The sequence below is a fragment of the Pristis pectinata genome, chromosome 3 (genome assembly GCF_009764475.1).
Source record: "Pristis pectinata isolate sPriPec2 chromosome 3, sPriPec2.1.pri, whole genome shotgun sequence".
Taxonomy (NCBI): domain Eukaryota; kingdom Metazoa; phylum Chordata; class Chondrichthyes; order Rhinopristiformes; family Pristidae; genus Pristis; species Pristis pectinata.
Genome location: NC_067407.1, coordinates 22,030,129 through 22,091,889, shown reverse-complemented (window position 1 = coordinate 22,091,889; position 61,761 = coordinate 22,030,129). Strand labels below are relative to the sequence as shown.

At 39.8% G+C, this 61,761-nt stretch overlaps 1 protein-coding gene across 3 annotated transcripts; it reads right to left on the bottom strand.

Moving 5' to 3' along the window:
* Positions 1–6,419: 6,419 nt before the first annotated feature.
* Positions 6,420–41,447, bottom strand: LOC127568566 (MOB kinase activator 3C-like). Of its 3 annotated transcripts, XM_052012467.1 has the most exons (5): positions 41,254–41,447; positions 41,051–41,136; positions 34,431–34,996; positions 23,083–23,285; positions 6,420–12,129 (listed from the first exon to the last, which is right to left on the bottom strand). In XM_052012467.1, exons 3-5 carry the CDS (start codon positions 34,846–34,848, stop codon positions 12,100–12,102), a joined length of 651 nt encoding a protein of 216 aa, XP_051868427.1. In that variant the 5' UTR covers positions 34,849–34,996; positions 41,051–41,136; positions 41,254–41,447; the 3' UTR covers positions 6,420–12,099. The 3 variants fall into 3 exon arrangements, with proteins under 3 accessions (XP_051868427.1, XP_051868428.1, XP_051868429.1); XM_052012468.1 differs by lacking the exon at positions 41,051–41,136; XM_052012469.1 differs by lacking the exons at positions 41,051–41,136; positions 41,254–41,447 and adding an exon at positions 35,854–35,952.
* Between the last annotated feature and the right edge of the window lie 20,314 nt (positions 41,448–61,761).

The window sequence follows — 61,761 nt, the reverse complement described above, 5'->3', positions numbered from 1 at the left end:
AGTTATACATTCTCTCATAAGAGGTAACATCCTCTTCAAACTCTTCTCATTCTGCTAAATGCCTGCCCAACCTTTCCTAAAAAGACGCCCTGCCCATTCCAGGTACCAGTCTAGTAAATCTTCTGTGAAATGCTTCCAATGCATTAACATCCTTCATCAAATCAGGAGACCAGTAATGAAGTATGATCTTCCTATTTTTGAATTCAATTTCTTCAGCAATAAACAAATTACTTTCATTTAGCTGTTATAATTACTTGCTGTACTTATTTAGATGTCTTCAGCAAATCATGCATTCGGACAGCCAGATCCCTCTCTATCTCAGAGCGCTCACCATTCACCTGCCTTTGTGTCATCAGCAAACCTAGCAACCAGACCTTTGATGCTTTCATCCACGTGTATTAAAACAGGACCCAGGTTCTTTTGGGTTCCTTTTGAATGACAGAATCTGCAATGAAAGACACCACAATTTCACGAAAAGTTTGAGTAACTTTATTTAACGTAACTAAAAACAATTAACACCAAGGAAACTACAGCTCTAGCCACAACTCTAAATCTAACCCAAATTAAAAGAAACAAGACCAAAAACCCAAACTCCCTCACTTAACATTCCCCTGGTAAAATCGAGCTCACGTTTGCAAGCAGTTTTCAATTATACTTATCGGCATCCAGTACTTAGCAACGTTGCATTCTCTGCCATTCAGTCTATTGCCGAAGGGGAGCCTCAGGGTCTTCAGCAAGATGTGAAGGGGGCTTGATAGTCATCAGGTGATGGCTGTAAACCAACCCGTGGAGAAGCTCTGAAGGACTGGCTTGCAGGGCGCATCTTTATAGTCAAGGAGGGCTTTGTGCCCTGTTTGGTCCGGGCATAACAAAGGATTCCACACCTTTGCTAAACCCTCCCGTTGTTTTCGAGAGTCTCATAAGTCACTAGTGCAGAAAAATTCCACTGTTAATGAACATAAAAATTCCGATCTTCCAGAGGGCGTGTGGCTCCATGAGTGTGTAGCTGAGAAAGGTTTGTGACAAACTCAAACAAAGTCCTGGGATCGTCTCTGATGCAGTAAATTAACGCGCACCATTGTCTCACTTGGCTGAAGCATACCCCGATTGTTTTGCAAAGCTGCCCTTTAACTACACCCGATTAATGCTTGGGGCTGCCTTCCACATTGATGTCTTGCTGCTTCACAAGTTTTCAGTAACTCCTGGGAAAAACAAATAGTCCTAACAGAGAAAGATGCTTCTTTTAACCCTTTAGTTAGTTCCAGCCATTGGTAGCTGTTGCAACAGGGAAATCATTGATTGTTTTTCATCTTACCACACCAAGTCATTTATATAAATTGTACAAAGTTGAGGTGTGAGCACTGATCCCTGTGGCACACCACTCATTATACCTTGCCAACCAGAAAAACATCCATTGATGTCTCCTTGTTTTTCGCTGGATAGATCATCATTTATCCACATAATGTGTGACCTTTTAACCATGAGGTTTTATTCTCCACAATAATTCTTTCCTTTTCAGTAAACCATGTTGATTTAGCCTGATTACTTTGAACTTTTCCAAGTCCCTTGCTATAATGTCTTTAATAATAGCTTCTAACATCTTTTCTATGATATGTGTATTGCCAATTGGCCTGAAATTTTCCACTTTCTTTCTCCCTCCCATTTGAATAAAGGCATTACATTGAAAAACACTATGATGCTGGAGGAACTCAGCAGGCCAGGCAGCATCCATGGAGAAAAGCAGGCGGTCAATGTTTCAGGTCAGGACCCTTCTTCAGAACTGAAGATAGGAAAAGGGGAAGCTCAATACAGTATAGGTAGATGCAGGTACGAGATAGTGATAGTTGGAACCTTGCAGCCTAAAGACATGAATATTGAATTCTCCCACTTTAGGTAATCCCCATCCCCCTTCCCCACAAACCCCCCTCCCACCCCCCCCCACCATGCTTCTTCTTCCCTTTCCTAGCCCCTGTTTTTCATCTCTCTTCTTACCTTTTACCCATCCCCCAGTGGATCTGCTCTCCCCTCCCCCCACCTGCCTATCACTATCTCATACCTGCATCTACCTATCACCTTCCTGTGTCCAGCCTGCCTCCCCTCTTTTGTCCACCTATCACTGTTCTGCTTTTCCCTCCTATATATTGACAAAAATCCAGTGGCTCATTAGTACCACCAGTGAGATTATTTTATCTCTGCAGCACATAGAAAGAGTTTCGTCCTTCACCTAACCCAAGCAGCCTGTCCAAGGAGTGTTTGATATTGACACTGCTGAGGATTAATCAGGAACACACACAAAAGCCCTGCATAAATGGCAGAAAGAGCACGTCACCTCCCAAACTACCCATCACACTGGTCTGTTAAAGCACTTCCTACACCAGCTATGACAGAGTTTGCGGGCCCCACATTAACCCATCAGCCACCTCAGAACCCACGGAACAAGAATGAAAGCAAATCATCCTCAACCCCAAGGGACCGCCTAAGAAGATGAAAAAGAAAATTCTACCCAGTTTCATAAAATTGCAAACCTTCACTGATTAACACAAAAAGGATGATTGATAAAATATGCTTCATAGGTACTCAGGGAAAAAAAATGAAGTTTTCGATCTCACTTGGAAATTTTCCACTCAACTTTGCCCTTGGACATTAATCCCACTAACAGTCCCCATCTGTTGATTCTCCATCAACAGTGAGGACCAAAGCAGGAAATTAATTAATGCTTCCATTGGTGACAAAATCATTAAGTAGCTCCGAAGTCTACATTATTTTATGTTTTTCAGGTGCTGTGCTTCAACTCATTTCACACTGGCAGGGGTGTAAAAAAACAAAGTAAATACAGGTGCTAAACAGAAATGTAATTTTTATCAAGAGCGAGCAATAGAAGCTGAAAGATAAAGTGTTTTAAAAAAAAGTTTCTTCCCAATCATCATCACTATTAATGTGAAATCATTACCCATTGCCATTATTAGGCAAAGATTTACTTGCATATTTATTCTCAGCTAAAACAGAAATGTATTTATTTGATCGCTATTTCACATCCAAGGGAGAGAACGCCTGTTCATCTCATGGGTATGGTCCATACACTCTCCCTAATGGGACAGAACTTAGCATTGTTACACGTGCTTAGAGATAAAACCATTACAATTTTACCAATGTGCAATGGTTTAGTTATCACTCAGAAGCCAACCTGGGGTGACACCACTCTCTCTCTGTAGGCAGCGTGTGTATTATGACTGCTATCTCTGGATAATGTTTGGGGCATTGGTATTTCTTTGTTCTTGCCACCTATAGAACATAGAACACTACAGCACAGTACAGACCCTTCGACCCACCATGTTGTGCCAACACTTTATCTTGCTCTAATATCTATCTAACCCTTCACTCCCACATAGCCCTCCATTTCTCTATCATTCATGTGGCTATCTAAGAGCCTCTTGAATGCTCCTAATGTATCTGCCCCCACAACCTCTGCCAGCAGTGTGTTCCATGCACCAACCACTCTCTGTGTAAAAAACTTACCTCTGACATCCCCCTTATACCTTCCTCCAATCACCTTAAAATTATGCCCCCTCATGTTAGCATCTCCAATGCTAAGCGAGGTCTGTGAAATGCAGCCTTATAAACTTGATGGAGACAATTTTATTATCTACCAACACCTCATGCTGGAAGGCATGGGGTTATTTAGCTCCTGCAGAAGCATCTGTTAACTCAGTCACCTCATTCTATGCCGGCCCACCTGGAGGCAACCAAATATTCTGGAATCTCAGTTTGCAAGATAATACTGTGGTTCTGGTTCCCTTGGTCTGCAATATCTCTCTTCGTTACCAACGTAACATTACTGTCATAAAGGATGAATAGTGCTGGGTCAGGAACCCATGGTTATAAGGTCAGACTTCAGATACTAGGATTATTTGCACCATTGCAGAAGATTATAATGCTGTTGAAAAATCTAAAAGGTTTTGGTCTTCTTTATAAGATAAGGGATATCTTTATTAGTCACATGTATATCGAAACACACAGTGAAATACATATTAGCGTAGAATGTTCTGGGGGCAGCCCACAAGTGTCGCTATGCTTCCGGCGCCAACATAGCATGCCCATAATTTCTTAATATGTACGTCTTTGGAACGTGGGAGCAACCCAGAGCACCCAGAGGAAACCCATGCAGACACAGGGAGAATGTACAAACTCCTTACAGGCCAGAATTGAACCCGGGTCGCTGGCACTGTAATAGTGTTACGCTAACCACTACACTACTGACAAAGGTTCATTAATTAATTGCTAACAAAGCGTGATCAGGAAGAACGTGGACCCAGGAAGGTACAGATTCTGATTTCCAAACACATTTGGGTTTCCTCTCATGTTGTGTTCTAATTCCACAGGATGCAATTTTTTAAGCTAGGTCCCTAAGCACAATAGGCTAGGCTACCAGCCTGGTGGGAGCATTCTGGTACGCATCACAATTGCAAGTAAAGTATCTTTATCCACAAGTGGTGGCAAGGTGGAGTCTCATCCCAAGATGGTCAGTGGCTGGAGGAATCGTTATTTTGGGAGAGGGTGAGACCTAGTGGTAGGATAAGTGTCTGATTGGTATTTTTCAAGGAGGTAAGCTTTGAGGATGGGGGCATAGGGGATTTATGGAAGGAGAATAGTGATGAAGGACTCTTTACACATTGTGAGGCACCCAAATCAGTCTCTACATCATCTGAGCTGCCAGATTTTATGAGGGAAACCCAGCCAGCCAAGTCAAACCTGAAAGAGAAGGTTTGTACAGCCCCACTGTAATATTTAAAAATTGGGTTACAAGAGGGATACAGTTGGTTGCCAGCCTGTTGAGGACATATGTATTTATGATTTTAGCCATTTTACAATACTTCTGATCCTAACCCACCTGTTTTTTTGGGGATTAAAATTCATCTTTAGTTCTGGCAGAGGGTTTTGGAGTATGGAAGTGACCACTGTGGGTTACTGATCCAAGGAACTGTGGTGAGTAACTCACAGTGGTCACTTCCATAGTCCAAAACCTTCTGCCAGAACTAAAGATGAATTTAGTTCTGCAGATGGTTTTGGAGTATGGAAGTGACCACTGTGGGATATTTTGACAATAAGATTAGTTTTTGGATTGCTCTCACAAAGCGTGGGTGCAGGAGGGCATAGAGCCAATTTCCACACTATAAACTTCAATGACTCTTTGGTGCCAAGACTGTATCCAAAAGATCAGTGTCTCTCTGTAACCAGCTGTTGCGTGATGTGATGGATTGTGTAAGTTGATCTATGCTTTGACTTATGCTTATACTCTTCTGATTTGCCAATTTGATGACCTAGATGTCAACAATCAAAAATCAAATTATCATAAAGTGGCCCTATATTTTTTAAAGGGAAACAAATAGCAGAATGCAAACTATACATAGAATCAAAGGAAACATAATAAATTAAATTATGATTTACAGTGCTCACAATGTATTCCATTGTGGTCCCCATAGGAAGAAAAGGGCATGTATTTCAGTATCATCTTAGATACTTCTTTACAAATGTACCATTAAAGCCAATGAGATAATTTTGAAGTAATTTCATGGTCACTCGTGCATGGCTTGCTCCCAAAAAGGGCAACATCATAATAATTAGATAATCTGCTTTTCTAGAAAAAAATACTGAGAGGTAAACATTAGTCCCAGAACACCATGGAGAACTGCACTCTGAGAAAGAACCACAGGATATTTTATGATCACCTGAAAGGGCAAACAGGGCCTTGATTTAACATCTCAGCCAGGAAACACCACCACTGACATGTAGCACTCTTTGATACTGCCCTGAAATGCCCATCTAACTTTTTGTGCTGGAATGTGAGTTGAACCCAAAGCATTCTGATGCAGACAAAAAAGCCACAGTTTACATGACTCGTTGTGGATGGTCTCAAACTTAGTGTCAAATACCATGTTCTTTATCCCTGCAGACCCACAGTCTTTCCTCATAGTTACAACCAATCAACTTGGGCTTAGACATGTGGTTTTTCTCTGAACTCTCGGGTGCCCTTTAATGTCTCCAGTGTTCAGAAGTGTGGGACCAGAGCAGAGTACAGTTTGATCATTTCTTCCTTGGACTTTTTTTGCCATTGCAGTTCAATCACCTTTGGATTGGCTGATGGTCATTTTGCAATGATTGGACAACTAGAAGTAAGTACTTCAATTTTGTAATTTGCAATTCTCTCTTCTCTAGTAATCATCAAAAATATTACTCCTGGAAGTATATGTGCTTCCTACTATTTGAAAACTTTAACCTCTAAAGGAATGTATCTAAGAGCAAAAAAAAATTACTCTTCACAATGTATGGGACTATTGGACAGAATTTAGTTCTGCAATTCTCTTCAAAATGAAATCCACACATCCAAATGATTTGCAAAGTGAAGTAACAAATAATTTTATTTCCAAGCAAATAGTATAAGAAAGATCAAAAGCAGAAAAAGTTAATAGTAAATTTAACAGAAATAATGTAACTGTCTTCAATGCTCTTGACATGGGTGACTTACTTAATTTGTGTTCTGTGCATTTCAGTTACTTGCAATTGTTTATCACAAATTCCATCCACTTTCACTCCAGCACAAGGTCTCGTAGAAGAGTAACTCTCAATCTCTCATGGTCATTGACATTCAAGAGATGTTTATGACTGTGTCAACTTTCCCAATTTCAGCTCCACAAATATAAAACCAATATTATAGATAGTTCTCTCATGCAACTTTTTGATGAACAGAAAGTTCTCTACAGATTCTGTGCAGTCAAGTCAAACAGCCAAGACTTCACATAGTACAGGAGTCTACTGGAGTTTTACAAAGATTTGAACACTTCACACGTCTCCACTATACAAGATTTAACAATGGGATGTATCAATCCTTTAGTTCAAAGTAATAATCTTGCAGTTAATTCAAAGGACCCATCTGACTTGACTTCAATTGGTAATTTAATATTGAGATAAATGGCTCAGCAAATTCATCTAGTGGATCCTTGAATTATTCCCACCTGGAAAGTTCCCAGTTTGATATGGAAATTTGTGTTGATTTCTGACGGGTGCCTTATTGTGCAAGCAGATCAGCAGTTGTTGAATAACTTGCTGATATTCAATGCCATGGCTTGCACATAAGTGTGTTATCAAAGACTCCTGTCATCCATCAAGGAATATAGAATGTTGGAAGTGAGAGGTACTAAAATACTTCAATAGTGAATGATACATGAATGATACATGGTTTATCATAGTAATAGTATGTAAAAGCAACAACTGACTTAGAGTAACACATTAAATTAACCAAATATTAAAAGTTGAGAAGTTAGAAATGATTACTTTATGCATATAAATTTCTAAGATGTGAAAATGATATGTTTTTTAATGGCTACACAAAGTTGCAAGGTAAAGTATTTTTCTTTATAGTATGACTAAAGTTTTCTTACTCAACGTGGCTCAGTCATCAGATAAGACATGAATTGAATAATGGTACTATTATCATGAATCAGACTCTTCTTCAGGCTCAATATATATAGAGAGGATGGAAAGTGATGTACAGCTCATAATTTTCTCAAGCTGTGAACAATTAATCTGGTTACATTTCATAAACTAACTGAGCAACTGGCACTTCAACAGCATGTGCATCCAACCATAGTGTCTCATTGTATTTACTGGGGCATGATGATAAGGATTCTAGTCAGTTACCTTTTAAAATAAAAGCAAGCATTATATGGAATCCCCAACAAACTGTTTCCAAGAGGTAATCTATAGGGATTCTATTGCTGTACACATGCTACCTATAATCTAATCTTGACAATGGTGGTCAGGTGGCATGTGAAGGTACTTCCACAATGTTGTTAAGTAGGGAATTCCAGGATGTAGACCCAGCAAGAACGTATGTTCAATTCAGGTGTATTACTTGGAAAAGAAGCTACAGGTAGATGTGTTCCAATGTACCTGCTGCCATTGTCCTTCTTGGTGGTAGACATTATATGTTGTAGGAGAAGCTGAGGCAAGTTACTACACTGTATTTTGTAGATGACACATGCTGAAGCCATGAGGTGACAGCAGCAGGGGGAATTAATGTTTAGGGTGCTAGATGGGGCCAATCAAACTGTATGCTTTCCCCTGGATGGTGTCAATCTTAAATTCCTTGAGTGGTGTTAGAGTTGCACTCATCCAAGCAAGTGGAGAGTATTCCATCACACTCCTCAAGTGCCTAGGAAATGGTGGAAAGGCTTTGGGATGTCAGAAGATGAGTCAGTTATCACAGAATACCCAGCCTCTAACCTCCTCTTGTGGCAGGTAAAGTCTCTGGTAAATTGTAATCCAACCCTGCGCACCCTTCTCACCAGGACATTGATAGTGGGAGTAGTGATGACCATGCCATTGGATATCATGGGTAGATAATTAGTCTCTGTCTAATTGGAGATGATTGATGAATGACTCACATGCTCCTGGCCACCAAGTAGCCCATGTCTGAATGTTCTCTAGGCCTTAGTATATGCATGCACAGACTGTTCTCTTTGGATTCAAACCATAATTAAGTAATTGAGCTAGATTAGGCTGACATTTCAGTGCTGCATTGAGGGAATGCTTCTCTACGAAAGAGAAACTGAAAAAAAGGCTCTGTCTCATTGTTCATATGAACAAATTGGGCTCTCCCATTGTCTTGGCCAATAATAATAATCCTTTAACCAACATGAGTAAGGATTAACTCTGCAAAAGTGGACAATTACCATTTCTGTGTATGATACTATCAGACAGCAGAGGAAACAATATTCTGCCACAAGGCAAAGAGAACTAGCAAAGTCTCACTTCATTTTTCATCTGATGATGTATTCATTGAAATGAAATGGAATAAATACCATGTTGAAACAATTTTGAGTCAGAACAATGCATCTTTACACTTAAATTTAAAAATGCCCTTGACATTTGACTTAGAGAAGATTCAGGGAGATTTTCCTGTAACTTCCTCAATGATCTGGATCAGTTGATGGTGCACTTATTAGAAAATCAAGCAAGTTGGAACTTGCATATGTATAAAAACCCATATTGATTTCCCCCCCATTTGGATTAAATCAATAGAGTTATTAAAAATCATATATATACTATTCTGATTGTGTGGTGCTCTTTTTCAATAAAAATGTGCATTATACTTTGTGCACAAGCTTGGTTATAAACAATTGCTCATCCATTCTGTATACTGCATTGAACAAAATTCCAATTGTTTTAACATTTTGATTAAATGACATTCTAACAGGTCTGAAATTCTCAAACTGTTTCATTTTGCCCTTGTAAAATATTCCAAGACAACACTGTATAGCACTTTAAAATGATAGGTTGTGTTGGCTGACAACTATATTCCTGACACAACTGTTCCACCTTCTACAAGGTCCTGTAGTTAAATTAAACAAAGATTAACGTTTTTTTAAAAACACAATTCCATCCAATTCAGACATTGATAACTAAAAGATTATATAGTTTTTTTTAAGTTTTGTACTGAGTGAATGCTAGATTTAGAAAAGACAAAATCTGGTTCACATCTCAGTTGTCATCAAAATTAGTTCAATCTTAAATCCTGTAAAAGAACAGTACATGCTGGATAAAGGCAAACAATTCACTTCTGTCCATTCTTATTACATTCGCATACATCACACTGTCTGTTCATAATGTATCAGAGATGAGTGTTTTTTTTTCTCTTTGATTGAACACTACAAAGCCCCTCTGTCATCCCTTTCCTTTGTGCCAGTTCTTTTTTTAAAAAAAGGGTTATAGAACAGCCTGCATGCCATTAGTGATGTTATTACTGTGTAATGAATTGACCTGTACAATCAGTATGCAAGGCAAGTTTTTCACTGTACCTCGGTACAAGTGACAATAATAAACCAATACCAATATTACATTAGCCTGATCATTGCTTGAGAGATTAGCAGGATTAATTTATATTCTAAACAAATTCAAGATTTTTTGAATCATCATATTAAACGGAGATAGAAATTGATTCAATCACTGATCTTTTAGCGCCCTCATGTTATATGTGATCACTGGAAGTCTAACACTGGGGTAGATAGGTACCTGTCTGTTAAGGCTGAGGTTGATCTCTCTCGATATACCTTAGTGGTATAATGCTTAGGGTGTCCAGATCTGAAACTTGGTCGTCCAGTGGTGGCTAATATGGGTCTAATCCAGATGAAATGACCTAGGAGCGATTTGAAAACAAGGATACAAATTTTAAATCTAAGGCATTGCATAACCATTGCATAGCCACGCATAATGATGAAAGAACTGGACTGGTGTGAGTTACAACACAGTCAGCCAAGGTTTGTGCAACCTAAAATTTATAGAGTGTGAAATGAGGCAATCCATCTTGGAAATTTGGAAAGGTCTAGAGTTAACAAATATGTGGCTCAAAACCTCAATGGAGTTGGGCAAACTGGGCATCTTTACAAAGATAGAAAGAGGTGATTATACTTTTAATGCAAATAAGTTATCTAAAGTTCATCTCGCCATCAAATATGACATCAGGGTTGCAAACTGTCTGGGGTTTTGTCTCAGATAATTGCTAGGAAACAGATTTTATGGCACATACAGAATATAGTGGCTACAGCCTTTCCAATATTTAATTGGACAAATTCCTGCTCCTCGGTAACTGGCTGTCAAACAACCTGTTTCAGTATTTAAGTACAGTGGATGAGTCAAGGAGGTAGTGGTGAGGCAGATCTGGATGTTATGGATCGTATACATGGAAACTGATATTGGACTAGAACATACATCAAGTGGCAAAGTACCTGCATTTGGCATTGATCTATGTCATATCTTTTGTAGATCTCATGATGCAAATCAGTAATAAATGCCAGTCCAATTATAAGGTCCTGTCAAGTGGCAGGGCCCTGAAGAATGTAATGCAGTTACAGGACAGATCAGAACAACCTCCATCCACCCAGATACTTAAAAAACACACATCCCTGGTTTAGCAATAATCAAACCTGTCAAGGACTATGCATGCTTCTTCAAACTGTTCAAAGCAATTAAAAACATAAGCACATTTAAAACACCTAAGAAACAATTTTAAACAAAACATTCAAGTAAATAAATTGATTAAAAATACAAATTACCTAATTCTTACATAGTTCCCTCATATTTGTCTACCTCTATTAAAATGAAATGGTATTCCTGAGCCGGGATTTGACCTGGTACAGGTTCAATGAGCAAATTTGCCAGTGTCAGTGTTGGTTCACATTCTACTGCTGGACTCCACAGGGAAGCCAATGCCAGACCACAGCCATCAATTGCAGGGTAAGAGCAACCAGCAAATCCAGGACTTCTCTGGTCTTGCCGGAATCCCAAACTTGGTGGCACTTTTGAAGAACATTTCTAGCAGATTGGTGTGGAATTGTGGGTTTTTCCCAACAATTTCTAGCCTATTCTGTTTCAAATGATATTGCCAACTTTTGGTCCTTTTTGGCATGATATATGCCTGACAACTTTTGGTTTGATATTGATGTAGTTTTTGCCTGAATCTGGTGCTGAGTTATCCTGGCTGTGTAACAGCTAGGTGGAATGGAAGATGCTACAATGAATACACATCCACTGCTAATGTTTGAGGCACACTGTCTTTGGGTAGTAGATTATGGTCCCCATCTGGATTCCAAATATTTGTCACAGGTCTTCTTAATTAAACAAATTGCTTTACTTGAACCAAATATCTCAGTTTAATGACAAGTTTAGAGCAACTGTATCTCCTTTCATCAATCTAACAGTAAATGTCAAAGGAATGCTGAATTACTGTCAGATGACTGAATTAAATCAGTTTGGAGAATGCAAAGTGGGATTTCCAATGGCACTTATCCTGAGGTGAGTGCCATTTGATCAGCATACACAATATATCAGTGACACTCTGTGTCCGAGAGAAAATTTACAAACTTTTGATTTTGGTCTGATTCTTCATTTATGACTTTAAAAGATTTTGCTTGCTCAGGATTTGCAGGGATTCAGATCATAGATGGCCATTTTCTGATAATCTTCTTTATCTTGGATAACATATGGCTCAAATTCTGGGTTACATTTCACAGGGAGAGTTATTGCGTGGTCTCTCTCAAGCTGGAATTAATGGCAAATTTTCTCTGTCATGACTTTCTGTTGGAAAGAAAAAGAACAAAGTATTTAGTTTCTTCAGATGAAAATGAGTATTGCTGGATCTCAGTAGAGTTTCAAAGTACAGTCATTTTCCAAATAGCCAGACTGTGCAACTGGGCAACAGGACAATCTGAAACCAAAGTTATTGTGGCACAGCAACACCAGCAGCAACACCTTTCATTTATCTAATCCCCTTAATGTAGTAAGGCTTCCCAAACTGCTTAATGTAGTTAATGACTGTAATCTGATTATTCCATCCCTTGTGGTCTTAGATTGAAGCATGCTACCAACACTGAAAACATTAAGAATCCCCAGATAGGAAAGGGTATATAAGTTTAGTGGTCCATTAAAATTTCACTACATTAAGGAATGCAAAATACTTTCAAAACTTGCAGGATTTAGGTGAAAACAAGTCACAAAATTTTAGAGCAACTGGTAAAAGACAACTTGATCACGTTTATTGATTTTCTGAAGAAGGAATATGCAGTATCTATTGGGACACTTGAGATCTTTTATAATAGATTTGTATCTCGGGTGCTGGTCGATACTAACACAAATATTAGATTTATTCGATTTTTTCCTATTAACCAAGTCCCTGAAAAGGGAACTCTTCACTTGATATATATCTTACTTTACTTAAGACCTAATCATTGATTGATGCATTCTTCACTTTACTCTCAGCCCATAAAATCTTTCAAACATATTGAAACAGTTTGGGCTTTAGTGCTCCATTTTCTCTCACCAGATAGCAACTATGAAGACACAGGAGTTCCTCCAGCAGTTGTTTTTTTTGCAGCAACTAAACTATGTGGTACTTTCCTATTATTGTCATTTGAAGAAAAATCATCAACATGAAGCTTGTTGAAGTCCACAGGAACCACTGTTAATTTTGTTAATTTTTTTTTTGTAACTTGCAAGACATTTCAACATATAGTATCATTGGCACTGGTTACTTTTCAGAACTGGATACAAGCTCCTTCATGTTTCTGCTGTGATGTGATACCAGCCATTTTTTCCCCATTAACTGGAATCATTCATTAAAAATTGAAATACTGTTTTCTTTGCAATCAACAATCAATGAAACTAGGAATGGCAGCATCTATGAAGGGAAATGGACAGTCAACGTTTCAGGTTGAGACCCTTCATCTGGTCCCGATGAAAGGCCTCGACCCAAAACATCGACTGATCATTTCCCTCCATAGATGCTGCCTGACCTGCTGAGTCCCTCAGCGTTTTGTGTCTTGCTCCATTTTCCAGCATCTGCCATCTCTTGTGTCTCCAATGAAACTGGGAATGCCTGGCTTTGAAACACATTGAGCATTTAATATTCAGAGCAATTAATTTGCTATGGAAGATATCAGATTATTCCATTGACTTTTTTAAAATAAAGGAATATTTCACTATTTTAACATTAGAAAATGCAGTTTCAATTATAATAATTTTCAAGTGTAGGATATTTAAACTTGCTTTCTTTAGGTACATATTTTTCCAGTTATTTTCTGTACTCCCATGCCTGCCCCATTCTGCTCTTCTGGCAAACACTGGAAGAAAGACCAGAGTAATTGCCATGATTGTCCTAATTCTCAACTCATTGTAACAGGATTAGAGATGAGGATTCCATTTTGTCAATTATGAGACCGTATTCTGGGTCTGTCTCCTCTCCTAGTCCAAAAGGCATTTGACAAGGTGTCATGTAAAGGACTAGTGCACAAATTAAGATCCCAAGGTATTGGAGGAAGTGTGTTAGCATGGATTGAAAACTGGGAGTTGGAATAAGTAGATCCTTTTCAAACTGGAGAGACATCACTCCTGGAGTACCCCAGGGATTGGTTCCTTGTCCATCATTGTTTCCTAGTTACAATAATGGCAGAAGGAATGAAATGTAAGGTTTCCATGCTTGCTAATGATATGAAAGTAGGTGGAAGGGCATGTTGTGATCAGGACATTGTTTTCTGCAATGGGATATACATAGTTTGAGTGACTGGGTGAAAATCTGGCAAATGGAGTTTAATATGGGGAAGTGTGAGGTCATGCACCGGGAAGAGGAATCAACAGGCGGATTGTTATCTAAATGCAGAGACTGCAAAGGAATAAGGTTCAGAGGAGTCCCAGTGTTCTAGAGCATGAATCACAAAGAATAGCAGGCAGATCCAACAAGTAGTTGAGAAGACAAATGGCACGTTGGTCTTTATTGTGAAGGGGTTGGAGTTTAAGAATGGGGAGGTTTGGTTGTACTTGTACAGGGTGTTGGTGAGACCACACCTGGAATACCAGGTGTCGCCTCACCAACACCCTGTACAATTTTTGGTCCCCTTATCTAAAAATGGATACAGTAGCATTGGATCCAGTCCAAAAAGGAATCACCTGGCTAACTAGTGGAATGAGAGGGTTATCTTATCAAGAGCGGCTAAATAGTTTGGGCCTGTATACCTTTGAGTTTAGAAGAATAAGGGTGACCTTATTCAAACATATAAGATCCTAAGAGGCTTGTTAGGACAGCTGCTTAGATGCTTTCACTAGTGAGAGAATTACAAAGGAGAGGACATAGCAACAAAATAGGGGGCCATTCATTTAAAACTGAGGTGTATAGAAATTCCTTCTCTCAAAGGGTAGTTAATCTCTGGAATACTCTGTGGTGGAGGCCAGATCATCAGAAACATTTGAGGTGGACGTGGATAAATATTTGAAAGATTGAGGAATTGAGGGTCATGGGGATGTGCCAGAGAAAAGGAGCCAATACCAACATAGGTTAGCCATGACCATATTGAATGGTGAGGCAGGTTTGAGGGCTTGGTGGTCTACTGCTCTTGTGTTCTCTCCTGCTGGTTAATTTTGGCATAAAACCTTAATGTGAGTAAATGATGGTGGAAAGTGAGTAGTACATTCCAAGGAATTACTCATTGGTGCTTTGAAATGCTCTGAAGATTCCTTTATTTTTCTTAAGATGATTAGTGACCATTAGAACAATCTTTGAATGTAAACTTGGCTAGCCATCCTCAACTGGACATTCATTAAGAAAAATAAAAATTAATCTGCAATGAAGAGGGTTAAATTTAATAAGGATGATACTGTTAAGGAGGCAACATTGAATGGAAGTGATAGGTGAAATATGATGGGCAGCTAAGTTGACATCGCTTGCTTTATTCCATCATCCATTGCCATACCTATGCCCTGTGAGTTTAATGAACCAGAAGCATACAATTTAAATCAATCAATTAGGTGGGGCTGAACAGAGGTACTAATTTATTTTTCCATCCAGTCATAAAATATAAAATATAACTTCTAGATAGATTTTTGCTCAATCCATTCCTTGGGATAGTTCAAGATTGTTGTAAAATTACAAGAGTATTGCATTTAACTGGGAAATGTTGATCTAAGCAATTTTAAGTTTAACATATTTATTCTCGGTGGCATCATCAATGAACTGCAAGTCCCCAGTTGCATTTCTATATTCATGATCTTTATCCACTATTGATTCCATATTCAGAGTCTTATTTTGTTATGTTTAACAGGTTGAACTCTCTTGTCTGTTTGGAATTAAACTGAATGAAATAACAATAAAGGATCCTTTCCACAACCTGCCAAGAGAGACAGGTCTCTTTTGAACAAGGTGAATTATGCAAAAAAAACCAGAATATTAACTGTGGCACTGCTCTCAGTAAACATTGAGTTCACATATGCATTCAGAGAATTTAATAATGTCTGCACTGCTTTAGTTCTACATTATAGGACACTTCATTGACAACAGTGGAAATATCCAGTGATTTGCACCCTTGCATAACTGATTTATGCCCAAGCTGCTGACAATTAGTGTCATGAGGTAAAACAGAAGGAACATCAAAAACTTAAAGATGTGGCCTTGATATGCCATCTCTGTGCATTTTTCACTGTTAATCACCTTTACAACTCAGAGCGCCACTGGTTTTAATGGCTGTGCAGTTCCTACTGTTGTCCTTATAATGACATTACTGCCTGCCAGAAAGTTTACCACCGGTTCTAATTTATTCCCAATGGTCACACAACTTCAACACTGGGAAGGAACTTTGCTTTATTCCATCATCCAAAGTCATAGTTACCCCCTGTGGTTTTAATGTGACTGCCATCAATTAGATGAGAGGGATTTATTTATTTTTACATTGTTCTTAAAGTTTAAACATAAAGAGAGACCTTTATCAAAGCCATTTGTTGTGTTGATTAGAAATTGTAAAATCCAGACATCATTGAAAAAAATCTGAACATTAAAAAGCCCACTGTGGGACAAATATTGAAGCAGAAAGGTGTCATTATCAAGGGTAATTTCCATTCTAGAAATAAAGCCAGTTGTTAGTAGTTGTGAAATACAGGGCTGCAAAGGAATTGAAGGGAAAAAATATTTGAATTCGTTTTACCTCATTGGGTTTCATTATTTCTCGTAAAATCATCTAACAGAATTCAGAGAGGAGCCATGATCTGTTTATCCATTACTTTAGTGAGACAAAAACAAATATTGTGGAATTTTGTGGTTAAAAAATCCACAGAAAAGACTGAATAGTCTGAAATGGCCCCCCCGTTAAGTTGCAAGAATATTCTTTTATTGACCAGAAATTCCTCCAGAAGTACATTATGTTACACTCAGAATATAATAGTTACAAATCTGACCTTTCAAAGATTACAACTATAATGATAATGCAATCATCTTGTAATTTATCTTCTTGTTAATTAGGACCAGTGTTTTTGCTTAGTGTCCATCCTATTTTGGCAGCTGTCCATGGTCTCTGTCCCAAAATCAAATATTTCCATTAGCTCCAATGAAGCAAATTTAAGAATGTTTATTTCCACCAAGAAAATGACTAGCAAATGAAGAAAGCAACACTAATTTTCATCATGAAGAAACATCCATGCTTCAAAATGCTCAAGGCACTACATAAGAGCAGTAATAATCTTTGTTAAATAAGGAGGTATAGTTATGATAATCAAAACCTTGGTCGCAGAGCTAGGTTTTAAGAAATATCTTAAAGGAAGAAAGAAAGGTAAGAAGCAGAAATATTAAAGGAGGGAATTCCAGTCTTTAGGCCCATGGTAGCTGAAGGCATGTTTCTAATAGGGGAGCAACTAAATTCAGCTGTGATTAAGGGGATAGAATAACAGAGATGCCAATGTCCCTGAGGGTTAGGGAGGGGTGACGCCAGTTAGGAATTTGAAAACAAAAGGTGAGAACTTTATAATCAATGCATTGATTAACTGGGAGCCAATATAGGTTAGAAAACAGAAGGCCAGCAAATGAATGGGAGATAGTGTCAGGCCAAACCGGATGAAGTCAAAGGGAACAGCCTGATGGTGTCATTATTCTGCAATAACAGGGGATCAATGATCAATAATAAGTCACATGCAACTGAATAGACACAACACTGTAGTAGCTTTGCTGGGCATTAGAACATAACAAAAATTAATTCAAGACTTATAAAACAGGACACCATTTTATCATTATGCTACTGGCAGGGATAATCATCTCAATATCACCCACCCCATGGCTCCTGTCAACCTGCAACTATGCCACTCCATGATTAATATTATTATTTTACCACAGTATTTCCTTCTGTAGACCTTGTTTAACATCCACTGATCTCTCTCAACATCATATCAATTAAAACACAAAGGAACAATTATTTAATCATTTGTTCGAAAAGGGTGTAGACCCAGGGGACAGGTTTATTGCTAAGGTAAAACTTACATTTAAGAAGGGAGATAAAACCCATCCAGGGAAGTACAAACCAGTGAGCTTAATACCAGTGGTGGGAAAAATAATGACATCCCTATTAAAGGAGTGACTAGAGGGACAGCTACAAATGAAAAGGTTAATTATTAATTGTCATGAGGGATTTCAAAAAGGAAGACCTTGCTCAATCAACCTCATTGAATTTTTTCACAGAAGATGTGTAGGCTCTGGTAATTCAGTAGATGCAATTTATCTGGATTTTTTTTTAGAAGGCCTTCAATAAGCTACCCCACAATAGACTAATGAATAATATCAGAGAATGCAAAACAGCGACAAGTAACAAATTGGACTGAGGTCTATAAAACAGAGAGCAGGAATAGAGTGTGCATAGACTGTTCCTCTACAGATGTGTTCCACAACACTGGTGTCAGGACCAACTGGTGCCAATTTATGTTAATGAATCAGTTTTTGGAATCAAAAACCCAATTTCCAAATTTGCAGATGATACCAAACTAGAGGGTGAAATTCGCTAAGACCACTGCAACAAATTACATTAATAAGCTTGCAGAAGTAACAAAAATGGCAGGTGAGATTCAACATAGATAAATACAAGGCAATCAGTTTTGATAGGAAGAATAGGGAGTCACTGAAAGATTTGGGATAGAGGAAGAAAAAGCTTTCAGTGTACAAATACATCAGTCACTAAAAAGTTTGCTACTTTAGCAGGTTCATAAAGGAATCAAAACAAGCACTTGAGTGAAGTTCTAAAGATTCTATCTATTCTATTTGTGCCTCTCATGATTTTATAAACTTCTATAAGGTCACCCACTCAGCCTCCTACCCTCCTGTGAGAATAAACTCAGCCTATCCAATATCTCCTTATAACTACAGCCCTCCATTTCAGACAACATCCTGGTGAATATCTTCTCCACTCGCCCTATTGCTACCACATCCTTCCTGCATTCCTGTAGTGTGGTGACCAGAACTATATACAATATTCTAAGTATGGTCTAACCAATGTTGTATACAACTGCAACACAACATCCCCATTCTTATACTCAGTGCCTCGACCTATGAAAGCACTTTTTCACTACCTTATTGGCTTGTGTTGCCACTTTCAGGGACGTATGGACTTGGACCCCAAGACCTCTCTGTACATCAATGCTCTTAAGGTCCTGGCCATTTACTCTATGTCTTCAACACCTCACACTTGCCCTGAAGTGGCATATAAAGTCTAATCCGGGCAAGTGTAAGGTGTTGCACTTTGGGAGGTCAAGCATAAGGGGAAAGTATCCAGTTAATGTCAGGACCCTTAACAGCAATGATGTACAGAGAGGACTTGGGGTCCAAGTCCATACATCCCTGAAAGTGGCAACACAAGTAGAATGGTAAAGAAGGTGTATGGCATGCTTGCCTTCATTGCTAGGGGCATTAAGTATAAGAGTCAGGAAGTCATGATGCAGTTGTATGAAACATTGGTTAGGTTGCACTTGGTATATTGCATGCCCCCGCACCTGCCTATCACTAACTCTTACCTGCATCTACCTATCACCACCTTGTGCCCACCCCGCCTCCCTTCTTTTGTCCATCTATCACTTCTCTGCTTTTCCCTCCTTTACAATGGGCTTCCCCTTTTTCTATCTTCAGTCCTGAAGAAGGGTCCTGACCCAAAATGTTGAACGCCTGCTTTTCTCCATGGACGCTGCCTGGCTTGCTGAGTTCCTCCAGCTTCATGGTGTTTTTCATCTAGATTCCAGCACCTGCAGTCCTTTGTTTCTCTCAAGTATTGCATGCAGTTCTGGTCGCCTCATTACAGGAAAGATGTGAAGGCTTTGGAGAGAGTACAAAAGATGTTTTGCAGGATGCTGCCTCAATTAGAAGGTGTTAGCTAAAAAGAGAGGTTGGACAAACTTGGATTGCTTTCTTTGGAGCGTCAGAGGCTAAGGGGAGACCTGATTGAAGTTAATAAAATTATGAGAGGCATAAATCATGACAGACAGAATCTTTTTTCCAGGGTAGAAATGTCAAATACTAGAGGGAATAGCTTTAAGATGAGATGGGGAAAGTTTAAAGGAGATGTGTGGAGCAAGTTCTTTTTTTACATAGAGAGTGGTAGGTGCCTGGAATGCACTGCCAGAGGTGGTAGTGGAAGCAAATATGACAGTGGCATTCAAGAGATTTTTAGATAGGCACGTGAATATGCAGTGAATAGAGGGATATGGATCATGTGCATGCAAAAGGTATTAGTTTAATTTGGCATCATGCTCAGCACAGATATCATGGGCCGAAGGGTCTGTTCCTGTCCTGTACTATTCTATGTTAGATGTCCTACCAGAATTTGATCTCTCAAAGTGCATTACCTCACACATCTAGATTAAATTCCCTATGCCACCAATCTACCCAACATTCCAGCTGATCTATGTCCCACTGTGTCCTTAGACAAACTTCTCTGTCATCTACAACTCCACCAATTTTTGTGTCATCTGCAAACTTACTAATCATACCACGTACATTCTTATTCAAGTCACTTATATATTTCACAAACAAGAAAGGTCTTGGCACCTATGCCTGCAGTACACCACGTTACAGATTCCTGGTCAGAAAAACACCCAGCCACCACTACCCTCTGCCTCCTATCACCAAGCCAATTTTTGATTCAGTTTGCCAAAAAACCTCTGATCCCTTATGCTTTAAACCTTTGGGCCAGCCTACCATGCAGGACCTTGTCAAAAGCCTTACTGAAGTCCACATAAACCATGTCTACTGCTCTGCTTTCATCAGTTCTCCAGATATTACAGATATCTTGCAACTCTTGCAATTCTTGGAACTCCTGCAATTTGTTTTTGTAAACAATTTCCCTTCCATCTTACTTTTTTTGCACTTTGATGCAACCAATTAAATGATTTATAATTCTTGAAATATTCAATCAACAGTCAAAGTGAACCAACACTGCTATCTGGATAAGGCATGATGTCATCATCCATCATCTCTTCTACTTCTGACGGTACTCTCTCTCTAATCCATGGCCCCATAAGGATATTAGATAAATGAATTCAATACATTATTTATTAAGTTTTTCACTGGCATTTTCTCAGTTGGCAAGCAATGTTGCTGACAGGATATAATGTTTGGACTAATACAAGGTTTCTGATTCACCATTTCCTCTGGCATCAAATGTATATCTCAAGTTTCCCTGTATACCATTTTTCATTGGTTTCAAAGAACTGTTTCTTCTTTTGGCAGATGTACAATCTGATCACTCAGCTGTAACCCAACATTTCTTGGTTTTAAACAACAGAAGCTGCTAGAAAAACTCAGTCAGCATCTGTGGAAGGAGAAACAGTTAACATATCAAAGACCCTTCATTAGAACTGAGAAAGAAAGAAAACAAGTTAGTCCAGGTAGAAGCGAAGGTGGGAGAGGAAGGGCAGGAGAGCTGCAACAGAATTAATTTCTATGATGGGGTGAAATAATGTAGCCATTAAATGAGGAGTTAAGCTCCTTTGTCTCTGTAATATGTTGTTAATGTCGTGAAGTCTAGGTAATTTTGTATAGTCTGAAGGAGCTGATTATACAAATGAAAGAAAATAGAAAAGAGGAATGGCAGGCAAAAATGGCCAGTCCTGATTGCCCTTCCACACTTTCTCCATTACTTAGACCAACTTGTTTTCCCTCTGTCTCAATTCTTTTTACTTTTTTTTATACTTTTTATTTATACAGCACAGTAACAGGACCTTCTGGCCCAACGAGCCCGCACTGCCCGATTACACCCATGTTAACCTACTAACCCATACGTCTTTGGAATGTGGGAGGAAACCGGAGCACCTGGAGGAAACCCACACATTCACAGGGAGAATGTACAAACTCCTTACAGACAGCTGTGGGAATTGGACCCCGATCACTGGCGCTGTAATAGCGTTATGCTAACCGCTAAGCTACCTGAAACTTTAACAGTTTCTTTTTCCACAGGTGCTGCCTGGGTTTTTCCAGCAGTTTCTGTTTTTATTTCAGATTTCTGAAATCTACAGTTTTTTTTCTAATTTTTATTATTTGGTTATTCTGGAGAATCTCATTCCTGCTTCAAAAGGATACTGCAAGAAAAACAGACCTCTGATTATTGATTTGAAATGTTAAGTCTGTTTCTCTCTCCATAGATATTGCCACGTCTGCTAAATTTTTCCAGCATCCGCAGAATTTCACTTCTGTATTTTTTAGCAGAATATTTGGTCTGGTTAGTGCTTTCTCTGAACATGTGCCTTTTAGTTCCTTACCTCAGCTATCACTGAAATGAATTTAAATTAAGAACAAACAGTGGCCAGCTTGATTTAAAATTAAATCCATTTGTTGGTATTTCACTAAAACATCAGAAATCACGAAGAAGGCATGCCAGTGGCTCTACTTGATTAGGACTTTGAGGAGATTTGGTATATCAAATTTCCATAGATATATGGTGGAGAGCATTCTGACTGGTTGCATCACAGCCTGGTGTGGAGGCTCCAAAGCACAGGATCACAAGAGGCTGCAGAGGGTTGTAGACTCAGCCAGCTCCATCACGGGCACAACCCTCCCCACCATCGAGGACATCTTCAACAGGCGGTGCCTCAAGAAGGCAGCATCCATCAGTAAGGACCGTCACCATCCAGGACATGCCCTCTTCTCATTACTACCATCAGGGAGGAGGTACAGGAGCCTGAGGACCCACATTCAACAACTCAGGAACAGCTTCTTCCCCTCCGTCGTCAGATTTCTGAATGGTTCATGAAACCATGAACACTACCTCATTGTTCCTTTTTTTTGCACTAATTGTTTATCTTGTAGTTTATTGTTTTTATACCTTTTCACTGTACTGCTGCTGCAAAACAACAAATTTCACATCATATGAGACGGTGATAATAAACCTGATTCTGAAACATAAAGAATGAGAATGAGGAAATTAAAAAGTTCTTAAAAAAAAAGATTTTAGTAAATTCATGCATTATTGGAACGTGGCAGAGTAAGCAAGGGAAGAATAAGCAGGGACAGGCTTGTATGTGATAAAAAAAAACAACGTAAGAAATTGGAAACTGGGTGAATGAGAGAATGGTAGGGACAAGATTGACATATTTTCCCCCACAGTGTTTCATTGCTGCTGATAATCTTCTCACGTGCAAAAGATATCAAGCGTATCTGAGAACCTGCATATCACTCACAAATGATCACAATACAAGACCATACTTATATAAAAGGAACCAATCAGACAGGCAGATATACAAACGTACCAGAGGCTCCAGCTCCCGCTCATCAATCAGGTCAAACTCAGTCACAAAGTAGTAGAAATGTTTGTAGCACGTATTTACGTGGGCTTCAGCTCCCATTGTAGTAATCCGATCAAAGTGGTGGATGTAAACATGAACAAAGACTCGGAAAAGCCTGGTGAGAATCTTCTTACAAAGCTGCATGAAATTCTTAGGGAAGGGAACACCTAGCAAAAAAAAGTCAGGAAAATAGAGAAATAGTAAGATTTGGGGAAAAGAAACCCTTGCACACATAAGACTCTTTCCAATATCACTTTTAAGATTCTCCTCCAAGGCAGTTGAGTGGTACAGCAAAGGTATGAGATCCAAAATTTGATAGAGCCTTCAAATGCTGAAAGATCATCAAACAACACGCGGTTATAGAAGGGGCCGAAATAAATACATCTGGTTAGGCCCAGTGTTTCAAGGTAACAGAATAAATTAAGTTCCCTTTTATTATATCAGATTTCAAGACTTTTGTTACTAGTTTGGGATTACATTTAGTAACACATTTTATTTTTTGATGAAAACTAAAACCCAATGGTCTTGTTACATTATGTGGGATTACAAGGGATATAGGGCATAGAAACAGGGCACTTGGCCCAAAAATCCTACCGGTATTTGTGTTTCATTCAATCCTCCTTCCTTATCCAAGACATTTAGCAGAGCCCTAAATTCCCTTCTACCTCAACGGCACATCCAGCTTCCCCTTAAATTTCCTGTGGTAGGGAATTCCTCATTCTCAACACTCGCTAGGTAGAGAAGTTTCTTCTCAATTTTCTTTTGGATCTCTTGGTGACTATCTTATATTAGGGCTTCCAGTTTTGTTCTTCCCCACAAATGGAAACATCCTCTCTGAACCCACTCTGTCAAAGGCCTTCTTTATTTTGAAGGAGTCTGTTAAATCACCTGTCAGCCTTCTTTTTTCAAGAGAAAAGAACTCAAACTGTTCATCCCTTGCTAATATGTAGACCCTTGCATTTCCGGATCATTTTCGTAATCATCTGCACCCTCACCAGTGCCTCGATATCCTTTTTATTATAAAAAGGCAACCCAAATTGTATGCAGCATGTGATCTAACCAAGATTTAAAGCAGATCTGGGATAATTTCCTTACCTTTCAATTTCTTTTCTCTTGAACCAAATCTTAATTTTTCCTTTGATATATTTATGACCTTACTAAATTCCTTTGCTCCGCAACCTCAACTGGATCCATAACTTCCAAGTTACAAAGTCTTTCCAGGTTCTTCAAAATTGCTAAACAAGTAGCATTGTTATTTGCTACAATTGTAGAACAGAAAGCATACAGCCTACTGCCAATGGTTCCTTAAAGTGAATACTTAATCGAGCAGGATTAGGATTATGTAGAGCAAACTGAAATGATAAATAAAGTTTTGACTACTAATTCTGTAGTAATATCAGAACAGCTGCGTTAATGCTGAATTTTACAGAATAAGTTCATACGACCGAATGGTCGTATTTTATGGCAGAAAAGGAGGCCTTTCAGCCCATTGAATTTATATCAAACTGATCTGTTAAGACTTTTGGTTGAAAAGCTTCCAAGGCCTATATTTGTGCCAAATGTACAAGCTAAACACTTGCTCCCCTATTTCAAAATGTTCCGACACAACAGATAATCTGTTTTAGTAAGATTTGCTGAGGAATAAATATTGTCTAGTGCACCCGTATAACACCCTGGCTTTCTTCAAAACTGTACTTGGTATCCTTTAAGTCCAACTGAGAAAGCAGACAGAATCTTGGTTTAACATCTCAATGAAATGAAAGCACCACCAGCAATCCAATCCCAGTACCGCATGATGTTGCCAGATATCCACTGGTCACTTTGCATGACCTGTATGCAGAGTTATATGATCAAACCCCTCCCTTAGCCCACTCCGGAGTTCAAAACCAAAATATCATAACTTCTTATAACACCAGCTTTGTAAAATAGATTGTGCTAATAGAGAACTGTACTTCCACAACTCATTTAATTCTGGAGTTAAATATGATGTGTTTAATATTATGGGTGTTGATTCAAGTTATTTATCATGCAACTGCTATTCACATCGAAAATGTGTCAACTTCCAGTCAGCACAAGTGTGTCTTTCAATTAATTCTCAATCAAAGCATGGCTGTGATAATCAGTTTAACACCTTAATTGTCAGGTGGTAATTTTAATACGTATTATTAAATTCATGTCTTCTGCTTAATTATAAGTGCATTTTATTCTTTACATTAACATATCTTTAATAATATAAGAGGAATATCAAGCTGGCATTTGGATGTTTTAAAATAGACCATTCTCCAACATCCACTTCTTTGTTTATACAATTATGATTCACGGTAATCAAGCAGGAGAATGGTGTTGAGTCCAATGATCAGCTATTCTACCAGTCCAATTTGCAAAGGCACTCTCCTACCTCCAGGGCAGAGAAACTGAACCCCATTCAATCACAGAGACCTTTGACTTAACAGTAGCATTCCCAAGTCTGAATCAGTCAAACACTCCCATCACTGTACGTTGATGTCCATGTTGAAGTTTTACTTAACCCCTCATTGTGTGAAATTCAGAATCTACATGTCTTCCCACCACTGAGATTAGTAGCTAATACACTGGGCAGTTTCCACTCCTTCACTAAACATGCTTCTTGTACTAAGGTTGGGATTTCCTCCTCTGCATGCAAGTACTACAGTTCACACTCATTTCCACCTTCAGTGTCCAAAGAAGCAACCAAGGATCTGGCAATGATGGGTAGTGAAAAGACAGATTGGGTGACTATCTAATGAGTGACTATAAGACTAAGCAAGAGTGAGATAGGAAGATGTAGTTTATTCTGTCAGTAAACATTAGTTGGTGGATCAGACCTCCATCCCCACCAAGATTCTGACTAAGAGTGTGAAATGCAGAGGATTGGCATGAATAGAGGTCCAAGGACATACTCCAAGCAAGTCTTCATTTTAAGTTCTTTACACTTCTATTTTCCATCTGTTTGGAGTTTACCACAATACTAGCTTTGAAGTTAGATACACAATCTCTCCTGGGCATGTTACAGATATTTCAACCACAAAAAGAAATGGTAAACATTTAAGTAAATTAATATCCATAAGCTGGTGCTGTCCATTACAAATCCATATAGAGCAATGTGAAACAATGTGTTATGCATCCATTCACTATTATTGCCCACAGTGATTTCTGAACTATTTTTTGAAGTTGTCAACAAGATTTATTCTCTCATAGCCAGTAAACTCATTACACATTGCAGTCAGTGAAATAAATTATGAAGAATATTGCCTCCAAGCTGGAGACTTTTACAGAATGTTGGTATCTTCTAATATACATTACCTGCTCTAACATAGTTTTTTTATATTCCTTTATGAAACATGGGTGAAGTGCTGTTGAAGAAAGTGAGTTGTGCAATGCAGCCAGTAGATAACCCATACCATGGTTGTAGTGTGCCAGTGATAGAGGGAATGGATAAAGTTCCTTGAAAGGTGCACTACTTATACTAACTTCTTTCTATTGGTGTCGAATCCATTGACTGTTTCTAGAACTTCACCCATCCAGCTGTGAGTTATAGACACAAGAGAGTGCAAGAAGCTGGAATCTGGAGCAACACACAAGTTGCTGGAGGAACTCAGCAGGTAGGCAGCATCTATGGAAGGAAATGGACAAGATGGTCCAGATGAGGGGTCTCAAATGTCAACTGTCTATTTCCCTCCACAGATGCTGATTTCCTCCAGCGTCTTGTGTGATGCTCCAGCTGTGAGATGTTATGTCCTGTTAACAGCACAGAGATTGTTTCTGCTTTCTGCTTCATTCTCGTTGCTGACTCATTGACTTCCCATACCTGTATTGATTAGGGTGACCAGATGTTGTCATTATCCAGGGACAGTCTCAGATTTACATCCCTGAGAATTCAGCAGAACAACTCTGTCATAAATGGGAAGCACTTTCCATAGATGTGTATGTGCTTGTGGAGCACAAACATCAGCCCAAACCCCCGAATCTCTCTTGCTTGTCCAGTGTCATGGCTGCTCATCCACCTAGTTGGAGCCTAAAACCTCCACCAGCCTTTGTATGTCAGCTTGCAGCTTACATGGGAAAAGGAGGAGTCGGAAGAGCACAGGAGCTTGGAGAGGGAAAATAGGGTTCAGGAGGAGGATCATGGAGGAAGGAGGTGGGGGTTTGGAGAGAACATGAGACTGCAGGAGGAAAGAAGATTGGAGTGGAAAAGAAGACTGGAGGAAGGAGATGACGGGATTAGGAGAGGAAATTGGAGATGAAGAAGAGAAAACAAGGGATTAAAGGAGGGCAAGGATAGAGCATCGAAAGGAAGTGTGGGCAGGAGACTGGTGAGGGGGAATGCAGGAAAAGAGATCACAGTAGATAAAACAGGCTAGGAGGTACAACCAACATGTCTTTTGGACCCCCCCTCCCAACTTCCCCATCAAGCCTTGTACTCAGCATCTACCTGTGTACCCCAACAACATTTAGGGGAGATATAGTTAAGGTATATAAAATTACACAGTTATTTTAAATTATGCTAACAGGATAAACTGTTAGGGCCAATTTCCCTCAGCAGAGAGATCATGAACCAGGGGGCATAGATTAAAGTTTATGGGCTGAAGGATTCTATAATATGAAAGAGATTCAAATGTTTACCAGTCATTCATATTCTGGAGTACCCAGAATTTTGTGTATGTCATCATGATGTGCAACAGTTCTGCTTCCCCTATGATCAGTATAGTGTGATTCTCAACATGAACAAATCACATTGGCGCATAGTCATTCAGTCCTTGGAAGATTTCAGTGCTACTGGCACAAGAAATTTCACCCTGGAATATCTCCATTTCATCACAAAGTCACACCCTACTGTTCACTCACTGCTACCCAAAGACAACACAGCACATGCAGCAAAGAGGATGTTTGCTTGCACTGTAAGATGTTAACCAAGCAAACATTTTAAAACACTGAAACTAAACCAGAATAAATCTTAATTTGCAAATCTAGTTTGTAACAAATGAAATCATATCATTTGAAATGTGCCTTAAGATTTTTCTCAGGTTGGAACTTGAATGAGCGGTGACCTTCTAATTGAGAGAGGAGACTTTAAACACTTGTCAGAATGGGTTCTATTCAAAACCATGTCCGATGGGTAAAGGGCCCATTTTCATTCAATAAAGTTAGGATTTGTGCAGACATTGTATTTTCTCAGATATAAATTGTTAATGATAAACTTACTTCACCTCTCATCTCATGCTTAGGTTACTTCCTAAGACCGCAAGAAACTGCAGAGAGCTGTGGACACAGCTCAGCACATTACGGAAACCAGCATCCCCTCCATGGACTCTGTCTACACTTCCTGCTGCCTCTCTAAAGCAGCCAACATAATCAAAGACCCCACCCACCCTGGACATTCTCTCTTCTCCCCTCTTCCATCGGACAGAAGGTACAAAAACCCTGAAAGCATGTACCACCAGGCTCAAAACAGTTTCTATCCCACTACTACAAGACTATTGAACAGTCCCCTAACATAAGGTGGACACTTGACCTTACAATCTACCTTGTTATGGCCTTGCACCTTATTGTCTGCTTGCACTATACTTTCTCTGTAACAGTAACATTTTATTCTGTATTCTGTTATTGTTTTCCCTTGTACTAACTCAATGCACTGTTGTAATGAAATGATCTGTATGCATGGCGTGCAAAACAAAGTTTTTCACTGTACCTCGGTACATGTGACAAAAGTAAACCAATTTACCCTTCAGGACTTGATGAAAATGAAGTTGTATGATTAGATTAAGTCCAAAACTATTAACCTGTTGGAGAAGAAAAGCAACAGACATATTTATATGAGAGCAGTTGTGAGTCAGTAGCAGTAGATAATGCTGGGATAAATACCTCAATAAGGGATGGAATAAACTGGCAGAAGTACAGTTAGAAACTTTAACTTTTGCAGAAGAGAACCAGGTAATAAAAAAACAATGAGAAAAACAGGTGATTATGTTGGGCGAGAGCCCCGTCTATTCTGAACTGTGAACCTTTGGCAGATTCTTATACAACAGGCAATTAAGAACCAAAACAATTGAGGATGAAGGGCCATTCAATTCATCTGGATGTTCCTTCAAGGAACAATATTCAATTTGTTTCATTATAGAATTCCCCTAATTTATTACAATTGCCGGGGGAAAATGAGTAAATCCAATTGGGTTCAAGAGACGGATTTCATTTAATTCCTTGCTGAATTCAGAATTCTGAAACCTACAAAATTACAGATGTCACTTTCAGCCACACAAACAATTTGTTTCAAATCTCTGTGACTGAGTCGCTAATGTTGGTTGGCATGGCTTCATAAATCTACTTAAGAGAGGAAATCTTCAGAGATGTCATGCAATAATGGAATAAGGCACTCAAAATGAATTCTGCCAGCCTCCATTAATGGCACACCATCACTTACAGAATCACACCAGAAAGTACATGCAATGGAGACTAAATTCTCTCTCAGGATGAATGGCATTTTGTTTGAATGGCATTTTGTTTTCAAGCTCATTCACTCGCAGAAGAGAAGTAAGAAAGAGATGCATTTACACAACATCTTTCACAACCTCGGAACATCACAACGTGTTTTAACATCAAGTTTTGACATGATAGCACTTGTTTTTAGTGGTAGACTTGCCCACAGGAAAACTGGACTAGGCACATTTCACCTTAGTGTGGCTGACATTTCTCCAGCATCATTTACGTATGTGATGATGTTATCTGCATTAGCAATGCTCATCTCGGCCTCACTGACAGAAACTAGTGCAGCAATATGTAACTCAGGAACTTAGTTCTTAACTCCCAGTAAAACAAGGAGTGAACCCCGTCATCGGCATCATCATGGCTATCCCTCAAGGTCGAGGATGATGGCCTTCATTCCGTTGATCTATTTATGGGATCTCAAGCCCACAGAGCGAAGACGCCTGTGCGTGTATTTGTTCAACGTGTACTTGATGTTGCACTACAAAAAGCATACGATACTTCACAAATCAACCAATTCCATTGGCATGGAAACCACGAGGATTGGAGCTGATGGATTTGTTGCAGCCTTCATCCGCCTTCACAGCCATTGAGTTCGAAATAACTTCGTCTGCCTGTTCCACCATTGAGGTCTTGGTTGGATTGTTCTTTGTCAGGGACCTCACCATCGACCTTACCGCCATGGGTGACCCTACCAGGAGCATAGCTCCAGACGGCATCGCTCTCGGGATCTCAGGACCACACAAGCTTCTCCACCATGACAAGGTGACAATCCATGGAGAAGAGTGAACCCCACAGCAGGTCAGCAAGGAGATGTGAATTAAAGGTTCCCACTGAGATATTGGTGTATAACTGTCTGCATCTGCCTATCTGATCTTTCAATGCTCTTCATTTTTCACTCATTGTTGCAGGATTTCATAGTACACAGAGAGATACAGGCTGCAATCCCTGCCAAGTGATGAGTGGCTTGGAGGCCACTCATAGCAGAAGACTCCATCTGTACCGACAATTGCAGAGGGTAGGATACTCACGTTACCCATCTCATGCAATTTTCCTTACCTCCACAATAACTTTTAATGTCGCAGTACTGTAGCGGCCATGCAGAGAGTTTTCTAAGACTGATGCTTATGTTCCAGGATGGGAAATTTCCATAATATTGTGATGCTATTTGCTGGTTACCCAAATGGGCATTCACATCAAGTGATGGTGAAGTCAAACTTGCAAACATTTAAATACAGCCACTGCTGTTAGGTGATACAGAAGGCTGATATAGTTCACCTGATTCATCTGGTTCACACTAAATATCTTGGTCACAGTGGCCAAAGCCAGGGAGTGGAAAAGCAAATATTTACAAGCCAGGCAATACCACTCCAGGCCAAACAAAAGGGTCACAATCCAAGTGTGTAAAATACCCTTCCTAGTTTTGATGACCTTTTGCCTGACCTGAAACGTTAACTCTGTTTCCCTTTCTACAGATGTTACCCAAGGTGCTGAGTGGTTACAGATTTTTGTTTTTTTTATTTAAGCTAAATAGATGATGGATTCTTGGCCCAGATCTCCCGCTCAAGCTCAATGATCACCTACCTTTTGACAATGATGTTTCTCCTAAAATGGTCCTAGTGCAGTTTTCCTCTGGGATCCTGTCTCCCAGCTGCTTGGCAAGACCTACGCAGGCTACATTTCCAAAGTAGCTGTGCCAGCCTGTCAGGCCTTGTGCCTAGGTTCACCAGCTGCCAAAGCTGCGGCTTAAATTGACCTTTTGAGAACACCTTCCTTAACAATCATTCAATGGTACCAGGTTGAGATAGAATTTTTAAAAATGGTATGAAACAATTACATTTATTCTAACTAGTAGAATAACATCAAATAAGTAAATTGAGGCAGAAAGTACATTTCATGGCCTGGAAGGTGTACACCTGAGGAAGATTGCACTGCCCCATTGTACAGTACAGTGCAGGAGCCACAGGGCCAGTGCTGATCTGAAATGGGAGGCAGCACCTCAGCCCATACTCCTGAATTTCCGCCCTTTGAATCTGTCAGTCACAGAAGATCTTGGCCAATAATCCAACAAGTATTTTGCTTACTTGGTCTCTGTGGCCAACTTGCATTGGCTTACCTGGTTCACAAAGTAGGTTGGTTTTTTTGCTTAGAGTCATACAGCAGGGAAACAGGCCCTTCGGCCTACCATGTCTATACCAACCATCAAGTACCTCTCTATACCAATCCCATTTTCCAGCATTCAATCCATAGCTTCAATGACAAGGCATACATATTAAGTGTTCACCTAAATAACACCAGTCAACTTCAGAACGAATTTTTTGAAACCCCCCCGTGTCCCATGGACTTTTACATTACGGCCAGTCTCCCGTGTGGGTCCTTGTCAATGGCCTTACTGAAGTCACAAAGTCATTGAGAGACACAGCATGGAAACAGACACTTAAAAATTGAGAAAGTACCTGCCTTCCTCCCCCTCAGGAGCGTGTTCCAGATTTCAACCACCCTGTGGAGGAAAAAAAATCTTTTTTTTTCTAAATCTCTTACCCCTTACTTTAAACCTATGCCCTCTGGTCATAGATACTTCTGCTGTGGGGAAAAGTTTCTCACCATCTACCTTATCTTTGCTCTTCATAATTTTGTCACCTCTCAGCCTCCTCCACTTCAAGGAAAATAAACCTAGCCTATAGAGTCTCACCTCATTGCTAATGTTTTATATAGTTGTACTGTAATCTCTTAAATTCTATGCCCCAGGTAATGAAGACAAGTATTCCCCATATTTTTTCACTACCTTATCTGTGCTGCTGCCTTCAATGATCCTTGAACATGTATATCAAGATCCTTCTGTTCCTCAGTACTTCCTAGGGTGCTACGATTCATTGAATATATCCTCATCTTATTAGTCCTTCTAAAATGCATCACCCCACATTTTTCGGGATTAAATTCCATCTGCTATTTCTTTGCCTATCTTACCAATTCATCAATGTCATTCTGTAGCAGAAGACTACCCTATCCACATTGACTGTCCTTGATTCCCCGCTTCTCCAAGTGCAGATTTTTCCAATAATTTCTCCACGAGTGATGTTAGACTATTGCTATGGCCATTCCTTTTAAGTAGAAGGTTTGCTCTTTTATTAATTATGTATTCAGGCCTCTTCAGTTGGCTGATGCGTTGTGTAGTAATTCTCACAGGCTTAAAACTTGGATGATTTTTCTTTTACTTCTCTGTTAACTGTTAATCAACAATTGGAAAGAGTTCTTAGCAGATAAGATTTTTTGGCTTTAAAAGATCTGTTGATATACATGCACTTTAACAAAATAAGGTCAGTTCTGGAACACTTGACATCTGGCATTCAGTCTCTCCCCCTCAAACAAATCTGCTCCAGTAACCATGTTCCCTCAAACAAAGCAATAATTCTGGAAACTGATCATTTGTCCATGTAAAATGTGAGTTGGAAAGCCAAACCACTTCCAGCTTTAGGCTTCATTGACATCTTCTCATCAGGTTGGAGATACCAAACAGATGTCCACTGCAGCTCATTGGCCTGTTGAGGACAATCACCTGGGTTCTGCATGAGTCTATAGGGAGCAAAGGCCAAGCAAATACCAGTGGACAAATATAGTTTGCTATTTGACTGAAACTCCTTTTGGGAGCCTCTTGCTTCTTTTTGGCCCAAAATTTTGTTTTAAAGATAATGTACAATTTGGGAAGAGTCTACTAGTGGTCTCTTTAAGGGTTACTGGTTAGCTTTTTCAAACTTTGGAGGAAGAGAGATTTACATGCTCTCCACATGCTCTCCCCATTTCCCTTGAAAGAAATGGTTAAGGGTGCCTCGTAAGTGTAGCTCCCCAATTTAACCCCAGGCTTACTTCAAGTCTGCCTAAAAGTGGATTGATATTCAAAATTGTGTGCAATATTCCAAAGTATCCTCTCGAGTGTATTCAACAGACAAAATAAACTATTTATAAATGAATTGTGCTTGAAGTGTGTGCCACTATTTCGTAAGAACTATTATAAAACTTCATTAACACTCAATGGTTAAAAGTATAGAAATATAAGGCACACCTCCCCCACGGCAGAAATCCACCAATTTTGACATTCCTTGTGTTGTAGACCACATCGGTAATACAGTATTCGAAAAGGCAATTAAACTATTTAAATTGGGCTGCTTAACAGAAGGCCAGCTGCAGTTTACAGACAGTATTCTCTACAGCTTACAGACACTACTCTCTGCTCCTTGCCCCCCAAAAGCTTTTAGCAAAAAAAAGACCTCACCAACTATTACAAAAGGCCTTCTATTCCTGAATCATTAAATAGACCAATTAATGGTTGGACAAAGCACTATGCGTTGTGCATTCATAGTTTGAATCCTGCTACATCCAAAGGATCCTGATTTACTTAGATATGTCTTCTTCGTGGTTTGGAGTGTTGGCTGCCCTTCTGAAATCCTACCTGAAAGTTTGTTCATCAGGGCAAATAGGGACACAAGGTCCCTGCCAGATTTTCAGATCTTTTCTCTGGAAAGGAATTGATGAATTGCTTTTTCTTGTTTCTCATTTGACTCAAGACAGAAGTTGCAATACTTTATCTGTGTTCAAGGACTGATTTTTTTTAAATGGCAGCCATCAACCAAATCTCAGGTTAACGTACATAATCCTTTGATTCTAAATGGCAACACAGAGTTTCAAAGTAGCACTGCTATTCCAGTGACCTTAAAATATTTTACATTCAGCACTTAATTGATTCTACCAATATCAATTTAAAGCTTATCACTGCCTTTAATGTGCTCAGACACTTGTTTTGCTGTCAGAAGTCTTACCAACTCTGGTGGGGAAGTTCTCCTCATCATTGATCAGAGTCTCAATCCAGTCCATGAGCAAATTCATATACTGTGGAGCAGTCACTTTGGTAGGCCTCTTATACTTGTGTTCATCTTGCCATCTGTATTCATATTTCAGCCCTCCTGACATGATAGGACAGCTCCTTGCAGTGCAATACTCACAAATGGTACCATAGATGAGGTTGATTCGATTGAAGAAGTCTACAGTGTTCACTGCAATCCAATCATTGAGGTTTTCCCCAGCAGGAAGCTGGACTACAGTCTTGAGGTCAACACCAGACTTAAGTGAGGCCTGAGCTTTCTTATACAACTCAAACCGTTGGGTTCCTGGCTCAAACCTCTTCCGGGGTCGAAATGTCCTGTCTTTATTGAAAACTTGCTTCAGACAAAGGGCCATCTTTCAAAGTGGTGCAGAAAGGAATGTTTCTCTCTTAAGCACGATTCAACATAGAAGCAATTTACTTGTCTTGATACTGTTGACAGGTAGATGTTAAGATAGCTCACTCAGTTCATTCTTCACAGCTTGATGTGGCAAATTAAATTTTCTGTAAGGAAGTGAAAGTTATTTTTATTTGTCAATAGGCAAGTTTGAGTCATTTTATCAGGTAACCAACTAAATGTAACTCCACTTCTAAATGTCTCTGGCAGGCTAACAATAATATTATTATTAAAGATTTTACTGCAGATGAGGTTTTGAATGCTATTGACAGTTTTAAAAAGGACTCTGCAACTGGCCCAGATGGCATGTCTCTAGATAGGATTCACAAAATGAACATCAACATGTTAACTAGAATGTATTCTTCATGGGTTCGACGTGGCAAACTTCCAGCTAATGTCAAGAACAGTCACTAGCAGACCCGCAGCTGCTGGCAAGTTCATCCCACCGGTCTCCCACATGCTCATTTGTATGTATGGGCTGTACATAAGTCGGGCGTTTGTTACCTGGGGAGAACCTGTATATTGTCATTCATGCTAATAATACAATCCTTAGTTAAAATATTAAATTCTATGAAGGTGCAATCAAAGGATGATTCATGAATCACCTAAAGTATACTGCAGAGAAAGATGCCTGCCAGCCAAACCAGTCCCTGCTGTCGTTTACGCACAAACTTCCTCCTGACTTTCCTCACCTAACACTGTCGGCATAACCACCCTTTCTATTCATTAGAATACAAATTTGACATAGGTCAACAAAGCTGTAATAAAAACAAACCTTAAATGCATCAATACTTCTCTTTAGCTACCCACTAGTGTAGGGAATCACATATTTCTCTCCTTGTTCTGGTTAAAGACTTTTTCTGAACTAACTCATGAATTTTTTGTAAAAATCTGATGTTGATGATTACACTGGCTGAGAAATTGCTCCACATTCTTTTTGATGTTAAAATAGCTTGAAGCTCACCTTTATACCATTTGTAAAAGTCACATGAAGAGCAAGAACTTCAACTGAAAGCTTCACAGAACAATGTTTTTGGATTTCCCCATGTAAAACTGCACCACAACTGATGTCTCTTTCAGTATGACATGCTGCACTGGTGTGTTGCAAGCTCTCACAGATTTCAACATGTAGCCCAGCATATGCAACCTCTGCTGCAATTTCATTCCTTTCCCCCAGAAAATAAATTCGGCATGTTCTGTTGACCCTCACCAACTTTTATAGGTGCATCCCATCCAGATGCATCGAGGCTTGGTATGGCGACTGCTCTGCCCGAGACCACAAGAAACTGCAGACAGTTGTAGTCACGGCTCAGCACATCACTAAAACCAGCCTCCCCTCCATGGACTAGGTCTACACTTCTCACTGCCTCAGTAAAGCAACCGACATAATCAAAGGCCCCTCCCATCCTGGACATTCTCTCTTCTCCCCTCTTCAATCAGGTAGAAAATACAAAAGCCTGAAAGCGCATACCACCAGGCTCAAGGATAGCTTCTATCTTGCTGTTATAAAACTATTGAATGGACCTCTTGTATGATAAGATGGACTCTTGACTTCACAATCTACCTTGCACCTTATTTCTACCTGCACTGCACTCTCTCTGTAACTGTAACACTAGATTCTGCATTCTGTTATTGCTTTTCCCTTGTACTACCTTGATGTACTGATGTAATGAAATGATCTGTATGGATGGCGTGCAAAACAAAGTTTTTCACTGTACTTTGGTACATGTGACAACAATAATAATAAACCAAACCAATAAACCAAAACCCAATGATGCACAGTTTGCTTTCATTACAGCTTTATTGACCTATTTCAATTTTTTTTTAAATGCACTTGTACTCTGAAATTCTTTTACTCTTCTATCCATTTAGATTCTCACCATACAAGTAATATGCAACTTTCTTGTTCTTCCAGAGTGTACACTTTACATCTAACAATGATTACATTTATTCAAAAATAATACAACTTGTTTATTAATTATTTTTAATTTTTTGCAATCCTTCTCAATGTTCACAAAGCATGCCAATTTGGAGATTCAAAGTAACAAAGTTATATATATGTTGTTTTTGATTTCATGGTCTGAATCTTCAATATAAATTGTGGACAGCAATGCTGCCAAATTTAATGAAACTGCCCTTCTCTTAGTCTGAAATAACCACCGTTTATCGCCACTCCCTCAGCTCTCCATTTTGATACTTTTAGCAAGAGAAAAACATACAAGTATCTCGAAAGACCGTTTGACCCAACTTCCTGATTTCACCCCAGTGAATAAACCACATTAATATATTCATCTTGACTGAAGAGAAAGATCACAGAGACTTAAGGTTCTAGTATCCAGAAAGAACGTGTACAGAATATACACCAACCCAGAAAACTCAAATAAACCAAACAATTGTGACAAATGAAAACCAAAACCCCAAATTCTCCTGCATTTAAGATATGTGAAAAGTAAGTAATGACACTGAAGGTATGGTGATATACTCCATTCCAAATAACTGAGGGTATACGTATCATTTCTTCACTCGAATTGGTGAGGGAAAAAAACTGTTAAACGAAAGACAGGTGAGAAATGCAAGTGCTGAAGGACAACAAGATATCCATGGGCAACAGTGGCATACATCTCCTGAGAAAACATTGACTTTTGAACCTTATTTGGTCAATATCCCAATACATTGAGTCCACAGTGACAGCGTAGTTTGCATTTTTATCATTTACTCAATTTAACTGAAATCTTATTTCTGTCATTTGGAAACTTGCTACTTTTCTTATTTTAGATGTCTCTCTCCCAGTTACGGCTAATATTGGAAGAAAAATATAAAATATGACCTTGCTATGTCAATGAAATATTGCATCAGCATATTAGTTTCAAATTTATCTTGTTAAATGTTCTGGCTGGAGGTTAGGAAAAAGAGAGAGTCAGAGGGGCAGAGGGAGGGAGAAAGAGGGGAGATGGAGGAAGTAAAAAATGAAGGCAGGGAGAAAGGGAGGAAGAGAGAAAGGGAGCTGGAGGGTAAGAGGAGAGGGAGATGTAGAGGGAGATAGAGACAGAGGGAGAGGGGTGGAGAGGGAGATGGAGGAAGAGCTGGAGGGAGAAAGGCAGAGGGAGAGAGGTATAGAAAGAGGGAGATAGAGGGAAGGGAGAGAGAGAGAGAGAAAAAGAGTGAAGACTGTGAGGGTGAGAGAGATGGAAGGAGTGGGAGATGGATAGAGAGACAGAGGGAGATGGAGAGTGAGATGGAAGGAGATGGAGAGGGACTGAGGGCAAGACAGAACGAGGGAGGGAGAAAAACAGAGGGGGAGGGAAAGAAACAGCAAGAGAATGGAGAGAAGCAAAGACTTAAACAGATGGAAAAAAATGTGAAAGATGGAGAGGGCACAAAGTAAATTAGAAAAGGGAAGAGAAAGAGATAAAAAGAGATAGAAAGCAAGAGCAAGAGAGAAATCATGAAAATGAGTGAATAAGTGGAGGAGTGTGTGAGACCAAGCCCCTTCACAGAAGCACACTGTCCCTCCACTCCTTCCTATGTAATTCACCCCCTTCCCCTCACAATCATCTGCCCAAACAATTCATCGAAGCAAAACAGCATGGCTGGAAACACTGGTGAAAAGGTTTTCAAACTGAAACATTAACTCTGTTTCACTTTCCACATTTGATGCTTGACCTGCTGAGAGTTTCCTACATTTTTGTTTTTATTTCAGATCTCCAACATCAGCAGTTGTTTGATTTTCAATTCACTGAGGCATTCCAACTAGTTGGACTGAACATACATCCTCCAATCCCCTCTCCTCCTTGCAAATGAATACTGAGAAAATAAGTAATTTGGCTCATTTACATTCCTTTTACACAGAATCCTCCCCCAGCCCCCATCCTTCTGCAAGTTACGGTCAAAATTGCCCCCAGAGGATGAGCTTATAACTTTACTGGGACAATCAAGGCATCACATGCATAGCCCATAAACAAACTAACTGAATCAGAGATTACCGTCCTTTTGCTTTTATTCAGGGAGGGGGACGTAACTTTATTTTCCATTGCACTGAATATTTAAAAAGACAGAATAGTTGCTGGGAACTGATGCAAAGATAATAATCAAATAAGCCTAACAAGACAGTTCAGTTGTTCCTCAGAAGAATGTGATTTAACCATTTTAGGGGAGAATCATTTTTAGTATAAATTGGAATTGTTGGTTTCCACTCATCTAGAAACAGGGTTGAACAAACAAAACTAATTTCAGTTCACACATATACAGGAGAACTGCATCACAATTATTACGGACTGGAACTGAACCCGAACCCACCTCCCAGTGTAAAACAATACCACACTGGTTCACTGATATTTTTGGAAAGGAGAGGCACCTGCTTATCTTCCAAGTGCAGCAGGATATTCTGCATGACCCAAACTACAGGAAGTACAGGTAAAATATATTGCACAAGATGTAAATAATTCACAAATAGAAAACATTTTTCTAATTAGTTGGTGAACTAATTATACTCCCTTGGCACAATCTGGGGGATATGCGGCAATGAAGTTATGTTGTAAACTCAGAAGAACTGATAACCAGACGGTCAAAAAGAAACAAAAAAAACAGCCACTTAGAAATGTGTATGTTCTCAGCTCTGTGTCTCAAAATAGTACATGTCCAGAGTGGAAAACAATTGCAACCATTTTTGGGTTGAATAACACCAGTCCAGAATTTTGACCACCCAATTCAAATTCAGATTGTGAAAGATTCTAATTATTTAGTTTTGGCATGTTAGCCCTAGGGCTAGCAGACGGATATCTTTTGGGGAGAAATGCCAGTCCACATATAGTCATAATAAATATATTAATGCATTCTGGCAACTTACTATTTTTAATTTTCACCGCACAATGACTTGCTTTCAACAGCTAGTCAGATGTTGAGAAATTCAGTGGTGTATAAATGTTTTCTTTCAGCATTATGCAATTGAAATCTGATTTTTCATGTATGAACAAGATCATGACAATTTGCATTTTCCATCATTTGTAAAATTCAATGGGGCATTGTAGTGACACACCTTAGCAAACCCAATGACGTTTTCTCATCAGAGGCACATGTGATAATGTTGTACCCCATGCAACACTACTTTTGGAGCATTGCAGGGAAAATTTGGACCGTCACTGGGTACTCTACAGATGATATGGTCTTAAAAAATGCAGTGCCAATCTGGGAGACTTGCAAGGTGAGTATTTTACTTACATCTTTAGCATTTCCCCTCCTTCCTCACACCAGACCAATCCTTCCCCAATGCTCCCCACCCCCAGCTACTCCTGAACCTAAACTGCACAATGCAGCAGACCCGACTCCACCACCTTTGCTGCTACTCCCAAGCACCAAATTTCTTCATGCCTGCCTCTGTCCCTGATCTTCTTTTACAACCTGCCAGCCTCCCTGATCACAACAACCCCACACCAGGCGCTAGGCTCTGTGTTTTCCCCTCCCACTACCATATACACAAGGCTGACTAATCCCTTCCCTTCCAAATACAAAAGTGCAACTGCTGCAAGTGCCACTAAATCCCTGATCCAAGGCCATACCCAACCCCCAACTCTCTCAGGCAGAGGCCTGATCTCCTGAGTCTGGCCTTGGAAGAGGAGGGCCAGGCAGCACATTTTCAAGTGTGAAAACCTGCAACACTGAGTCTTTTGCAACCAACGCAGCTGAATTTAAGGTCAGCACAACGTCGTGGACCGAAGGCCCTGTACTGTGCTGTGATGTTCTATGTTCTACTTTTAATGTAGTAGGTCAATAACCCAGAGCAGTCATCATATGCCATTCTAGACAATCCTTTAAGGTGCAATAGAATTAATAGGGAAAAAACTAGTTAAATATTTTATAAACATTTGTAATATAATCACAGTATCTAACTGTAATGGAAGGTCAGGGATTGTTTTATGTTCATTCATGTCCTATCTATTCAGTTTTCCCTGGTGTGTTATGTCTTCAAGTTGCCCTTAGGCAGAAAGCCAATTTTAACAGCTTGTGATATCCTGAAAAGATTTTCCACAATTTCAAAAGAAATTGTAATGAAATAGTATTCTGCTTGTCATTGTTTAAAACAGCTGTATTTTTTCCCCATATTAGTCTCTTTGTGTGAAAAAAAATCAAAAGTTGTTAAAATTCCACTGCAGTGGGGAACTTACTGAAACAGCTGCCTTTACATTTAGTCTGCATACCACAAATCACTGGACAGTTGATTCCCAGCAGCTGACACTCAACGAACTGAAATCTGCCAAACAATTGTTGGGAGAAGAACACAAGTTATTTGTTAAAGTTTTAAAAGAAGGTGGAAAGTGAAAGCTCGGCATTAGGAGGTCTGAAAAGAATCATAACTTTTTGAACTTACCCCCATACACTTCAAGGAGTACTGCTTTCTCTGCTGCACACGGATCTTCACAGTTGCTACAGGAAGCTGCAGCTGTGGGGGATTTACATTGTTAAGAAGTCGATTTAATACAGCCACACAGTTTGGTGATTTACCCTCTGCAAGCTCAGTCTAGTATTTAACACGGTGCTGGGACAAGAGGGGATTACATATGAACTGGCTGGGTTACTCTCCTGTTTTCCTGTCTATGATGTCACATCCTGAGACAGCCCCTGATCACATCTGTTGATCTTTTCTTCCATGAACTTTCTTCTTTTTAAAAAAAATATCTTTAAAAGGATTATTTCCTGGTTTTGTAAGGTTCCATTGAAAGGAAGTGAATGGCATAGAATTAGAAAGAATAGTGTTGTTTCATTTTGTACATCAGTCTAAGTATTTTATTTTTTAAATGATAGTTGTTCTTAAAAAAAAGTCACTTCCATCCACTTTAACTGGAAAGTGTCAAAACAGGCATGTCAGGGCCATGAAGAACAAAGAACCACACCCATGTCAAGTCCGGGTTTTATCATTTGTTCTACAGAACACTCACTTTTGGAAACTAAGACAAGTTTCATAATCAGATGCTGAACAGATCAATCTATCTGAAACCCCAGTGATAAACGTATCCCTCCACACATCCATAGCAGTTTTTGCCCTTGTAAGCTCATCAGTGAGATCACAGAGGCTGACTACCCTGTTCACAATCATTCAAGATGTTTTGCTGAGAATCTTTGGTCCACCTTTTTCTCAAATGAAGGCTTTAAAATATAAAAAGTCAGAAAGTATCTATTTCACCATTATCACTGTTCAGTGAACTTCAGTGAAACACAGTAAAAATGACAGGAACTTTGGGATTTCTGCCAACATGTGGTTTAATGAGGAACTTCCAGAACTCTTGTCAGTAATTTAGTACTTCTCCACAAACTGCACTCTTCTGCAGTATTCTCCATCTCAAGGGAAATTACTTGAAGATACAAAAAATAACAAGTACTTACAAACTTGTCTCATTGTAAAATACTCTCAAAAACTTACACTCGTTGAACAAGGTCTGAATGAATTCATAATGGTGTAAAGTGCTATATTTATAGCTTACTAAACTCTGTGGTTCTAAATAAAAGATGATATGAAAATGGATTGTAATTCCTTGTGGAAATATTTTCAAATGTAATAGATTTTAACTGTCTGTTGTTAGGCAGTCTCTTGGGATAGAGGATGATTTTCTGCCACTCAGGTTTTGTGGGTTCTGACGTGACTAATGAGGCCAATGTGGGGACCACAGACTCTTCCACTCTTGGGGCAGGAGGTGGCCGTCAGAGTGGGTGGTGGGTAGTTTGTGAGGTGGTTCCTCCTTCCACCATTTTTCCAGGGCTTCTGTGTGTTCCCGATGCTTGGACTTATGGCTGTCAATACCATACCGAATGCTCCTTCTCCACTTTGAGCAGTCATGGGACACAGATTCCAAGGAGCCCATGGGGAGGTTGAATTTCCTCAAGAAGGCTCTGAGCATGACCTTGAATCTGTTTCTCTGTCTGCTTGGTAATCTTTTCCTCTGACAGAGCTCAGAATAGGGTGTCTGTTTCAGGAATCTTGTGTTGGGCATGCAAATAATGTAGCCTGCCCGACATATCCCAATCAATGTTACTAGTGTCTCAGTGCTGGGATGTTGGACTGAGAGAGGGCACTGACATTGGTTTGCTTATCCTTCCAGTAAATTTGGAGGATGTTAAAGAGACAGCATTGGTGGTGTTTTTCCAGTGTCTTGAGGTGTCTGTTGTGGTGGTCCAGGTCTCAGAAGCAAATAGGAGAGCTGGAATCACCGGTGCCCACTAGGCTATATGTTTAGTGCCAGGTCTGAGGTCTTGATTGTCAAATGCCCTTTTCCTCAATCGACTAAAGTCTGTGCTGGTGCATAGACTGTGGTGTGGTGACATTATCGAAATCTGCCTTCAATGAAAAGTGGCTTCTGAGATATGGGAAGTGATCTGTGTTTTTCAGGGTCTAGCCATGAACCTCTATTGTTGGAAGGCAGTAGGGTGCAAGTGGGGCAAATTAATAGAAGACCTTTGTCTCACAGATATTGAATGTAAAGCCCATTTTCTTGTACACATCAGTGAGATCATTGATGATTGCTTGAGTGTGCACATGCAAGTTTTGTTGGTTCATCTATGGGAGTTTTAGTAACCTTGGTTGTAGAGTGAAGTCACTAATGGTTGAAAAATTTTCCATTGGTTCTGAAGATTAGTTCCAGTTCTGAGAGGGAAGTTTGTTGGAGGTGAGGTGGAACATAATGATCAGAAAGATTGAGAAAAGTCTCAGGGCAATGATGCAGCTTTGTTTGGCACTAGTCTTCACTGATCCGTTGATTAGCAGCATAGCTTGCATGCATTCATGGAGCAAACGTAAAATGGAGATGGATTTCTGTGGGCAATTGAATTTGATGAGGGTGTTCCACAGTCCATCTGACTGTTGGATTCAAAGGCGTGGGTGAATTCAATTTCCAAATAGAAGAGTGAAGGAATAAATTTCATAAGAGAAAGAAAGACATGCACTTATGTGAGACCTAGCTTAGAAAGTGGCAATACAAATACAGAAGAGAAAGTTAACAATGTGATCATATTCTCTGAGCTTCCAAGTTCAACCCCTGATTTAGTTTTGGATATACTGTGAAGTTTGCATTTTTAAAAATTTATACCTGGATGGCTTCATGGAGTGAGTTAGCCCATTACTTGCTTGGTGCTGATACTGAACACAAAATGAGAAAATATTTTACTTTCTAATTACCTGGAGCACAAGATTCCCAAGTTCTTGTCTTTTCTCTTTGCATAGAGAGCATTTACTGTTTCCAGGTGAGACTGGATGGCACTAGGAAGATGCCACTTAATTTATTTAATGGAGTCACCACACATAAAAAGGCAATACATTTTAGTTTGGTACATGTTGTCACATTGTTCATTTATGTGCACAGAATAACATCTTTCCATGAAGGGAGAATAAATAATTCAGCTTTCGCAATAGGTCAGTGAGCTGAGTAGCTGAGACATTCGGTTGCAACTTCAAAATGCCCATACTGAATAAATGCATCACAATAGATGACCAGAACAAATGGACTCAGTTTTCTGGACTTACTGGAAAAAGCAACTAGTGTTGTCCCTTCTGACCAAAATCCAAAGGCTTCTCCTGTAATTTCAGGTAGGAGAAGGATCATACTTGTCTTTGATACACCCAGAATGGGTTTTATGTTCCTAAACAGCCATGCAATAATTACAATTAAGGCTGGCATGAAAGCAATATCATTTAGGGAAAAAATATATTCTAAATGGTGAGCATTTAGGAACTATGGATGAGAAGAGAATCCTAGGTCAGAAATCCTAGGAATCCTAGGTTGAAAATCATTAAAAACCCGCACTTCAAGCAGTTCAGAATACAAAGTGATAGAGAAAATATTGGAAAAATTCTGGAGTAATCTTCACTTGGAGAGGCAGCCACAGTCACATGGCTTTGTTTAGGGTAGATCCTGTCTGATTAAGTTGACTAAACTTTTTGACTATCTGTATTGATGAGAGTAGTACAGTTAATGTAGTTTACATGGACTTCCATAAGGCCTATCACAAGACCCCACATGGGTGACTGATCCAAAAGGTGAGCGCCTATGGAATCTAGGACAATTTGGCAAATTGGATCCGAAAATTGCTTGTTGGTAGGAGACAGAGAGTGAAGGTGGAGGATTAATTTTGCAATTGGAAGCCTGTGATCAGTAGTGTACTGCTGTGATCAGTGCTGAGATGCTTGTTGTTTGTTATGTACTGTATATTAACAATCTGGATGTGACTATAAGAGGTATCATTAATAGGTTCACAGATGACATGAACATTGGTGGCCTTGTTGATAACGTGGAGGACAGTCTTCAGCAGAGAAATGGCAGATGGAATTTTATCCTGAGAAATGTGATGAATGTTGGGAGGATTAATAAAACTAGGAATGGTAGGACCGTAGGAATTACTGCAGAACAGCAGGACTTTGGTGTACATGTCCAAGGATCCCTGAAAGAGATGAGAAGGCTGTTGATAGAAATCTAAAGCTCTCACCCCCTTACCATAAACCTGAGCCCTCTGGTGATAGAAACATCTGTTTTGAGGAAAGGTTTTTCACAATATATCCTGCCTATGCCACTCATAATTTTGTGCACCTGTATGAGGTAGAAAGTTTTATGGTAAGGGGGGGGGGGGGGGGGGTAAAAGATTTAGAATAAACCGGAAAAAGATTTTTTTCATCGAGAGGGTAAATAAAATCTGCAATGCACTGCTCAAGGGGATGGTGGGGGCTGATACTCTCACAACATTTAAGAAGTGCCATGGCATAAAAGGCAATGAGTCGAGTGCTGAAAAATGAGAATAGTACAGACGGACACTTGATGGCTGGCATGGACAAAGAGGCACAGAGTTATACAGTACAAAAACAGGCACCTCAGCCTAACTCGTCTATGCCGACCAAGATGTCTATCCAAGCTAGTCCCATTTGCCTGCATTTGGCCCATATCCCTCTAACCCTTCAGCACATTCCATCTCAGAGACCTGAGGTTTTTGTTGCCACCCTGGATGAACTTCCCCTGCTTTGAATGGAAGCAAGGAATTCCAATGAGTGGCGAAGGCCGTTATATTTTTCAAAGAGGCTTTGAGAATGTTCTTGAGGCATCTCCTCTGTCCATCTGGTTATCTCTTGCTGTGATGGAGCTCAGAGCAGAGCCTCTTTCAGGATCTTGGAGTCAATGTGAGTAACTAGGACCCTGAGTGCTGAGGATATTGGCCTGAAAGAGGATCCTGATGTTGGTTCCCTTGTCATACCAATGGATTTGGAGGATAGATGGTTGGGCATCAGTTCGTTCCTTCCAGCACAAAAGTAATTTATGTTTACTTCATCATCAGGGATCTCCATTGTAACTGAGCTAAGTGCCCACAGACAGTTCTTTACCAATGCGGAGAAATATCTTTAGTAGCTTTTGCATGTATAGTGGATTTTCGTGTTCCACCAATGCACATACAAGTTCATGAAGGGTCCATCTGTAAACCATTTTGGAAATCAAGAGCCAGTAGCTGCCATAATTAATGAAGTGTGCTAAATTGACATTTTGCTGCTTAATTTGTTCTATTAATAAACCTGATTACGACCTCTTTTGAGTTTCATATGAAGAGTATGCCTTCCTTATTCAAAAACTGAAAGAACCAAAGGTAGCTCTGACACATAAAATATAAAATTATGAGAGGCATAGACAGGGTAGGTAATCAGAGTCTTTCTCCCAGGGTGGAAATGTCAAATACTAGAGGGCATAGATTTAAGGTAAGAGGGGGAAAGTTTAAAGGAGATATGTGAGGCAAGTTTTTTTTTAACACAAAGAATGTAGGTGCCTGGAACACGCTGCCAAGGGAGGTGGCAGAAAGCAGATATGAAAGCGACTTTTAAGAGACATTTAGACAGACACCTGAACAAGCACAGCATAGAGGGATATGGACCATATACAGGCAGATGGGATTAATTTAGATTGGCATCATGGTTGGTGCAGACATGGTGGGCTGAAGGGCCTGTTCCTGTGCTGTACTGTTCTATGTTCTATATCCACATAATTATGACAAGTCTGAACATATGCAGTGCTACAGTGCTATATGTTATCTGTATATCACAGGTCACTTTATGTAGAATGGGAACTTGCTTACAATACTGTCCTTGGCACTGAGCACTCAACAAATATCTTGAGAGTGTTTAAACATCGGAAGAATGGCACTGCAGAGTGTTTTATCGGTTACCAGTGCAACACAGATCATAGTTTAGAAATTTTTCAAATTGAAGTAGTAAATAATATTTTTATGGGACAATCTATCCATAGAACAAAAATGGAGTCATAAACTCAAAGCAATCATACATTTAAGATCACAGAATCAAGGAATGATACAATGCAGAAAAGGGCACTTGGTCCATCGTGCTCTGTCAGGTTTTTGAAAGAACTATCCAATTAGTCTGACTTAGAGCCTAGCAACTTTCTCTCATTCATTATTTATCCAATTACATTTTAAAAGTTACTATTGAATCTGTTTCTACCAGCTTTTCAGGCATTACACAATGATTCATTGCATAAATATTTTTGCCTTATATTGACTTCATTTCTTTTGCCATCACTTTCGACCTCTGCCTTCAGGCACTATATCTGAGAACTCATAAAGTGAGCCAACCCTGAGCCATTTCAGGCTGCAAGCTTTAGTCCATAAACTTTAACTAGCACACATGCAGCGTCTCAAAGTCAATGGTGTGTGTGTTAATTGGGGTTTGATGGTTTTGGTCTTTCAGCCTCCAGTGATCCTATGTTTGCTCCAGGGGTTTGATAATTTTTATAAATTACAGGAGATTTTGAAACAAATTCAAGAGTTTCTATGTGTGGTGATAAATGACCATAAATCTACTTAGAACCCTCACTAAGGCATCCATCATAAAGTGTGGCCCCCAGAAATAAATGTGTGCTGGCTGAAGTCTAATCAAGTTCTTCTAAAGCTTTAGCATGACTTCTTTGCTTTATTTTTCATTATGTTTATCACTGGAGCCAAGAAGCCTATGTGGTTTTTCAATAGCTTTCTCATCAAATCCAGGCACATCAATAATTTGAGCACATACTCCTCCAGGTCTGTCTGCTTCTCTACCCCCATTTTGTTTTGTCATTTGACCAAAATGTCTCACTTCTTACTTCTCTGCATAAAATTCCACCCTTCCCTAGTTTGCAAATGTCCTCCTGAAACCTATTTCCTCCTCATTGTGGAAAGCCTCCTCATTGTGTATGATATTTTCAAGCTTCATGTCATCTGCAATGACCATCATCAACCTAAAACATTCACACTGTTTCCTTCCGCAAATGTGGCATGACCAACTGAGTATTTCCAACACTTCTTTTCAATGAACCACTCAGCGCTGTTCTCCACATTCTGTCCCTTGGCTAATTTTTTTACATCCACACTGGCACTATCTTTTTAATCTCAAGGACTTTAGTTTTGCTTCCAAATTTATCACAGCTGCTAACCTCATTAACTTTCTTCATTATTTTGTCAAAGAACCCAATCAAGTTAGTTAAACATGATTTGCCTGAAGCTATACTAGACACACATCAACAAGAATGAGAGATATAGTCTGCTGCCACACAGTTATTCATTCACAACTTCAACTCGTCATGATACCCATGAATACTTTGAAACGGCAAATCAAACACTGAAGAAGAAACCTTCAAAACAGCTTCAGGACATTTACATATTTAATTGGAAGTTTTTGTTCATGATTCACACTATAGAAAGGATGTGATTAAGCTGGAGAGGGTGCAGAAAAGATATCTTTATCTTAATTAATCACATGCACATCGAAACACACAGTGAAATACATCTTTTTACGTAGAGTGTTCTGGGGGCAGCCCACAAGTGTTGCCGCACTTCCAGCACCAACATAGTATGCCCACAACTTCCTAACCTGTACGTCTTTGGAACGTGGGAGAAAACCGGAGTGCCCGGAAGAAACCCATGCAGACACAGGGAGAATGTGCAAACTCCTTACAGACAGTGGCTGGAATTGAACCCGGGTCACTGGCGCTGTAACAGCATCACGCTAACCGCTACACTACCGTGCCTGCACACACAAGGATTGTGAGGATTAGGGGGCTAGCATCACAAGGACAGTGGATGGGTTGGGCTATTTTCCCTGGAGTAAAAGAAGCTGAGGGGTGACAATTAATGTAACATTATGAGAGACATTGATAAGGTAGACAACATCTGTTTCCCATGGTAGTGGCGTCTAAAACTAGAGGGCATAGGTTTAAGGTGAGAGAGAGGGGATTTAAAGGGGATCTAAGGGGTAAATTTTTCATGCATAGGACAGTTGGTACCTAAAATGTGCTGCCAGAGGCAGCAGAGACAAAATAGCAGTCAGGGCAGTGGAATGCTCCTCCTGCAAGATGAGGGAAGTCAGGGAACCTCACGGTCTCCCTGATGAGTGCATCTGTGGGAAGTGCACCCAGCTACGGATCCTGACAGACCAGGTCCAGGAAATGCAGTTGGATGTACTCAGGATCATCCGGGATGCTGAGGACATCATAGATGAGAGTTTTAGTGAGGTGGTCACACCTCAGGCGCAGGCTACAGATAGATGGGTGACCAACAGGAGAAGTAAGGGTAGTAGGCACACAGGGCAGGGTTCCCCTGTAGCCATTCCCTTCAGTAACAGGTGTACCCCTTTGGCTACTGTTGGGGGGGATGACCTTTCAGAAGCCAGCACCAGTAGCCGGGTCAGCCGTGCCGTGCCCGGCTCTGAGGCAAAGAAGGGAAGGGTGAAGTCAGGCAGAACAATAGTGATAGGGAACTTGATAGTAAGGGGTGCAGATAGACGTTTCTGTGGCCACAATCAAGACTCCAGGATGCCTCCCTGGTGCCAAGGGCAAGGATATCTTGCAACAGGAACAGGACATTCTGAGAGGGGAGGGTGAGCAGCCGGAAGTCATGGTCCACATAGGTACCAATGACATAGGCAGGAGCAGGGATGAGGTCCTGCAAAGTGAATTTAGGGAGCAAGGTAGAAAGTTAAAAAGCAGGACTTCCAGGGTTGTAATCTCAGGATTACTACCTGTGCCATGTGCAAGTGAGGTGAGAAATAGATACATCGTGCAGTTCAGTATGTGGCTAAGGGGCTGGTGCAAGGAGGAGGCTTCAGATATTGTTTGTGACATATATCAGCGATTTGGATGAAAATGTAGATGGATGGATCAGCAAGTTTGCGGATGACACCAAGATTGGTGGAGGTGTGGACAGTGTAAAGGACTATCAAAGAATAGAGCGGGATATAGATCAGTTACAGATGTGGACAGAGAAGCGGCAGATGAAGTTTAATCTGGGCAAGTGTGAAGTGTTGCACTTTGGGAGGTCAAATGAAAGGAGAAAGTGTACAGTCAGTGGTAGGCCCATTAATCCATTAATAGCATTGAAGTACAGTGGGGTCTTGGGGTCCAAGTCCATAGTTCACCGAAAATGGCTACGCGAGTGGATAAGGCAGTAAAGAAGGCGTATGGCATGCTTGCCTTCATTGGTAGGAGTGTTGAGTGTAAGAGTAGGGAAGTCGTGCTGCAGCTATATAAAACCTTAGTCAGACCGCACTTGGAGTATTGTGTGCAGTTCTGGTCACCCCTTTATATGTAGGATGTGGAGTCTGTGGAAAGGGTGCAGAAGAGGTTTACCAGGATGCCGCCTGGATTAGAGGGTCTGAGCTATAAGAAAAAGTTGGACAAACTTGGGTTATTCTCTCTAGAGAGTCGGAGGCTGAGGGGAGACCTGATAGAGGTTCTAAAATTGTGAGAGGCAATAGATAGGGTAGACAGTCAGAATCTTTTCCCCAGGGTAGGAATGTCAAACACCAGAGGACGTACTTTTAAGGATTGAGGAAGGAAGTTTAAAGGATGTGAAGGGCAAGTTTTTTTACCAGAGAGTGGTAGGTGCCTGGAATAGGTTACCAGGGGCAGTAGAGGAAGCAGGCAGATTGGTGGAGTTTAAGAGGCTTTTAGATAGACACGTGAATATGAAGGGAATGGAGGGATATGGATGATACACAGGAGGAGGACACTTAGTATAAATTGGCATCAAGATCAGAACAACATTGTGGGCTGAATGGCCTGCCCAATGCTCTACTGTTCTATGAACAGTAACAAGATTTAAGGGACATCAGGACAGGTACTTGAATGAGCAGGACATAGAGAGGTATGAAACTATTGCAGGCAAGTGGGATGGATAGTTAGGCATAATGGTCAGCATAGAGGAGTTGGCACAAGGGGCCTGTTTCTGTGCTGTACAAATCTATGTCTCTATGACTCTATTCCTTTTCCATTTTTGTAATCATTCATATCCACTACTAAGTTAATGAGAGAGCGAGAGAGGGAGCGAAGGAGAGAGCGAGGATAGGAATTGTTGACAATAAGCAAACATTATGGTTCAGTCTCTTTTCATTGTGTTCTTTATTGCTATCACAAAGCCCTTAGTCATCTATTGATGATACAAGCAATCGTTGGCAATCGAACACACTCATTTCAAAAGAGATTGCTATTGATTGGAATGGAAACTGTGATGTTTACACACATGATATAGTTGGTCCTTGAAACAAACTGCATTATTCATACAGACCCCAAAAGGCTAGAGTGAAGTTGTAGCAGAAATCCCGATGTTCAATGTGAATATATATCCTGACTTATTCAGTACTGGAATAGACATCAAATGTGACATGACAAGAAGGCATTGTGGGATACTTGCCCAAATGTACAAGGAACATAATTGGTCACATCGAGACAGATGTGACCAAAATGCTGAGTTAACAGAGATCCACATCCACACCATTTGCAAATGCATCAGAATTCTGAGCAGGAAACACTGAGGAGATAAGGATAAGGGAAACAATAGATGAATGCACAGTATATAACTGTGCAATGTAATAGATGTCCAAGAATAGAAATCAATGGGAAACAGAGCAGGCATTAAGGGCAAAATGTTTTTGAGAATTAAGATGACTGGCATGATTGTAATGTGGAAACATCAAGCAGGGCCCTCTGCTTCAAACTTGAGCACAAGTCCACAGGAGCTTGCAGGCAGCTACCTGTCCACTAGTCTCACCAAAATAGTCATGGTCATATCTGATGCGGCGTTCAAGAGGCTTTTAGACAGGCATGTGAACATGCAGGGAATGGCGGGACATGGATCATATGCTGGCAGAAGGGATTAGTTTAATTCGGCATCATGCTTGGCACAGACATTGTGAGCCGAAGGGCTTGTTCCTGTGCTGTGCTGTTCTATGTCACATCTTACCAAAGAATTCAAAGTGTTATACAGCATAGAAACAGGCCCTTTGGCCCAACACATCCATGCCAACCAAGGTGCCTCTCTGAGCTAGTGCCATTTGCCACAGCCATGTCCCTCCAAACCTTTTCTATCCATGAACCTGTTCAAATGTTTTTTTAAACAATATAATTGTAACCACCTCTACATCTCACTCTGTCAGCTTGTTCCATATACCCTCTGTGTGAAAAACTTTCCCCTCAGGACCCCTTTAAATATTTTCCCTCTCACCTTAAACCTATGTCGACTAGTTTTAGACTCCCCTACCCTGGGAAAAAAACCATGACCATCCACCTTATCTATTTTATATGATTTTATAAGGTCACTATACGGACATCCTTGCTCCAGGGAAATCAGTCCCAGCCTATCCAGTCTCTTCTTACAACTCAAGTCGTGTATGAAACATAATGTATTCTGACTCTTGAGGAGATCTTCCCTACATATCTGCTTGTATTGAAATCGAATAAAGGCTGATTGCATCCTTTGCTTGTTTCTGAATGGTTCTTCACCCACACTCATCAAGCTCTTTTTGAACTAATTCACAGTCAAAAAAATGTACAATATATACAGATTTGATCCTCATCTAAGATCTTAGTTGGCAGTGAAATAATTCCTAGTGCTATTTTAAGGATAGATAGCTTGGAAATGTTCAGATCACATCCTTTGCTTTTCATAGCGAAAGTGTCACAATTTTGTTTTCCAAAGGCTGGCCAAATAAAGTATTTTATCCAGCAGAAATCAGGATGTAAGCCCACATTTCATCACTGTGGATATTAGATATGTTCCAATTTAATGGCATAAATTTTGATTCAGTGCCACAAAATTTATCAAGGGAAAAAATCTATTATTTGAAATATCATAAATCAGCCAGTTTCCAATAGGTTTACAGAACTGTAGAGTTCTTAGAATCATTTGTTGGTCTAACAATACAGACATCCTCCTAAAATCCTCACTGCAAAGTCTCTATTTTTGCCTCTTAGTTGTGCACCTGCTCCTGGACACAATCTGAACAATGACATTGGCATTAAGAGCCAGAATAAATACAAATATAATAAATACTTGTTTCTACAATAGTTTGAGCACAGTTCAGTGGCAATTTGGGACTAATTATAGTTCTCACTACACTGTGACCGGAAGTTCAGATGGACTGTTTCATTGATTTTAAAATTACTTATCTTGAATGCTTTCCGCTGCAATGTGTTTCCTTCCTGTAACGGGTCTGGGCTGCGGATCACTCTCTTTGAGAATTGCACAGTTACCAATTCACAGCTCTTTTGAACCTCTGAATGAATTCACAATCAAATCATAAAATCTTTCCTGAGGATAGAAAAGAACTATCCAGTGACCCTGGCAGTATATCTAAGCTAAACCATTAACCACAGAGTTGCTAAGTTCAATAGATCACTGAAAATTCAAATGTATTTGTATTGCATGCTAATGTGGTAAATGCTACACCTGATGTATCAATATGGATGAAAATGGAAGAACTCTGATATAATTCTCGTAGCAGTACAACAAATACTGGCTTTTATGTAGCACCAGTAATGTGAAGTGTCCCAGGTGCTCCACAAGAGCATAATTAGACAATTTCCCCACCCACACCCCCAGGCTATAGAAAAGAGGACGGGTGATCAAAAGGTTGGTCAAACAAATAGGTTTTAAGGTGATAGTTAAAAGAAAAATAACTCCCAATGCTTAATGCCTAGGTCCCTGAAAACATTTGTACTGAAGATGGGTAATGGTAACAGGCAGTAGATAAGGGGCCCTAAGTGGAAGAATGTAGAAATTTTGGAACACTAGGTCTGCAGGAGGTTAGAGAAAGAGGGGATAAGACTATAAAAAGGTTTGAACATATGGGTGAGAATTTTATGACTGGGCACTTCTGCACACAGAGCTAACCACTTAAATGCCACGGCCAAGAAAGCTCACCAGTTCCTTTTGACCCTCACCAATTTTTATCGATGTACCATAGAAAGTATCCTATTTGGATGCATCATGGCTTGGTATGGCAACTGCTCTGCCCATTACCTTGCACTACCTCAAAGCACTGTGTAATGAATTGATTTGTACGAACGGTATGCAAGACAAGTTTTTCACTGTACCTCGGTACAAGTGACAATAATAAACCAATTCCAAATTGTAAGTCACAGAGCACAAGGAATGTTGGGTAAGATGAGATATATGCCACAGAATTTTGAAGTAGCTGAAGTTTACAGAGAATGGAAGATGCAAAGCCTGTAAGGAGAGTTTGGAATTATTGTTATTTAATTATTACATTTTAAACTACCTTCCTTTTTTTAATTTAACAAATGATCTACTCAATCCAAAGGAACAATGAAATGCAGGCAATTGTAACTGGGCAATAGCAATCACAACATAATAAATTTTAGTTTAAGATTAATAAAACATCAGTCCGATAAAGACCAAAATGATACAGTAGAAAAATAGTTGATGTTAAGGCTGGAACTTGGGAAAATAAATTGTAAATATTTAACAATGAAAAAAGAACTAAAACAGCAATTGGGTATAAAAGTGGCTTGGTCACAGAAGACAGAGAGTAGCGGTGGAGGGCCGTTTCTCTGACTGGAGGTCTGTGACCAGTAGTATTCTGCAAGGATCAGTGCTGGGATCACTGTTATTCATAAAATATCAAAATGATCTGGATGTTATACCTGTGAATAGCATGGAGAACATAACAATAGAAGCAGCAAACAAAAATAGCATAAATATATTTAAAATGGATAGGATAAAATAACTCATAAACTACTTCAAATTAGAGACAATAAACTTTTTGATCCAAATGAATTGTATCCATGCACAGTAAAAAAAAAGTTAAAAAGATAAGCACATTATATTGGTTGGCCTGGAACATTTGGGCTGAAGGGCCTGCTTCTGTGCTATATGACTATAATTCTAAATAATAAAAATAATTGGAGAAGTAAAGAGTATCTGAGTATTTATAGACAGAAAATATGGCTCCTGTATACTAAAAAAGGAAGAACGAGCTCAAAGAATTAGAGACCAATGAGTTTAATGACAGACATAGGAAAGATAATGTAATTCTAAATCAATGATGTAATAGATATGCATCTAGAAACAGAAAATATAACAAAAAAGAGTACAATTTCATAAAGGAAAGAATGAAAAAGAGAATGTAAGGAGGAAAGAAGATCATGCTTGGCCCTAAATGAATTTTTTGAAGTAGTAACAGAAAAGTAGTCTAGGGTGATGTTGTAGATGTAATATATTTGGATTATTAAAAAAAAACTCTTCAATAATAGTAGATTAAGAATCTTGGGACAAGTATGAATATATAGCTATCTACAAAACTGAAAACAAGACATGAGGATTAAAGACTGGCAAATGGTGAGGTGTTCCACAAGGATCAATGCCTGGTTACTCTTCACCATTTAAATATGAATCCTTAAATTGGAAACCAAATACAAAAAAAGTGCAATACTGAATATCTGAAATGAAAACAGAAAATGTTGGAGATGTTTTGTAGCAGAATCACAAGAAAATAAATTTTAGATTAAGATTAATAAGGATATTAGTCCAATAAAGATCAAAATAATGAAAGGTTCACTTTCCTAGAGGGCTGACTTGATAGCTGTCTTTAAGATTATGAAAAGACTTGAAATGGCAAAGAAAATGTTTCCACTTTCTAGTGTGACCGAAACCATAACTGTAAGGGACATGATAATCAATCCAATGTGGGAGAAACATAAATTGGAATTTGGAACTGCTACCATATGGAGTGGTTAATTGCCTGGACTAATGATCTGGAGATGTCAGTTTGAATCCTATCATGGCAGCAGGAGAATTTAAATTCAATTGTATAAATCTGGTATAAAAATCTAGTGACCAAGAAATTCCCGGATTGTTGTAAAAACACTATCAGGTTCACTAATGCCTATAATTTCTTCACTATAGGAAGGAAACCTGGCATCCTTATGTGGTCTGCTCTGCAAGTGACTCCAGATCCAGTAAAGTGGTTTACACATAACTGCTCTTGGAAATGACCCAACAAGCCAATCAGTTTAGCGAGTGATAAGGGATGGGCAATAAATGCTGGTCTCATCAGTGATATCCATATTCCATGAAGAAATATATTTTTTTTTCGTTGAAGCAATTAGCATCGATTAATTTAAAGGGTTAAGCACATGAGGCATAAAAGGAATAGAGGAAAATGTTTCTGGGGTTTCTGGCATTAGGCCAAATGGACTATTTTCATACAGTAAGTGGCTTGTAAAAGTTATTTCATTCTTACTTTTCATCTTTGAATTTGTAAGTTTTTAAAAGGTTGTCTTTAGCATTGTTTCTTAATTTTAAGGTAAATCCTAAAAGAGAATCACAAGATCTTCTCATACAAATACTTTGAGAACTCTTCAGTGCAAAAGGAGAATTAAGTATTATATGCAAAACCAGGGTAATATTCAGCCCAAGGAGGCTGAAATATGGCCCTCTGCTGTTGACTATTTGAATTCTCATTTCCCTCAATCACTTTGTTTTATGGATGTGCAATTCTCTGCAGATATTGCAGACATTATCATCTCCCACTGCTTCCTCAGGCAATCTGTTTCAATATTTACCATCCATTTTTGTAAAGATGTTCACCCTAAATGATCTCTTCACCTTCCCTCCACTGAGCTGTGTCCTCTTGCTAAGGTACCAGAGAGATTTAATGATGTTTTGATTAGTGTTTGCTCTGCTGACTGCCTTAATTTATTTTCCCAGAATTTTCTGATTTTTTTATTGTCAATCTCCTACATAGTCTAGCTCATTTCTTTTTATCTGTAACAAGCAAGCAAGAGATCTTCAGACAAATAAATTCAGCATAAAGGTACTGGTATTAAATTGGACAGCTTATAAAGCATACACAAAGATCACAACCTGCAACTAATCAGGGCAGATGGCATTCTTCTAGTTTACATGATTTCACCTTGCAGTCAGTGTTAACCACACTGTTGAGTTATTGCATACCTCACCAGTGAGAGGCTAGCATCACTTAAAGCTGTCCTGCACTAGTTAAAGGGAGCCCTGCAGCTCCTAAATTGGGCTGCATTATGACTGCAAAAATTGTGGGGTGACATTAAGCAACTCATTGTGACATGCAGACATTGAACACTTGCAGAACACAAAAGAAGGGATTCTGTGTTTTTCTGCCATTGCATTAGAAAGCTTGGTCCTGGAGGTAGAGTGAATGAGAGATGTGTACCATTCACAGGGAGCCAGGAAGTAAAACTCCCCAAAGGTAGTGAGAGCAGATAACCATGGAGGTCAATGCCAAGGCTCAAGCCCAGACCTCCATGTGGTGCTGCAAGGAATTCAATGGCCTCATGTATGGTCAAGGTCACTAATCAAATCCCAATGCTGCCAGTTACGCCACTGCCTCCTCACACACTGCTCAATCACCTCATCTCCAGCATAGCCTACTAATCTGCGTCAGTCAGAAAATCAATTTCATCTTCACACGTAGCATTCCTGCAAACTTCACACACATAGCTCACAGCCTACACACACTGCCAGTTATTTCACTATGACAGACATAACACCCAAACACATTGCACAACACACACTTCCCTCTCCATTACAGGACACAGTGATACAAAACCAGAGAGAGCAGTAACCAACTGGCAGAAGGCACAGCTGCATGACTTCATAATCATAGAGGAGCAGCTATCGCTGAAGCCACAGGTGGTGATGGTATTGAAACAATTGATGATCCTCATTCTCCTAGCCCAGTCCTCCCATAGTCTCCCCTGCCTTACAAGCAAGAGTTGATGTAAATGCACAGCTTTTTCTTCATTCCCCACCCATTACAAGTCCTCTCATGTGTCCCTCTCTTTTCAAATAGGCAAGAACTGCCAACTAGTCAAGTGATTATAGAAGAGCAGGAATAGATTGTAAATGAGGAGATATTATTACTAAATTTAACAGCAACCACCTGAGGCATTGACACTCTATATAAATGAGTGGTGAGTATGAACTCTATATGAATGATAGAGAAATGGGGAGCTATGTGGGAGGGAAGGCTTAGATATATCTTAGAGCAGGATAAAATGTTGGTACAACATTGTGGGCCGAAGGGCCTCTACTGTGCTGTAGTGTTCTATGTTCTATAACTTACAGACGGGATTGACTCCTGCTGAGGCACATTGGAACAAGAAACAGGAGTAGGTTATTTCACCTCTGGACCCTGACCTGTCATTCAATGAAATCATGGCTGTGACTTAACTTGTGACTTTTACCTCCTACATCTTAATAAGTTTGGTTAACAAAGAATCGTATCAGTCTCAGATTTTAAATTAAACTATTAACCTAACTACAACAGCTGTCTGTAAAAGAGAATTTCAAACCTCTACCACTTTTCGGACATATGTGCTTCCTATTTGCTTTCAGGAAAGGCACAGCTTTAATGTATAGACAATGAGCTGCAGTATTAGGCTTTCTAACTGGTGGGCATGAGTGGCCTGCAACCAAAGGCGGGTGTAATTGGTAGTTCAGGTAGCAACCCCCCAGAATACAAGGTTGCAAACAATGCTGCTGACAAGGACAAAATGAAAACCTCAAATGTGGTGGGTTACGGATGGCACCAGGTGCGAAAGCCCATGGAATTCTTGGGGCATCAGCAGATTGGCCAGTTAGGCTACATGCAAGGTCAAGTGGCATGAAGAAGTAAAAGTCAACCCTGAACAGGGTTTGGAAGCCATCCTTCCCAGCAAGGAAGTGATAACAACTTGACTGATGTGTGAATGGGGTTGGGTTGACTCGACTCGAATTGCAGTCGGAAAAGCTGTTCATGAAAAACAGGCCAGCAGGAGTATGTCCAGGTTGCTTCGTCCTTTCTTCCTGCTGCTCATCTGCATGCTATGTAGCTGCTGGCAAGGTTGTTCAAAGTTAAGCCTGCCACAAGTAGGGCCACTCACTCAGCAGACTACTGCAGTGGTCATCCAGGCCATTCCTGGCAATGGAATTGCAGTTTCAGCATGTCAGTGGTTTGCCCCATGACATTTCATGTGGCACCATGGGTTCTTTGCAAGCTTCCAACATTTATTGGTCCACCAATATCAGCCATGTTGTCAACGGATAGCTCCCACTGGCAAATAGCTGCCCTTTGTTTTGTCATGGTGACTCAAATCCTGATGGCTCTGCAAGTTTCCACATATCAAATTATGTAAAAAAAAATGTACATGCAGTCAATGGCACCTTGTACAGTGAGGAAGCCTGTAATCCTCGCAAGGCCCATGCTTTCTCCTTATGTTGTTCTCTAGTAAGATGAGTTGTCCTTGGCTTTCATTCAGTTGGGTGCTTCAACATTTTAATAGCATCCATGGATGCTATTAAATTGTTGCAGATATCTTCAGCTTCATTTGGAAAGAAGCACAACATTATAAGGTTCATGACCCCAATAACCTTGATAGCCACCAATAATGTGGCCCTTGCCCTATTCTGAGGTTGCACTTGGGGCTGGAGCAGTTGGTAGATTTTAGTGAAGAGGTTTTTTTATTGCAGCAAAACCATTTTATGCAGAGTAACTTGCTTCAATTCAGGTAACTGTTGCTTGAACGCCCTGGTATAATATGGATTCCTCCTGAAGGCCCTTTTCCCCTTTCACCACCTCTCCCTAGCAGTTTGTCCTGCTCTATGTGACTGCTCATTGTATTAGTCATCTTACTGGTCAAAGTAGGACGATTGCAAAGTGTCTAGAGATAAACGTTTGCGCAGAAGCCTTAAGGTCAAAATGAAGTTCTTTAGTTCCTGCCTGAAAACTTCATGTAGGTCTTTGCAACTATAATAAGCTCTAAGATATCTTTATTAGTCACATGTACATCAAAACACACAGTGAAATGCATCTTTGCGTAGTGTGTTCTGGGGTCAGCCTGCAAGTGTTGCAACACTTCCGGCGCCAACATAGCATGCCCACAACTTCTTAAGCCGTACTTCCTTGGAATGTGGGAGGAAACCGGAGCACCCGGAGTAAACCTATGCAGACATGGGGAGAACGCACAAACTCCTGCTCCTTACAGATAGCGGCTGGAATTTAACTTGGGTCACTGGCACTGTAAGAGCGTTACACTAACTGCTACACTACCGTGCCTGCCCCTAGAAAGCCTCAAACACATGTACAAGCAAATTATTGATCAGTCCAACAGCAACTTAAAACTTATTGATGATCCCTATAATTAGCACAATTGTGGACAAGATTAGAGGAGTCTTAGGCCCTTCTTGCTATTGAACACAAGAAATTTTCCCCCTTAACAGAGATCTCTATTACCAGAAAGCATAGCTTTAAGGTAAAGGGTCGAAGATTTAAAAAGGACTTGAGAAAGATTTTTTCCACCAAGCTATGAAAGGTTCAGAGAGGGCTAAAATATTGAGTTTCAAAAGTGCAGCAGAAGAGTTGAATCTGTGTTACATGTTGATTAATGTCACAACCTGTACACATCCAGTGGAAGTCAGCTGAGTAGGCACCTGCGCCCCCACCTGGTGGCACCCAGTACAAGTTTTTTTACATGTGTATCATCAACATCATTTAGAACTGTATCTGTTGTACCCAAAAACAACATACAAGTTTGATGTTATTTTCAGAAAAAACTCTGCATTTTAAAAAATTCTTACTTGAGAAATTGAACATTCCATGGTTTTAAAAACACAAAAAATATTTTCATCAGAACATAGTGCAGTTTAAGTCTGACAACAAATGGAAGGGAATGACTGAGAAAATCTCCAGAAACATTAACACTTCAAAAAATATAAATTATACCTAAGATAAGATACCTTTATTAGTCACATGTACATCGAAACACACAGTGAAATACATCTTTTTGCATAGTGTTCTGGGCGCAGCCCGCAAGTGTCGCCAGACTTCTGGCGCCAACATAGTATGCCCACAACTTCCTAACCTGTACGTCTTTGGAATGTGGGAGAAAACCCGCGCAGACATGGGGAGAATGTACAAACTCCTTACAGTCAGCGGCTGGATTTGAACCCGGGCAACTGGCGCCGTAAAGCGTTACGCTAACCGCTACACTACTGTGCCTATCATACCTCATCTAAATTGAGAAGAGTAGTCTTCAACCACAGAATAATATTGATTTGTAAGATGGGCAGAGAAAATTTAATTCTGAAATGATGCATTTTGGGAGACCTAATGGTGCTAGGATATACATAATGAATGGTAGACCCCCTAAGAAGTACAGAGGAACCTTAGTGTTCATGTCCAAGCATCCCTGACGGCAGCAGCACAGGTGGTTAAGATTTACAAGGATGTTGCCTGGGATGGAGCGTTTCAGCTGCAAGAAGAGACTGGATAAGCTGATGAAGGGTCTCGGCCCGAAATGTCGTCTGTTTATTTTCCTCCGTGGATGCTGCCTGACCTGCTGAGTTCCTCCAGCACTTTTTGTGTATTGCTCCAGATACATCCAGCATCTGCAGAATTTCTTGTGTCACTGGATAAGCTGGACTTGTTTTCCTTGGGACGAAGGAGGCTGAGGGTACCTGACTGAGACGTAGAAAATCTTGAGCTTTGTGGATAGGGTAGACTGTGAAAAGTTTACCCCCTTAATAGAGAACTCTATAACCAGAAGGCATAGCTTTA

Coding starts and splice junctions, on each gene's coding strand:
- LOC127568566 (XM_052012467.1), bottom strand. CDS start 34,848: ATGGCCCTTTGTCTGAAGCAAGTTTTCAATAAAGACAGGACATTTCGA. Junction 23,286..34,430: donor GAACTTCCCCACCAGAGTTG/GTAAGACTTCTG, acceptor TTTTTTTGCTAG/GTGTTCCCTTCCCTAAGAAT. Junction 12,130..23,082: donor AGCGGGAGCTGGAGCCTCTG/GTACGTTTGTAT, acceptor TCTTTCCAACAG/AAAGTCATGACAGAGAAAAT.